General features: G+C 42.3%; 1 protein-coding gene and 2 long non-coding RNA genes across 3 annotated transcripts; 2 read left to right on the top strand and 1 right to left on the bottom strand.

The window, feature by feature from the left end:
- The first annotated feature begins 24,292 nt into the window (after positions 1 to 24,292).
- LOC136957064 (uncharacterized) lies at positions 24,293 to 24,989 on the top strand. The gene is made up of 3 exons (XR_010878267.1): positions 24,293 to 24,320; positions 24,594 to 24,784; positions 24,876 to 24,989. It is a non-coding gene; the product is annotated as an uncharacterized lncRNA (long non-coding RNA).
- An 18,121-nt stretch (positions 24,990 to 43,110) lies between these two features.
- LOC136956276 (inositol polyphosphate 5-phosphatase K) lies at positions 43,111 to 49,092 on the top strand. The gene is made up of 13 exons (XM_067250169.1): positions 43,111 to 43,244; positions 43,397 to 44,008; positions 44,445 to 44,552; positions 44,733 to 44,841; positions 44,989 to 45,105; positions 45,935 to 46,110; positions 46,195 to 46,306; positions 46,986 to 47,095; positions 47,225 to 47,435; positions 47,616 to 47,756; positions 48,026 to 48,091; positions 48,233 to 48,337; positions 48,499 to 49,092. Exons 1-13 carry the CDS (start codon positions 43,111 to 43,113, stop codon positions 48,946 to 48,948), a joined length of 2,451 nt encoding a protein of 816 aa, XP_067106270.1. The 3' UTR covers positions 48,949 to 49,092.
- A 5,293-nt stretch (positions 49,093 to 54,385) lies between these two features.
- Positions 54,386 to 54,995, bottom strand: LOC136956990 (uncharacterized). Its single transcript, XR_010878257.1, has 3 exons — positions 54,962 to 54,995; positions 54,766 to 54,868; positions 54,386 to 54,401 (listed from the first exon to the last, which is right to left on the bottom strand). It is a non-coding gene; the product is annotated as an uncharacterized lncRNA (long non-coding RNA).
- Positions 54,996 to 72,089: the final 17,094 nt, after the last annotated feature.

Below are 72,089 nucleotides of genomic sequence, written 5' to 3'. Positions count from 1 at the left end.
TCACGAACGACACATCACTACTAACTACAGCTTTACTGCAAGGCAGCTGCAGAAACGCCACAAGCAAAGATGCCAGGGTGATAACTATTTACTCATTTTACTTTGTGATGTGAAACACAACTGTGAAATGTAATGTACAATATTAGCTGATATTATTAAGGAAGTAGGCCCACATCTACTTTCGGAAACGGTAGTCTACTATTTCACTGAAGCATTAGCATCATGACATTAGCCTCTGTTGCCCGGGCAACACATACTACAGTGGTCTATGATGCATCTTTTTTCAATCGTTAAAATAAAAATTCCTCACAAATACATTTTCGTTGTAGGATTTATTATGACATTACATTACAAGTAAACAATTTGTGGGTGAAATTATCATTACCTGTGGTTTTAACCGCTTCTTGTTAAAGACAAATCTCACATTGCCAGAGAAGCAGCACAAGGCATCGCTCGAGTTTCTTCCATGAGTCATTATTATTTAACCAAATCCGTATTGCAATAATTATAAATCCGTGCACTTGAGTGTTGTGTTGTATTTCATTGAAATGAAACATAACATGATAGGACTAGGTAGGTCTATACAGTGCCCAGAAAACAAATGTTGATGATTCGTCAACATTGGCAACAGTAATAATAATTTGTAAAACTAAAGTCCCCCCAGTTCACAATAGGCCTACATATCACAAATGTTAAGAATAAGAACAAATCTGTGTAATCTAGTTTAATTGATATAAAAACCGTATCGTATAAAGTCTGTCCACCCGCATCGACAAGAAACGGCTTTTTCGGGGGTGTAGCTGGTTAAAGCGTACAACAATGTATTAATAAGGCGAGTCTAGATACCCGAGTTCGCGCCCCAGTGCAGGGAACCTCGGAAGATATTCTTTAACTTTTACTGTGAGAAAATGACTTAATTCTAACGACCTACAGATGTATCACAACATTTTAATGTGTCAGCACTAATATCGGATAAAAATGAACACATGCAGCCTTAATTAAAATATTAAATAACGTAGGGTAGTCTACCGTCGGAGACAACCACTACGCCCCATTCAGCCAGTTTAAACGGCTGCTAGATGACGCTGTTCATTTTCAATGCGCCGATAGTTCGGCTCTTTGGGCCGGCACAATCTGGAAGAAACCACCAAAGCTTCACAAGGCATCGTTCGCCCATCCCTAGTTGTTACTGACGATGATGGCTACCAGTGAGCTTTTTATGAAAGCGATTTTCCACTCAATAAATGTCAAGCTTATTTACGTTTTTGGGGGCATATTTTCAGTTAGCAGATGGTACTGTTTGAATCGCGATTCCATCTTCTACTGCCGGTGTTACGTCCCAACTGGTTCCCAATTTACCTGGTTCCCCAGCTGTGCGTGCACCTATCGGTCTGCCTCTATCACCAGATTCGTCACAAATTCACAAACATATTACTGGCGATTTTCAAGTCGGATCTCATATTTGCTGCGGCAAATATGAAAGTAGGCCTGTAGGCTACGTGCGCACTACATTGGGCCGGATCTAGGGGGGGGCTCAGATTTCTGCCGCGCCCCCCCGGGTTTCTGCCTGACTCAGTTGCATGCTGAGTATATCACAACCCAGATGTTGAAACACCTTTCCGATTGTGGTTATAGTACTGACCACATAATTAGTCAGTGCTATGACGGTGCCTCTGTTATGAGTGGTGTGAGAGGGGGAGTGCAAGCTTTGCTGCAAAAGAAGATTGGCAGGGATGTACCTTACGTTCACTGTTACAACCATCAGCTGCACCTGGCTGTGGTGCATGCAATGCAAGCCGAGTCACGTGCTAAAACGTTCTTTGACTTGTCAGGAGCACTGCATTCTTTTTTTCAGCGCCATTACATCGCAAATCATTACAATGCACCCTCTGTAAAGAGACTTCTAGAAATCAGGTGGACCAGTCATTATGATGTAACTAAGTGTGTGGTTGACAATTATGGAAGCAAATCGTTACCAAAATTCTAATGCAAATGCATTTCCAGAAATGCATTTGCATTTTAAGAATGTGGCTGCATTATTTGACTCATAAATGAAATTAGTAATCAATCATCCTATTTGCATTTTAATTTTCTTCTTCAAGAGTGCTCAATCTTTCACTCAATTAAAATGAAAAAGAAATGGACATTTGAGATTTAATTTTCAAAATATGCCCCAGCAAATAGATACCAAAATTCAATTTGAAATGTAAAATTCAAAAATTCAAATGCATTTCCAGAAATGCATTTTCATTTTCAAGAACGTGGCTGCAAAATCGTGACCACAATTCAAATTCAAATGCATTTCCAGAAATGCATTTTCATTTTAAGAACGTGGCTGCCAAATCGTGACCACAATTCAAATTCAAATGCATTTCCAGAAATGCATTTTCATTTTAAGAACGTGGCTGTAAAATCGTGACCACAATTCAAATTCAAATTTACATTTATTCATTTAGCAGACGCTTTTATCCAAAGCGACTTCCAAGAGAGAGCTTTACAAAGTGCATAGGTCACTGATCATAACAACGAGATAGCCACAAAACATTGCGAGTAGCCAAAACATAAAGCACACATTGTGAACAACCAAAGTAAGTGCCAAAGGGAAGAACCATAAGAGCATGTAGTTAAACAAGTTACAATTAAACAACATGAACTGCTAAGATGATAAGTGCAAGTGTACCTGTGGAAAAAAAAAGACAAGCAACAATAATAAAAAACAATATATCACAGCGAGTACAAACAATTTTAAATCAGTTACCACTAACCACAAGAGCAACAAGTCTCTGAGTAAGAGTCATTGTGATCCTTGAGGGAACTAACATCGGGTCAAGCGAACCATTCCTAAGTACCGTTGTACTCCCGGAACAAGTGCGTCTTGAGCCTTTTCTTGAAGGTGGAGAGACAGTCAGTGTCTCTGATGGAGGTGGGGAGTTGATTCCACCACTGGGGGGCTAGACAGGAGAAGAGCTTGTGTTGGGACCGGGCGGTCTTGAGCGGTGGGACCACCAGGCGGTTGTCTGAAGAAGACCGTAGGTGACGGGTGGGGGTGTAAAGCTGCAGGAGAGACTTGATGTAGATGGGTGCAGTCCCGTTCACTGCTCGGAAGGTCAATACCAGGGTCTTGAATCTGATACGGGCCATGAGAGAGAGGTAGCCAGTGGAGAGAGATGAGGAGCGGGGTAACATGGGAGCGTCTGGGTAGATTGTAGACCAGGCGGGCCGCTGCGTTCTGAATCCTCTGAAGAGGGCGGGTTGCACATGCTGGGAGACCAGCGAGCAGCGAGTTGCAAATGCATTTGCAGAAATGCAAAATGAACGAAAAAGCATTCCGAGCGGCGCAGCAGAGTGACGTCAGTAGCCGCTCTTCTTCAGCTCCCTGAAAAATAGTTTAGCTGATTTGAGCGAAAAATAGTTTTGGGAGTTTTATATAAAATAAACAGCCGTTTTTTCAATTGACCTATCTTTAAGTTTCTTAGCCTGGTTTTCCATCGTTATATTGTTACTAGCTAGCTTTCGATGTGTCAGTCCCACTGTTGTGTGTGACTATAAGCTACGACAGTGACACCCGAAGTGCGTTCCTTATATCCAGTTCAGGCCTATTCCATAACTTTGCTTAATTGCTGTCACGGCAGAAAATCCCGCTTGATGTTGGAAATGGAAGCATGGTTTTCAGTGCTTTAGTGGCGATCTCAGGATAGCCTTCATCCAAAACACCGATAGAGTTGTTGTCTTAAACAGGCTTCATTGAGTGGTAACTATCACTTGTCATGTGTCAAGAGGAAGAGACGCGCATGATACCGTTCAATAAAGCCCACAAACTTGCTAAAAAATGAGTAAACACACGTCTTTGCAGAGCGTTTTTGCTCAGGGGAAAAGGCCCGCGGAGAATAAAACGTCTTTCAGACTCTGATAATCAATTAAAAGGAAATAATGTTATTAATTCTTTTTTGTGCGGCCCGGTACGAACCCACGGACCGGTACCGGTCCGCGGACTGGTGGGCACCGCCCGGTTGGGGAACGCTGCTCTAAAGACCCGGCAATTCAATCAATTTCCCGGCACATTTGCAATGTAATGCAATGCAGATGTGCACACCGCCCCCTACCGAACAAGATGGGTAGCTCGGTCAGCGGGGAGCTGAAGAAGAGCGGCTACTGATGTCACTCTGCTGCGCCGCTCAGAATGCTTTTTCGTTCATTTTGCATTTCTGCAAATGCATTTGAATTTGAATTGTGGTCACGATTTTACAGCCACGTTCTTAAAATGAAAATGCATTTCTGGAAATGCATTTGAATTTGAATTGTGGTCACGATTTTGCAGCCACGTTCTTAAAATGAAAATGCATTTCTGGGAATGCATTTGAATTTGAATTGTGGTCACGATTTTGCAGCCACGTTCTTTAAATGAAAATGCATTTCTGGAAATGCATTTGAATTTGAATTGTGGTCACGATTTTGCAGCCACGTTCTTAAAATGAAAATGCATTTCTGGAAATGCATTTTAATTTTCAAATTTTACATTTCAAATTGAATTTTGGTATCTATTTGCTGGGGCATGTTTTGAAAATTAAATCTCAAATGTCTATTTCTTTTTCATTTTAATTAAGTGAAAGATTGAGCACTCTTGAAGAAGAAAATTAAAATGCAAATAGGATGATTGATTACTAATTTCATTTATGAGTCAAATAATGCAGCCACATTCTTAAAATGCAAATGCATTTCTGGAAATGCATTTGCATTTGAATTTTGGCAACGATTTGCTTCCATAGTCTTTACTCATAATATCGTCTCCGATTTCAATTCAAAGCTGTAAATCTAACACAGTTGGCAATCTCCCATGGTATCCGCCTCGGAAAACAATCTGCAGTTACTGACGATACATTTATTTCCCCCTCCCAGTAACCCCTTAACCAATGATATGTGCTTTGAGCTTAAGTTGTCGTGAGTATCTGGCAGTTTTCAGAAATAAAATAAGTGATTGGACGGCAAAGATATTAAGGCGGGAACCATGGGCATTTTAATGCCCATATTTAAATGGTCCGGAAGCAAAGGGTTTAAGTGAAAACGATAGAGATAAAGAAGATAGAAATAGAGATGAAGTGATAGAAATAGAGATAAAGAAATAAAAGATGGATATAAGATGTTTCTTTAATAAACCACGGAGTGTCTCTGAGGACGGGGACAGAGAGTGTGAAAGCGAAGGACAGACGTTTGAGGAGATTGACAGCTCCAGAGAAGTTGGCCTAAACGTTAGCCGCTCCAGAGAAACCGTTAGCCACCCCATCGATATAGCCAGCACTAGCAGGCAGAGGTCCTCACAGGCATCTGAACCAGCAGGAGATCTGGGCATTGATCAACCCAATCAAGTGGTGATAAAAAATTACCCCTCACGCCTATTTTCAGGTAAAAAGAGATCATTCCACAGCGCCTGGTACACCAATAGAAACTGGCTGGAGTATTCTGTTAATGCAGACGCTGTATACTGTTACCCCTGCCGAAAGTTCCGGGCGCCCGGGTCTTCCGTGGACTCTGCCTTTACTGTCAATGGATTTTCCGATTGGAAGCATGCAGTGGAGATGGGGAAAGGGCTGAACAAACATGCAGCATCCAAAGAACATATGCTTTGTGAAATTATGTGGAAAGACAAGGGAATGAGGATTGCTACAGGAAGAGAGGTGTCGACTTTGGTTAACGCTGAACAGTTGCAGCGCAACAGATACTACCTGTCATCAATAGTAGATGTAATTGAGTTTCTCGCCATCAGCCACTTGCCTTTCAGAGGTGATAATGACTCTTATGCGAGTATGTCTGATGATGGCTGTGGTTTGTTCTTGTCTATGTTTGAGTATACTCTACGGAAAGATCCTGTGTTGGCCACTATTGCCCAGTCCATTCCACACAATGCCAGATACACCAGCCATGAGATCCAGAATGAGTTGCTGGACATCATGTCCACCATGGTCACAGAGCACATCGTGACAGAGGTCGGGGAGTCGTTTTACACGATAAAAGTGGATGGTACTCGAGACCCAACAGGAACAGAAAACATCTCAATAGTTGTGCGCTTTATTAATGAGTTGTATGAGCCAACCGAACGTCTTCTGACAATTGCCACAGCTGACCAAGGGGATGTGGCTACACTGACTGACACGATCGTGGAGGAATTGTCTAAAGCTGGACTGAGTCCGAAGCGAATAATTAGCCAAGTGTATGACGGCGCTTCTCTGATGTCCGGTAAGCACGGGGGGTGCAGAAACAGTTGCAAGAGAAACTGCAGAGAGACATTCCTTATGTCCATTGTTTCAACCACCAATTGCATCTCGTGGTCTCGCATACCCTGGCAGCAGAAAAGGCTGTGTTGGATTTTTTCAGCACCTGCAATATCCTCTACAAATTCTGCAGGAGACCAACAGTAGCCCTCCTGTACAAGGGAGAGAGGTTGAAACGCCTCTTGGAGCAACGCTGGACGGGTCATTTTGGCACTGTCTCTGTTGTTTTAAGATCATTTGATGACCTGGTCACCCTCCTCAAAGAGATCGACAGCCAGAGGACCTATGGCGCAGACGTGCGCGTTGAAGCGGCAGGTCTGCTTCGGACCATGTCTGAGCCCAGCTTCAGGTTCATCGCCGAGATGGTTCACTCTATCCTGTCATACCTCGACCCCCCTAATACCATGCTACAGTCAGAGGACATGGATCTTTTGACAGGTATGCAACTTGTCAATTCTGCGTGTGTGTGTCTTGAGAACATGCGCTCTGAAGTGAAAGTCATGGCTCTCTTGGAGCGCTGCCGGAGTGCAGAGCCGCCCATGGAAAAGAGAAGGCGCACCATCAACCCAGCCTTTGACATCTACATTGTTGAGGAGAGAATCGCACAGGAGGACCCCAACAACGAGCTGGAACTGCGGAGGCTATATTTCAGCTGCATTGATTCAGTGTGTGGGGAAATCAAGGAGCGCTTCGGAGAGCGCAACTGCGCGGTTATGGGTGCATTGAATGCGCTGGACCCGGAGGACGCCGATTTCCTCAACGCATCTAAGGTCACCCCACTACTGAAGCTCAGCAACACGTTTGTGGTGGATACAGAGTACACGGTTGCTCACCAGTTCCTACGTGCACGAATGTATGACACATCCCCACCTGACGTGGGTAGATGGACTATGGTAAAAGTTCTGAAATACCTTCACCAGCCTCTTGAGGCAATGCCAAGCATCATAACTGCTCTGAAACATGCACTAACTTTTGGGGCAAGCACGGCCGTCTGTGAGAATTCCTTCTCCACTTTAAAGAATGTTTTCTCAGATCACAGACAGTCGATGCTCCACAAACGAAAGGCCAACCTGATATTGCTAGCTTTCGAGAAGGACTTGACAAAGAAGTTCAGGAGTGAATGGAGGGACACTGTCCTACGCAGATTTCACTCGGTGGCCAATCGTCGTCTCCCGCTCTACTAATGGTGAGTTATCTGGTTTTATCCAGCCTGCCGGCCCTATATAGACTAGGCTAAATTATTGGTTGTAGGCCTATGTGTTTGTTGTTTCTTGGAAAAACAAACATGTAATGCAAAGCAATGTTTTCTGAAATTCTGTTGTAGGCCAGCATGTGACCGACGGGCTGGCTGGTGTTTTGCTCATCGTTTTACCAGCGGCCCACCAGTGGCAGCCTACTTTTTACCGACAGACGTCCGCTACTGGCCCCGCTGGCTGCGGCTTGCTGAAGGCCCACCATCGGGCTATCGCTCAGATCTATGAATTCTCAACAAATAACGAAGGCTACTACACCATAATCTGAATTAACGCTTTACAAATTTATTTTGAAACAGATGACTTTGTACATGTTAGGACCTTCAATATGGATATACAAAACAATAAATTATATTCAAACTATATTCTGATACGGCACTATTATACTAATACTACTACTGCTGTGTTGCGCTCCGTTTCGGTCATCAGTCTTTGTTTGAAAATGAAGACAATTAAATAAATCAAATTATATGTAGCCTGGTGGGTAAAAAAAGAAAATTGTATATATTTTGTTATGAACCTGGAAGGTATTTTGATTTATTTCGGCCACTAGGTGGCGATATGACGAGGCAAGTGTTAACGCGGACGGTGCATCTTGGTCGTTCACTCTTTTTCTTTTATGCCCGAGCATGAAAGCAGCACCTCTGTGAATGCCGGAGTAAACCTTGTTAAGATATAGGTACATATTGTAATACTGTTTTAAAAACATGTTAGAATATTTGAATTACACCTGTTAAGTCTTTTGACTGGATGATGTTTTGTGTTTATTATTGATTTTTGGATGGATGTCTATGGTTTCGTAGCCTATGTGTTTCCGTGACTGTATATTTATATTGTTTTGTTTTGCATTGTTTTGTATTATTTTGTTTTAAATCCTTTTGTGGGGTGGCCTTTCTACGAAAGTAACAATTAATAAACGAACCGGGAAAAGTAATTGTGTCCTGTGTGGGTCTCAGTTCGGCAGGCTACATATAAAATTATTGTCGCTGTATTATTCGTTGGGTAGGCAACCTAGCTGGCCTATTTATTAGCTTGTGAGATTCTAAATAATACCGTTTGTCACCTTTTTGTGCCGGAGTTGGATTATAGGTGAAAAGTTGACCTACTATGCTACCATAGGCTGTAAAAAAAAATTCCAAAAAAATAACGTGCCCCCTCAAAAGCAACGTATGGCCCCCCCGCAAATCAGTGCCTGGCGCCGGGCCTGTACAGCTGAGACAGCAGACAGTGAGCTCTCCAACTACTTCTAGCACATTAATGTGCTAGAAGTAGTTACCATTTCACCAAAATACCATCATTCTACACCGAGTAGCCTAATATCAAGTTAGCGGTTTGCATTAATTATAGCAGAGATATCTCTGGAAAAGTTAGCTAGTATAATTATAACAAGCACACAGAACTGAGTGATGAACTGCTGGCGGCGGTGGATGGTCCAGGTGCGACCGGAGGATGATCGCCGGGGGGGGGCGATGCTCGGTACGGCTCTGCGCTGCAAGAGAAGCCGTGTGTTGGTGAACCCTGTCTGTCTCTGGTCCATCTTAAAACTGTCCGCCGTGAAATGGTCAGTGGCGCAGAGGCGGCTGTTGGAGTTTATCCGAAGCTTTCCATGAGCGTGGCTCTTCACAAAATCTATCCACCTATTTTTCCTTTCATTATCAACAGGGAACTTAAATGGCGTTGCAGCGCAGCTGGAGTTCTTGCATCCAGGGAAGATGCAGTTGCGGGTGGTGGGAGACATCCTGAAGCTAGCTAGCTATAGCTGATGTAAGCTACAATAACAGTATAGCAGGAGGAGCCATTCAGTGATCTGACATAGATGGGGCGAAATGACGTAGATAGGGAATTGTTTGGCTCCGCCCATTAAAACCTGATCTGAAAACGGAAGAGAAACTGTTCTTCGGTCTAACTCCACATTTCAGTGCGACAAAGTTTTAACGCTTTGCACATGCTTTCAGGAACTCATTTCACACATATATAATGTACTTAGAAGCAAAACATGGTTTGTGACAAAGGTGTTAAATTTAGATTTTAATGGTCCTTTGTTTGGTTTATATTTTGAAAGCAGGATGATGATTTCTTCATGTGTGAAATTCTTCTTTCTTGGCCTACGGTCAGACATGGCCAAATCCCTGAAACAGTACAAACTAATGTGTCAACAGCATTAAACTATGTTATTAAGCTAGATTAACTAGCAAAGCTGGTAACTTGACTAACGTAACATTTTGACGGTAACGTTACATCTACATTACATTTAGTCATTTAGCAGATGCTCTTATCCAGCGCGACTTACAGTAAGTACAGGGACATTCCCCCCGAGGCAAGTAAGGTGAAGTGCCTTGCCCAAGGACACAACGTCATTTTGCACAGCCAGGAATCGAACCAGCGACCTTCTGATTACTAGCCCGATTCCCTAACCGCTCAGCCACCTGACATTGTTGAAGAGCAAATATTTGGGTTATATAGCTAACTTTAAACAATTCTAATTGATAGTCTAACAGTTTTCCAGTGTAGGCCATCATTATGTTTTTGTTATAATGTTACAATTTCACCTGCCCAGTAGCCTTATAGAATACAGTAACTACAGCTTGTTACTAGCTGTTGGAGTAGACTACCGTTACCAACTTTTCTGAACCCTGGCCTGATATCTTAGAGTTGACGGTTTCATCCGATCACAACTCGTCTTCATTGTGTTGCACTAGCTGTTTACATGAAGATTAAGGTAGTACTTAATTATTATCTAACAGTTTTTCCTAGTTTACGTAGCTCGAGCTACCTTTTTTGGGTTGTTTGTTGATTATCGTTTTTACCGTTAGCCTCTTCTAGATGCGTAGCTAAGTGTTCAAACTGACAGATGGGCATGAGAGACATGTTTGAAACACGTTCTTGCCTACAAAAAACCGTCACAGTCACATTAAAAATAACAGTAAACACAATGAATGACAACACAAGTACTTTATTTCCGAGATGATCATTGCGTAAATGCAATAGTGCCTAACACAGATGTACGTTAAGTTACATTGTAAGTTTGCACTAAGATAGCTGAGTAGTTAGTCTTGATAACCCAGCGTTATCATTTGTCAGCTGTTTTCATGATATATTTGTTGACAACACGGTACTAAACACTGCATCAAGAATAGTACTTTTCACTGATTGGCCACAGAAATATAAAATGTCATTTTCTGCGACATAATTTGGTTAGTGTCGACTTTACACCAGTGTAGCTAAGATGAAACGTACATATCCGTAGTGAAACCAAACATCGTCTCAGCTTTAGTATCAAACTTACTAGTTTAAACGTATCGTTTAGTATGGACTTTGCACCCTAGACTAAGAAAGAATTTACGCACAGCTGGTGCAACAGGCTGCAGGACACCAGCTTTCAGTAACCCGTCAATAGTTTCCTTATTACTTAACTTTCCCTGTAGGGACATGGCTTATTGGTTCTTCCTAGGTCCTGTCTTGCCTTCTCATAAAGTAATCTGTGTAGGTATTGCTGATTTACAACCCCAATTCCAAAAAAGTTGGGACGTTGTGTAAAATAAAATAAAAAACAGAATACAATGATTTACAAATCTCATAAACCCATTATGTTATTCACAATAGAACATATAAAACATGTCAAATGTTTAAACTGATGAAATGTACAATTTTAAGGAAAGAAATAAGGAATTTGAATTTGATGGCAGCTACACGTCTCAAAACAGTTAGGACGGGGGCAATAAAAGGCTGGAAAAAGTATGTGTTACAAAAAAAAACAGCTGGAGGAACATTTTGCAAATAACTAGGTTAATTGCAAACAGGTCAGTAACATGATTGGGTGTAAAAAAAAACGTAGAGAGGCAGAGTCTCTCAGAAGTAACGATGAGCAGAGGTTCACCAATCTGCGAAAACCTGAATCTACATATGGAACAATTTCAGAATAATGTTCCTCATCATAAAATTGTGAAGACTTTGAATATATCATCATCTACAGTACATAATATAATACAATTATTCAGAGAATCTGGAGAAATCTCTATGTGTAAGGGACAAGGGGGAAAATAAATTCTGCATGCCTGTGATCTTCAGGCACACAATAAAAAACAGGCATGATTCTGTAATGGAAATCATTGCATGGGCTCAGAAACACCCTCCATAACTCATTGTCTGTGAACACAGTTTGCCATGCCATCCACAAATGCAGGTTAAAGCTCTATCATGCAAAGAAAAAGCCACATGTGAACATGATCCAGAAACACTGCCATTTTCTCTGGGCTAAAGCTCATTTAAAATGGACTGCCAAAGTGGGAAAACTGTTCTGTCGTCAGGCAAATTGAAATTTGAAATACTTTTTGGAAACCTTGGACGCTGCGTACTCCAGACTAAAGAGGAGAGGGACCAACCGGCTTGTTATCGGAGCTCTGTTCAAAAACCTGCTTTTCTGATGGTATGGGGGTGCATTAGTGCTTAGTGGTCAACTTGCACATCTGGAAAGGCAACATCAATGCTGAAAGGTATATACAGGTATTAGAGCAACATTGCATTTGCTTGCATCCAGGCATCATCTTTTTCAGGGAAGGCCTTGCATATTTTAGGAAGACAATGTTAAACCACATCCTGCATCTGTTACAATTGCATGACTTCGTAATAGAAGAGTCTGGCTGCTCAACTGGCCTGCCTGCAGTCCAGACCTTTCACCAGTTAAAATCATTTGGTGGATCATGAAACAAAAAATATGACAAAGAAGACCCAGGATCGTTGAGCAGCAAGAATCCTGTATCAGACACAAAAGGGACAACAGTCCTCTCCCACAACTATAGCAACTGGTTTCCTCAGTTCCCAGACAGATACAGACTGTTGTTAAAAGAAGAGGGGATGCTACATTTGTCTTACCATGGGCCCCCAAGTCTTGTTGTTCAAAGGGAGCGTTTACCCAGGGTTTCGGAGTACTCCTCCCATTCAATGCCCCACTAAAGATCTGTGGAGTCTGGGTCATAGTCCATGGTACAGTGAAAGTATTTTAGGTGCATCATTCCTGGAATATAATCCTTGTTATAATCCTGTCTCATGCGTCTGCAACCAATTTTGTGTATTCCAGGAAAGTCCACAGTGATCCAAGTGTTTCCACACTGGATTGTCCCATTCAATTTGCACTGTCAAAACTGAAGTCTGTATCATTTACGTTTACATTTATGCATTTAGCAGACGCTTTTATCCAAAGCGACTTCCAAGAGAGAGCTTTACAAAAAGTGCATAGGTCACTGATCATAACAACGAGATAGCCCCAAACATTGCGAGCAGCCAAAACATGAAGCATACTTTGTGCAAAACCAAATAAGTGCCAAAGGGAAGAACCATAAGAGCATGCAGTATCAAGTGTAGATGGAAAAAGCCTCCTTTTTCACAATTGACATGGACCCTTTATTCACTTTTACAGGTCTGGAGGGTCATGCAGAGGCCTGCTCAACAGAGTACAACAGAGGATGCTGAGAGCAACAACAGAGGATGCTGAGAGCAACACAGACCCCTTGCTGTACTACCCCTCTCTAGCTGGACAGCTTCTCTTCAGCCCTGACCCCAGGACAGATTCATCCAGGTGGCCTGCCCTGCCTGCAGGCCCTGCCTGCCTCTGCCTGCCAGTTTCAGAGACAGACAGTCACCCCACAGACACAGTAGCTCTGCAGACTGCTTTTTTGAGGACATTGATGAAAAAGGACAAACCAAAATTTTTTACTTTGATGAAAGTCTAAATGTTTTATTCTTTCCATGTCCCAGCATGCCAAGCTGCTGACTTTTAGTGTCTTAAGTGATGAAACCAGTTCAAGTGATAGACTTTTGACCTGAATCCAATGATTATTCATCTGAATAAAAACCACTCAAGAGAAGTACTGCTTCTTGGATGATTTGTGCTCCACATCAATACATCTCAGACATTTGCCTTTGTTTCCATAGGATTCATGAGCTTTTGGGTCTGTGGATGCACTTCCATTTGGATAGGAGTCACTAAATCCTCTTTTCACAGGGGCCTGGGGCCTCATGTATAAACGTTGCGTACGCACGAAAAGCTTGCGTACGCAAGTTTCACACACACAGTGTGATGTATAAAAATTGACTTGACGTGTGAATGTGCGGGCCGTCACGGAAACTTTTGAGCAGACGTGAGAATGTGCGGACCGTCCGAAAAGTCTTGTCTGGCTCTGTAACGTGACGAATTCTAACTGAAAAGTGCCGAAACTCACCAAACACAACAAAATTAAGATTCCACTACAGTTACTGTCATACGTATTCAAAAAAACATAAAAATAAAAGTTTGATCATTAATGTGGATGATCACATCAAAATGCCAAAATCCAAATGGGAAATGCTATATACTGTTCAATCCGCCTCCACTTAATAACTTCTGTTAAAATTGAGGGTGTCAAACGAACGACAAAATCACTCAGGAAATGCATGTCACGCTAACCCTATAGCTGCCATGCTGTTATGATGCGCCACCACTCGTTTATTAATTTCGAGATTTACATCGGACCATTTCTTCTTAATTTCTGCCTGGTCCAGTTCTCCGAACCCACAGCATTTACGGCCCTATAATAATAATAATATTTGTAATGCACTTTATATTTCTCAAAGTGCTACAGGTTAAAAATAGTGACAGTTTTCCACTCCGCCGACTTTCTTTTGTTGCTTATACCTGATGACAGGCCACCAAACAGGACACATTTTCTCGTCTCCACCTCTGTTGTTAGAACCTTGATCTCACAGTCTGTGAAATGTTTATTTTTCGCGTGTTTGGCCATTTTAAGGCCAGACACGGCAGGAAAAATGAGTTTTTCATATACTGGTCAATTTTGACATTTTTTGCTATTTTGCTTTCTTCACCATGTCTATTTTCAAACTAGTTGAAAGAAAACGTTCAGAATATATCTTAGTGTTTATTTTACTGCACTTTGTCTTGCTACGCCTGTGGATTTCAACAAAATTCAACAAAAGTTAGCATTCTAACGTAACATACAGTACCGCGACCGTTTGCTTCACCATGACATTTGTGGTATCGTTTTAAAGCTATCCTTCTCCTGCACAATGTTATCCGATCCAAACATGGTCATTTCCTTTGTATCAGCAACCAATCGTGAAAATACAAATGGGGGGTTAGACCAAAATAAGAAATCCCATTGGCTGGAGTCGATTTCTGATAACTTGATTTGTTTAATGCATCACGTGATGTGCGCTGATGCTTCCTGGTTTAGCTGTCAGTGGGACCTTTTAAATCTCAAAATGCAGAAAGAATCGCGAACAAAAACTACTAAGAAAAGAAGACAACAATTGTCACTTGTAAAGAATATATTGTGCTTATTGGGTGTGCTCAAGCCTTCGGCGAGAGCACAACCTTTGTTCTCTCACATATATATTATTGGGTGTGCTCAAGCCTTCGGCGAGAGCACAACCTTTGTTCTCTCACATATATATTATTATTATTATTATTATTCTTTTTGCCCCCCTAAAACTCAGTCAATATTTGGCCTACATACACAACGGCGGTGTCAAAAGGTTCGTCTTGGTAGCGATTGAGTTGCTTCTATTGGAATTTACGTTCCGTTGCATGGTTTAAGCTTAAGTTAAGTTTTTGTGGCGAAAAGTGAAGCTAACGGTGGCTAATTTGCTAGCCACAGTCACTGACGTTACTAACGTCACTGCGTCACTAACGTCACGAAAACACGCGTGACTACCTTTGCCAGAACATTCGTTTAGCATCTGTTAACTTGGGGGATAGCTAGGCTAACTATAGCTATAGTTAGCCTAGCTATAGCTTTACTATAGCTTTTACTGCAAGGCAGCTGCAGAAACGCCACAAGAAAAGAGGCCAGGGTGATAACTATTTACTCATTTTACTTTGTGATATGACACACAATTGTGATGTGTAATGTACAATATAAGCTGATATTATTAAGGAAGTACATCTACTTTTGGAAACAGTAGTCTACTATTTCACTGAAGTATTAGCATCATGACATTAGCCTGTGTTGCCCGGGCAACACATATTACAGTGGTCTATGATGTAGCGTTATCTGTTTTCAATCGTTAAAATAAACATTCCTCACATATACATTTTTGTTGTAGGATTTATTCTGACATTAGAAAACGATTTGTTGGTGAAATTACCATTACCTGTGGTTTCAAACCAGTGTAGCTCACTGCAACGCTGTAGTTTACGCGAGACACACTACCGTACAAAAACATCTACACTAAACAGCTGTTTAGGAAGTCAAACGGCGACAGAACATGTTCGGTACTCCCCTTACTTAAATCAAAAGTCTATCTAACTACTAACCTGAACTTCATTGCCACAGCCTAAACGTTGTCAATCTGTTCATGAAAATAATTAATTTCATCTTAAACCGTACAACGGAACGTTAAATCCAATTCAACCAACGCAATCGCTACCAAGACGAACACAGCAGTAGTCTAGTACTGTACCGTAGTAGTACAATTTACCGGGGCAGCTTCTCCACACAGGGCTATATCGCATTTTGCGTTGTTACTGACAATGATCGCTACCAGTGAGCTTTTTATGAATGAGCGATTTTCCACTAAATAAATGTCAAGCTTATTTACGTTTTGGGGGGCATATTTTCAGTTAGCAGATGGTACTGTTTGAATCGCGATTCCATCTTCTACTGCCGGGTAACGTCGTAGAATAATCTTCAAAGGGGTTCTTTATTAATGAATGAATGCAATGAGTAGGCTAAATGCCTGAAAATATCATGAGAAGGGAAAAACTTAAAATGACGTTTAAATCATAGAGATTAGGTCAATTTTTACACCGGTCTGCCAAATTTATTCGTTTTGTTTCAACGATGAGGCTGCCTCTTGCAGGGGAAATGAGAAGACATCTATTTCATTCTACACTTCACTCGTATTTTCAGTTGTAAATGAGCAGCAAAAAAAATGCTTTTAAATCTATGTCATCTTTATAAATAATAAGTATGCATTTTTATATAAAATATACAGAAATATCAGTTGTAAAAATGTCATTCAAAAACGGACCCCTGTGCAACCGACGCAAGCAAGCACACCCTACAATTTCCCCAGAAATTGTACCCTCTCTAGTTAAAGTTATGCATTGTGCTTATTAAAGTTATGAACTTAGAAGTGTGCTCAGGCTTAAACATTGGGGCTCACACTGAGTGTGGGAAGCAGGCTGTTCTTTGTGTCTCTATCTTTTCATTTTCAGAAACAACCTTGAATCTGGGTGGAGATGGCACCCGAGCAGGTGGGACGCAGAGGCAAGAACAACTCCCTGATGCACGAGAGAACAAGCTCAACCCTCTTTTCATCTTTCTGTTTTAATTGCACTGTATATTATATGCTGGGGAGGGAAAGATAGTCAGTTGGACTTCGTGAACCAGCCCAAACTCTGTTGCGGGTAGGGAAACGTAGACAACCCCAGAGCTCTGTACTTGTTGATTTCCAACTGCTGCATTAAAGCTGATATTATCGGACCTCTGCGACTCCAGACCACTCTTTCTAGAACACAGATTTGTGTCATAGAATACCATCATTACATATTGGAATAGACACATAGATATATGAATCCTTCACTTGCCAGACAAAAGGCTAAACAGTCTAATGAAGAAGACTATCAAGTTCCTTCACAAAGCGCATCCATGTGAAAATTATCGATAGGAAAATAGTTAGATAGCGGTGAACAACGCGCCTCACAGCAGTGGCTGATAGTTCATGTGGCGCGTTTGAATGAACTGGTTAGTGGATTAATTTGTCCTAATTGTGCAGGGACAGGGCTTAAAATTAATATTGATCTGCAAAATCAAGGCTTTTGTAGCAGTTTGCTTCTGGAGTGCAGTCTGTGCGAAAGAGATGGGTACCGCAAAAGTATATACACATCAACACATCTTCAAGACGGAACGAGAAACAACGTTGCCTTTGACGTGAATGTGCGAATGGTGCTCTTAGCGCACGAGTTAGGGTTGGGGTATGCTGCGCTCAATAAAATAAGTAAAGTGTTAGGGATACCTGCTCTTCATTTGAAAACCTATCAAAAGCACGACAAGAGAGTGACAGGTAGGCTATGGAAACAGGGCTGAGACTTAAAGTGGTAGGTGAAAAGGAATGCATCTCTCTCACTCTGGTGGAAAACAATGTGGCACTTTGGACAAAGTCAATTACTAATGAAAGGAGGCATTGTTGTATCCCCCACCAACCACACAGCTCCACTGTAGCCTTCATCAATTTGTTTTACGGATCAATAAAATATTTAATTCATGTCTTATTTAGTCAGTTTTACAGTAAACCCCACAGCCTTTTCCTTTTAATATCAGAGTGGACAATATTTAGATAATGTATCTTACCAATACACATAATTCGTTTTACTTTAGTGGCAAAAACATAACTTTAACAATAACACTTGGCCAAATGAACAGTAAGTAATACACTAAACATTTGATTTTAGTGGCAGAAATTGAGAGAGGGCTGCACAGGACCAGGGAGCAGATCAGACAGGCTTATGCAGATGTTGACCCAGAAGTGGCAGAGTTGCTGAGGGAGGATGAAGATGCTGTCATTAACATCAGCGTGTCTTTTGATGGAACCTGGCAAAAAAGAGGCTTCACCTCTCATTATGGCATTGGTGTTTGCATTGACCTCCTTTCGGGGCTGGTAATAGATTATGAGGTCCTATCCTCATACTGCCATGCTTGTGCTCTAAAAGAAAATGCCAAGCAAGAAAAAAAAATTACAGAGCAGGAGTTTGACAGTTGGAAGGACACTCACAATGACTGTGCTAAGAACTTCACAGGGTCAAGTAAAGCAATGGCGCAGGAGTCCGCAAAGAGGATGTGGGCGAGGTTGGTGAATCGCCACCAGGTGCGGTACACGGAGATACTGTCAAATGGGGATAGTGCAGCAGGGGCGGGGGGGAGAGCAAGATAGTCTCGCTTCATCTCCAGGGGAGTTGTTTTCCAGCAACGGCCTTGGCCAAGGCCTGTGCTGGTTACGGGGCCGAAAGTGGATAAGATTGGGGTAGTTGTTTTGACGAGTAGCCGCGACTCAATTTTCACGTCCACCCTTCAGGAAGGTCTCCATCTTCTCCATCTTCTCCATCTTCCTTTGCAGAGCCGCAAACGTATCCCTGTTGTAACCCATACTGCGTTGTAAGTTCACAGTCTGAGCTCCAACAGCTCTGCCCAACGACAACAATCATGTCGGGCAGCCTAACGGGGCTTTTGATGGCCGCGGCCGTTTCCTTGATTTTCCGATATACAAGGCCAGCGCCTATTCATTTACATTTTAGTCATTTAGCAGACGCTCTTATCCAGAGCGACTTACAGTAAGTACAGGGACATTCCCCCGAGGCAAGTAGGGTGAAGTGCCTTGCCCAAGGACACAACGTCAGTTGGCATGACCGGGAATCGAACTGGCAACCTTCGGATTACTAGCCCGACTCCCTCACCGCTCAGCCACCTGACTCCCACCTGACCTATTCCAAACAGCAGAAAGCCTGTAATCACGGTTCCGAATATGAAGATGTCTTCAAAGTCCTCCACGGACAGCGCCGCTAGGCACACGACACGCCAATTTGCCCACGCGTCCATCGTGTAGCCAGCTGCGAACGTCCCGTCAGGACAGTTAGGTTCCCCCGAACCCGAGCTTCTCTTCGAGAAGATGGTGTCAATTGCATTGAGAGACCAGCTAATTAATTCCATGCTTCTAGTTTCGGAGAGTGATGATGAGAGAGTATCTTGAGACAGACAAGACAAGACAGAGCCAAGCAGGGAAGGTCATGGAGGGGAGGAGAGAAAAATGCGACCGCCTTCGTCGAGAGGACCCAAGAAAAAAACAAAAAAAAGCAAATAAATGCAAAAGTTTGCAAAATTATTACAGGGGGGCAATTATAAATAACCAGGGTTCAGTAGACGGGATGAAGGCAGCAATATGGGCAAGTCTCCTCCACTGTATGTCCACTGATGACAACCCCTTGCACACCAGGTGCAATCCTTCCTGGTGTTGGTTTAGAAAAGCAGAGGAGAACAGGCAATCACCTGGTAGCCACAAGCAGCATGCTGGAAACTTTTTAACCCGTGAGGTGGGAAAGCAGCTTATACCAGTGTACCACCGGATGTCAAGTGACAGCCTGCTGCAGCGAATGCAGCATGGAGCCACTCAAAATGCAAATGAGTGCCTCAATTCTGTTATATGGGCGCGGTGTCCAAAAACGGTTTTTGTGGGTAAAAGCAGGGTTGAGGCAGCAGCCAGTATGGCCATCTCCACTTTTAATGAAGGTGCCTCTGCCATGCTAAGTGTAATGAAGAGGTTGTGGCTTCAGAGCACAGGTGTGACAGTTAACGCCATGAGGGAAACTGATTGGTTCCAAATATCCAAAGCTGAGGCTTACACCACCAGCATGAAGCACAGGCGCAAGTGTCTGAGCACCGCAAAAAAAGTGAAAAGGCATCAGCAAGAAAGGGATGAGGGTCCAACATATGAAGCAGGCATGGAAAACTAGGCTGCAGACATAAATGCTAACAAATAAATATAAATGCGACAACCACCAAACCAGGGTGGCAGTTCTGGTCGCAGTGTGTGTCTCTGCGGGTGCGTGTGTTTGACTACAGTTCTGTTCAGTTAAAGGCCAATGCTGGTCCAGTTTTTAGTTTTAATGTGTTTGGGATGTTGTCTGTTGTGGTTGCTAAGGTCTTGATGAAATATTTTGTCTGTAAATAGTGCTTTCAAATACATTTGTTTAAAATTTTACAACACATATCTTTTCTCATGCTCTAAGCGTGAAATCTCCACTTCTGTAGTACTTACATAAATCAAACTTTCTATTTATATTCCTATTTACTTTGTCTATGAGTTTACAGAAGGGTTTGTTTATAAATATTTCATAGCTTGATTTATCAGGCATTTTATTTTAAAAAAGTGGCGAAAATCGTGTTTTTATGAGTGTTGAGAGTATTTTCTGATTTCTGAAGTGATAAAAAGAGATATAAAAAATGTCCTCTGTAAAAAACTTTATATTAAAAGTATCAACAAAAGGACACTAAAAGTGTTTACCTAGCTTTAACCAATGTTCAGATTTCAGTTCTGGAAAAGTGTGCATATTTAAGTATATTGCGCCTCATTTGCATATCTACATAAAATATTCAGAAAACTTGTAATGCAAAAAAACATTGTCTTAATATAAGTAATCAACTTGGGAAGTTTAATGGGGATATCTATTAGTAAACAAATTTACCCTATTAACCTGTGGTGTCTGGCCTTAATTCAGACAAAGAAATGACCTCAGGAGCGCATTTATAAATCATCTGCATTTTCATTTATGGGAGGAGGCAAGGCGGGGTCAGTGGCTCGTTCACATGCGGTCAATCTCACGTTGATTGTGATTTATAAAGGAAAGGTGCGCAAGACCTGGCGTACGACCGGTTATAAGCATGTGAATATTTCTGTGCGTAGGTACTTTTCAAGTTTTGGCCGTACGCCATCTTCTGGTATGAAAGCTGCGCAATCTTTTATACATGAGGCCCCTGGTGTTTACATCTTCCTCCTGAACATCCTCCTCAGCCTCCTCTTCCAAAAGGAGAATAACAGGTGGTTCCCCTTTCACAAACATGAAGTAGTTTTGCTCTCTTGTTTTCCAACTCTCGATCTTCTACAATGTACATTTTCATTATATTTTGCCATTATGCGGAGGAACCCGCATCGCCGTTTGCAGCTATATTTATTGGGTGTTCTCAAGCCTTCAGCGAGCACAACCATTGTTCTTTCTCACATATATTATTATTTTTTATTTCTTTTCCCACCCCTAAGGATCTCTCAATATTTGGACTACAATGAATAGAAAAGGTTTGTCTTGGTAGCGATTGCGTTGCTTGTATTTTTATCAATGTTCCGTTGCACGGTTTAAGTTGAAATTAAGTTTTTGTGGCGACAAGTGAAGCTAACGGTGGCTAACTTGCTAGCCACAGTCACTGACGTTACTAACGAACACTGTAAGTGGCCACTAGAGGCCGTTAGAGGTACTGCGTCCAAGTGTCAGGTTATTCATGTGCCAGGTGTTGAGGCTGTGAGCCCAGGAACCTGTATATTCGACGGGTATACACTGATTGATGATTTCCATAGAAGAAGGACACGTGTGAGGTAACCGAGATGATGGCATCTTTTTCGGCAGTCTTGGGTCTAGGAAATTATCCTTATTTTTTGGGGATTGGACGTATAGTTTTGCGTCTAGGTCAACTTGTTTGAGGTGTGGATGCTAGGTAAATGTTCGTTTTTCTCTCTGCCTAGCTCGTTAGCCATCACAGCTGCGCCATCACCGTGGCAACCAAACAAACACGCACCAGGAAAGCAAAAGGAACACGTTTTCGAAACTGCAGGTAGAGTCGTATTTCTGACTGCACAGACATATAAAGAATATCTCTGGTTTAGGCAGAGTCTTGGGTCTCGGAAAATATCCTTATTTTTTGGATTGGACGTATAGTTTTGCGTCTAGGTTAACTTGTTTGAGGTGTGGATTCTAGCTACATTAGTTATTCTCTCTGCCCAGCTGTTAGCGATCACAGCTGCTCCATCGCCGTGGCAACCAAACAAACACGCACCAGGAAAGCAGAAGGAACACGTTTTTAAAATACATTTCTGTTATTCTCTCCTATAATCGAGCTAGCGCGATGGCTCTCCATAACTAAAAACGGTTCGACTTTTTCCCCACAATCGACCAAATTGGCCAAACAAGGTATGTACATTGAGCTTAAAGTGTACATAATCTAGCTAGATCGTTTTTATTTTAGCAAGTTTCACAGAAATCTGCAAAAATCGAGGCTCAAGACTCATAGCTGACCGTCACGAACAGCCAAAAACCGGGGCTGGGGCATGTGTTTGCTGCAGCTGGCGTTAATCCTACGAACAAACGCTTCGTAACTGGAAAGATTTTACTTTTAATTGACGATATTGAACACAGATGTTAAGTAAATTGTCTTTACTCTAAATATCTTCTCCGTTTTCAATTTGAAGCAGTAAATCTAACACAGTAGGAATTTTCCCATGACATCCGCTCGCTCTGCTTTAACTAACAAATATGTTCTCAGTCCACCATACATTAGACGAGCTAATTTTCGAGCACTTTCGATACAAGAAACAGGCCATGTTAGAGTTGAATTGTGTGGGCAATGTAGAACAGCAGACAGATTTAAAATATGATCTTTTGTTATGGCCATTCTAGTGACACTACGACTGTCATCATACGGCGAAACCAGGTCACATAGCTAGCTACGTTTTTCCAGACATAATATTCGTTACCTAGCTACAAACAAATGCTTCGTAACTGACGAGTATTTACTTTTTATTGGCGATATTGACAACAGAGGTTAAGGAACTTGTCTTTAATCAAAAGATGGTCTCCGTTTTCAATTTGAAGCAGTAGATATGGCTTACTGTAGAAAGTCTCCCTTTGCATCCTCTCTCTAGCTTAGCTTCGGCTACAGATGGACGACAATCACTATGCATGCATTATTCACGCCTACGGTGTTAATACAGTCTGTAAAAATACCACTTTGACACACTTGCAAGATGATCCGCTGGTTAGATGTAGCATGATCTTATTTACTACCCACAATAGTTCAACTTTTTTTTGCAGCAGCATTTTAATCAGTTAGCTCCAGGTCCTCTCTAAAATACATTTCAGACCAATTTGAAACCTGAGCAAATGACTTTCTCCTAAATTTTCAGCTCCTGCCCCTATCAAAAATACCTTTCGGGCTTCAGCTTATAACTTTCTACAAAATTTTCACTATTTTCAGCTTTTTTAGCATGGTCAGCTATCCCCATTCAGGTTTTCGGCATTCTCACTGCTGTTTCGCAGGAACAACCTTTTCTAGTTAGTTATGCGATTACTCAATAAGCGCGTCTACATGATTATTTTTATTAATCGTTGTATGCTCCACGGACAAAACGTGCACCATCATCCTTCAGCAACAAAGTGTCGCCGTGTCTTCCTGTATCGGCCCTACTGCTGTATGTTTCATTCAGTCAACACATTGAATCCTACTAAGAAAGCCGAGTAAACACACTCAATGCACACATCTGCTACTGCTATTACTATCCCAACTATAATTTCAGCTGTTAAGACTATAATATTCTTTTTATGACTAGCTAGCCTAGGCCTACTTCTTCTTCTGTTTAACAGTTCAGCTTTAAGCTTCTCCCGCATTGTATTTCAGCTCTTAGCGTTGTTAGATGATGCAGTTCAGTTTCCACACTGCCTCTTTTGTGTGACTCACACATTTTTGACATTCATTTCAGCTTGCGGGTATTTTCTCATTTCTGTATTTTCTGCAATTTAAGAAAAATAATTTAATCTTTCAGCATTCCAACGCATTTTCTGCAGGAAATGCCTTTCTAGTTGTCAATTTTGAAGCCATACTATAGCGTGTGTCATATAGTTTTTGTCTATTGGAAAATAGTCGGTTGGAATGTTCAGAATCACACATGTGCGCCGCTACGCTGTGGGGCCCTTTCGAACGATCACATATGTGCGGTGCTCATCCTTTAATATCAATGTTAATACTATGTACATAAACTACATTCCACTTTCATTTCTGTACAGATGATCCGACCACCATCACTAGCACTGTGTCCCTTGGAAATTATGGTAAAGTAATGAATGAACGTTTATAACAGTGACAATGATTGTATGAGCCATGGCAACCCTAAAGGCTATGTTTTGAAGCAAAAGCATGACTTAAAACAGGTGTCAACTGTGGTCTGGTGGAGGAGAACCCATAGGGGGCCCAGGAAAACAGCTGGCAGCCAGGCAAGTGCAAATATAAGACACTCAAACCATTGCCAACTCATTGTAAGGCATAACTAAGTTGTTCAGATCGTGGGGGGAAACACATTTGTCAAAACAACAAATGTTGTCATACTAATACTTTGTATACCCCATTCAGCTGTACCATTTTGGGCAAAGACCATTTTAAGGTAACTTTTGTTATGTACATCAATGTTACAGCTAATCTAGAAGAACCACAGTGTATGCCAATCATGCAAACTCTTGTAAACTTGTTTTACTTGTCCTTAATTACAGACACATTACAGGTTATGCTCCGGAAGATGGAGACATTGGAGGAGAACCAGCGAGAGGCTCTCCTATTCAGGCGACTATAGGGCAGACACACTGAAGAGGTGCCAGTGATGGACCTACAGGTGGCCCAAACACAGGCTGAACTCCAAGACCTTGAGGAGCGCCTTAAGGTGCTGGAGTTCCGAAAGAGAGTGGTAGGTGTTTGGAGGTGTCATGAACTATGGCTTATACGCAGCGTTCAACATTCAAATTGGTGCTGAATAAGTCAATGACTTCTAATTGCAGACGCTGTGATGAAGTGGAAGACGGGACTGGGAGAGAAGGCTGTGGAGCTCCTCATAGCGGAGACACTCAAACACGCCCCGGCAGCCCATTCAAAACAAGTCAGGTGAATGAATCATGTTTGCAGCTTCCATATCCAACCTTTCACATGGCTATGTGACAAAAAACTAGAATCCCATAATATTTTTTTGATGATGTATGTTATTTTAGATGTGATTTTTTATGACTTGTATAGCCCCTTTCACACGTGCAATTATGTTGATAGGACACTAACTTATTTTGTGCTTCATTGTCAGGGCCAACAGACAGGACCTGTAGCGGGGACTGGCAGAAGATTTTAATTCACTGTTTGGTACTTTGAAATAATTTGAAATAAAATGACTGAATGTTACATGGAAATGCTGCCTTGTTTATGATTAGCTTGAGTTAGGCTACACATCACACAAACAGTCCTCCTAAAGTTGGCTACCATGTAGCCTATTATACAAGAACAAGTAGCATTTTGGGCAAATGAGGTCTGCATATGAACCGCCCCAATATAAGCAGCAGAATTGAGAAATATAGGTTACTTAATTAACGTTGCAGTTACGGACTGGCAACGTCACAAAATTACGTTGCTAGGAGGTCGCGGTTACGGACTGGCAACGTCACAAAACAACGTTGCTAAGAGGTCGCGGTTACAGACTGACAACGTGATTTTGTGACGTTGCCGTTACTTCATGGCGTCTTTCACTTTCACTTCCCACTTCGTTGCCGCAACGTCGCCAAAGACGTTGCCGCAACGAATGTTTGGTCATCAAATGACGTTGCGGCAACGGAAGGGCAATGTAACTGTGTTAGCTGGGAGGAAAATCGGGAAATTCTGTTTCGTTATTTAGAAGCGAATACGCTTTTACAACCAATATTCAGCTGCTTTCAACGGGGCTTGCTAGCTCACAGAACGACCATAGAAAAAGATGCATATTGGCAATTTGGTTCCATAACAGATTCAGATAAGAGAAATGTCTCTGTTTTTGTTTAGCACTTAGCACTACCTTAGTAGCTAACAGTGCAGTTGTCGTACTGTGGTGTTGTTGATTCAATTTCGTTTCGTTTTTTTCATTTTCATTTATATAGCAGACTTTTAAAACAAAAACAGTATCATTTAGCCATTTGAAATCTATTGTAATGACCTGACTAGCGTCACTGTGTCCAATCCCGACCAGTTTTTAGCTAACATTCTGATAAAATGCCACTTCAAATATTGATAAAAATAATCGTATCAAGTTTTCAGCTGATTTACTGATTTCACGTTAAGCTTTAACTTCTTACCTTTTGAGCTAAATATTGTTTAAAATTTTAGAGTTAGCTTAGCCTTTACTAGAGCCGGTCAAAAGACGCTGGCGCCGGTAAATTAGCTGTGCGCTACCCTTGTCCAAACCCGACCGCACTTCTAAACACTGGCCGCTGCTGTTTTTCTGGGGATATTAACTTGATCCAGGGTCACCAAACTGACCATCAATGCTGTCAACATATCCGGGGATGTAGTTATGTCCTCCACAATAAGATATCACACTTCAACATCTCCAAACTATGCGATAAAATCTCAATTTGACTGTATACCACCACCTGCTGGATGTTTTGTTGAACTCTTCTCAAAGTTTGCTAGCCCCCATCCCTTCCTCCCCTCGACTACAGATCACGTCACACATGATAGTGTATTTTCATTGGCAAGACAAAGTAGTGTTAAGCTAGCATTGAAATACACTCATATGCTAACCCATAGTAGCAGTACGATGACAACACAGACACACTTGTCAGAGTAAAGCTTGTCGCCCAAGCGTCCCCCGAGTGTCGCCGATTGGTCTTTCGGCCAAAGTAACTTTCCTATATTATTTAGACATGTAAACGTCCATATATGTTCATGAAATTTTACACGTAGATTGTTTGGTATGCCTAAAATAATACTACTTACACTTTGCTGGCGATAGCAAAAGAAAATGCTGGCAAAAAGACCGGAAACTGAGTGTCCAAACCCCGTTCGGGTTTGGACAATAGTAGTTTACAGCGGTCGGGATTGGACACAGTGACGTTAGGTCAGAAAGGAACAATCGTCCAGGCATAAGATGCCCACATCTTATGCCTGGACACAGGCTACTAGTAAGCCAAACAGCTGTTTGGCCCCAGCCCACGCTAAATAAAAGAAAAGTAGCCCACAAAACAATAGTGACCGTCTCTTGTGACCCAGACGTAACAGAAAGAACATACGCTAAAAATGGTCTTAACTTCGAATGCTCCATCCCTCCTGCCCAACCCCCCTCCATGCCCCTTCGCCAACCACCAGGATGCCCGGCATCCGAACATTCCGGGCATTCCCGTGATTGGCAGACAGCAGGTTGATTGGCATGTCGGACCCTGCGAACACTACCGGTAAACAACACGTCTTTCTGTGTGAGTCGCTACACTATTTTTGTACTTTAACTGCTAAGATGCCTTATCAATCTATTAACGTTACAAAAGATGAACACTCTGCAGTCAGATAGCTACCCTGTTTGCTATTGTATAATGCCTGTTTGAAATACGTATTTCAGAGTAGGGCTAGCCATGATCTAGTAACTTAAAGGCTGGTAGTTGATTGAAGATAATAATGGGGATATGTCTAAGATTGAGATTGGACTCAAATGTGGGTAATTGGATGTATAGGCGTTATTTTTGCTTAGGGTTCAATTCAAACATTAAAAGAAAGGGTAAGATAGCAGACTTCTTCAAAAAGCTGAGCAAACAGGATCAGGTGGAAATAGACCCCAGTCCTTGCACCACCCCAAGACCTCAGAGCAGCTCCTTCCCCGAGGCTACAGGCACCAGGTCAGAGCATACTAGGCAGTCAGTCACATGCCAAGTTTAGCTTGTGCTTGTAGGCCACACATGTACAAAAGTTTTTTTTCCGATTAAGCCTCACTTTAAAATGTTGGTTGTTGATTCATGAGTGTTCTTGTTTTGATGGCTGTGGAATTTTTTGTGTGAGTATACACTAATAGTTGTGTTTTAATGTAAAAGATTCATCAAAGGATCTAACCTCTAACCTGGTTAGACACAGATTATATATTCATGAAAACAGAGTGACCATAGTCTCTCCAGTTTGTGAGTACAGTACAGCATGTGTAAGAAAGAAATGAGTTGCAATTCAGATGTAGAGACACAGTCTATTGTAAATGTAGAATTTGATTAAAGTAACCCTAGTGGACCATACTAGGCCACACTGAAGAACTCAGGTTTAAGTGAATTTGAATTTCTATTCCTCATCAGCAATCATATGAATAATTTACACTGCTTAGATGCCAGGCTAAGGTTACACACACATTTTCAGTCTTGGTCTGTGGACCCCCTGAAGTAGCCCTGGCCACCCCTTGGCAACCCCATATATAAAAGTCTGGTTCCGCCACTGAAGATAGCATGTCGCCGGATCCATAGTCAAAAACAACTTTTGCTGGTGCTACAAGGCTAAATGCATATTTTCAGAACTTGACTTGTTGCATAACATGGTATTGCAAAGTTTAGATTTGTCTCCACTCAAGTGGTTTGTGCGTAAAATTGGAGTGACTGATTGGCGGCTCCAAATCCACCCATAAAACACTTTAAACTGACGGCTTAAAAGACCGAAAAAGCTATGTATATCAAAGGGTCATAACACAATGTTTAAATCTTTAAACAAGTCTTTATTAACAATTCACTAAATAATTAAAATATATGTAGCCTATATCTAGGCAAACCTAGATATAGGTTTGCCTATATCTAGGTTTTATAGTTGTATATATATTATAGTTGTTTTTCAAGTCTATCATCATGAAATTTTATTGTTTATTGGCCTACTTCTGTAGGTAAAAAATAAGGTCTTATATGTATAGCCTACACGTAAATGCAATTCATACAAAATAACATGACAAAAGTTATTGAGTCATCCAAAGTTGCTGTAGCTACATTCTATGGTAGCCTTCGACGGCTCTGGTTTAGCTTAACAGGCTGCTAAAGATGGCCGTCCCTCTCAACCATTTAGGTGCTATCGCCGTCCACCCATGCTAATCAGGGACGGCACTCTTGAACATCATCGCCGTCCATGCTCTGTGATCCCTGCCATCGCCGTCCGTCCATGCTCTATGCTCCCCTTAGCGACGGATGTCCCAGCTAATCAGGGACGGCACTCTGAACAGCATCGCCGTCCATCGCCATCCCTGCTAATCAGGGACGGCACTCTGAACAGCATCGCCGTCCATGCTCTATGCTCCCCCTAGCGACGGACGTCCATGCTAATCAGGGACGGCACTCTGAACAGCATCGCCGTCCATCGCCGTCCATGCAAAGATCAAGCAGCCATCGCCATCCATGCGAAAACTCCCCCTAGCGAGGACGTCCATAAGGACGTCCATGACGCTCTGAGGGATTTAGCTGCCTCTCGAATAACAGCGGTAGACTTGTCCATACGTTCTCACCGCAGCACCAATTGAAGCCTGGAGTGGGCGGAGTTCCCATTGCAGTAACGTGATATCCTAAGCCTGAATACTCGAAGATGTTCTGACACTGGGTGATTTGCAAGAAACCTAAGTCTTTTTCACCAAGAGAATCCCTCTCTACGCCTAAGGCAGACTTCATAAATCGAGGACGAATTGATGTTAGCCGAAAAATGTGTTAAAATGGAAAATAATCCTGGTACCTCAATGCCTAACTTTTTGCTGCTGTGGGTGTTCTATGAATCAGAAAAAAATGGGTAACCATTTTTTAATGTTTCTTTTACTATGACGGTCCGTGAAAGTTTGATAGCCTACAGGATTCGTTCATAGCCCATCGTAGCTCTGCATACAATGTTCGATTATCGCCACCTTGTGGTGGAAAAATGCAATGTTTTCTTTTACTAAGGTAAATGCTTTGACACCCTTGTTTTAGTTTTGAAGCAAATCTTCTAGCGTTCTATTCAAATTACTGATGAAGTTTAGTTAGCTTTGCACATTGTGCGAGTTTTTCCTGGCCTTTTTTGTTTTTGTTTAATTATTCTTATTTTCCACTCTTCACTAAGGAGAATTCAGGGATATCCGTAATGTTTTGAAAGGTTTAATTTGATTTGTGTGGGGAATTGGCTTGTTGTGGTAACAATCGGAATGAGTTTAGGTGGACAAAAGAATGTCTTTGGTAGCTTGCTGCTGTTTGCATCAGCAGCTTTAGGGGTGTTTGTTTGGATTCTGAGAGGGTTACAGGGAGAGAATAAGGGTGCTATGGAGAAGGGAGGGAATAGTTTTACTGACCTTAATTTTACTGACCTTACTTTAAATATGTTACACATGATTTCTAGCCACTCTGTTTACGAGATAAATGGTTGCAAAGCACTAGGCTCTTATGTCCTTGATAGTAATTCTGATGAGCTGCAACCTTAGATTTGTAAGTTGGAATGTAAAGGGTTTAAACCATCCAGTGAAGAGAAACAGGGTCCTTTCTCATCTGAGACAGTTAAAGACCGGTGACCATTCTCGCATCCACAAAAGTTGGGTGGGGCAGCTTTTCCATTCATCTTTTCCGGCGAAGGCGAGAGGGGTAGCTATTCTGATTGATAAGGCTGTGACGTTTGTCCCAAGCCAAGTTATAGCAGACAAAAATGGCAGGTTCAGAATTGTCTATGGTAAACTACTTGACACCTTTGTTACATCCAACTAACAAACCCTGGTTTACAGCTAAACTCAGAAGGTTGAGGTCAGCAAAAGAGGCCACGTTTAGGAGTGGGGACAGAGACAGTTTCAAGGAGTTGAAGGACAGGTTTGTGCAAATATATGTAGGAAGTGTGGTTGTATGAATGGGGGAGCAGAAAGTGAATGGTGATGGCGACTGTTCAGTGGATCAAATTTGCTGATTCAGAAGCCTTACAGCCTGGGGGAAAAAGCTGTTTGTAAGTCTGGTAGGGGTAGAACTACCCCTTCCCACCCAGGAGGCCTCCCACCTCCCCCCCTCTACAGTGACGACTCTATATATTCAGGAGAGTGAAGTTAACAGACTTTTGAAGAGGCAGAATCCCCGCAAAGCAGCTGGGCCGAACTCTGTCTCTCCAGCCACCCTCAAGCACTGCGCTGACCAGCTGTCTCCGGTGTTTACCTACATCTTTAACACCTCCCTTGACACATGCCATGTGCCAGCCTGTCTCAAGTCCTCCACCATCATCCCTGTGCCCAAAAAGCCAAGGCCAACAGGACATAATGACTACAGACCTGTCGCCCTGACCACTGTGGTAATGAAGTCTTTCGAGCACCTGGTGCTGGCACACCTTAAATCCATCACAGACCCTCTACTGGACCCCCTGCAGTTTGCCTACAGAGCCAACAGGTCTGTGGACGATGCAGTTAACATGGCCCTCCACTTCACCCTACAGCACCTGGACTCCCCAGCATCCTATTCCAGGATCCTGTTTGTGGACTTCAGCTCTGCCTTCAATACCATCATCCCCGCCCTGCTTCAGGACAAGCTCTCCCAGCTGAACGTGCCTGATTCCACCTGCAGGTGGATCACAGACTTCCTGTCTGACAGGAAGCAATGCGTTAAGCTGGGAACACAAGTCTCTGACTCCTGGTCCATCAGCACCGGATCACCCCAGGGCTGCGTCCTTTCTCCTCTGCTCTTCTCCCTGTACACCAACAGCTGCACCTCTAGTCATCCGTCCGTCACTCGTGAAGTTTGCGGACGACACCACCCTCATTGGGCTCATCTCTGGTGAAGACAAGTCTGATTATAGGTGGGAAGCGGCCAACCTGGTGACCTGGTGCAGCAAGAACAACCTAGAGCTCAATGTTCTTAAGACAGCGGAGATGGTTGTGGACTTCAGGAAGAATACAGCCCCACTCACCCCATCACCCTGTGTGACTCCCCAGTCAACACTGTGGAGTCCTTCCACTTCCTGGGCACTATCCTCTCCCAGGACCTCAAGTGGGAACTGAACATCAGCTCCCTCACCAAGAAAGCACAACAGAGGATGTACTTCCTACGGCAGCTGAAGAAATTCAACCTGCCAAAGACAATGATGGTGCACTTCTATACAGCCATCATTGAGTCCATCCTCACCTCCTCCATCACCATCTGGTACGCTGCTGCCACTGCCAAGGACAAGAGCAGGCTGCAGCGTATCATCTGCACTGCTGAGAAGGTGATTGGCTGCAATCTGCCTGCCCTCGAGGACCTGCACACCTCGAGGACCCTGAGGCGAGCGAGGAAGATTGTGGCCGACTCTTCCCACCCTGGTCACTCCCTGTTTCAGTCACTCCCCTCCGGCAGAAGGCTGCGGTCCATCAGGACCAATACCACATGCCACAAAAACAGTTTCTTCCCTTCTGCTGTTGGCCTCTTCAACAAGGCCAAGGGATCACACTGACTTCATGACTCAATGCCCTTAAAACGCACTGCTTTTTGCACTGCACAATACAATCTTGTACCATTTGTATTTCTTGTAATATTTGTATTTTTATATTGTAAATTACTGCAACTTATATTTAATATTGTATTGTATAGTTTATTTTAGTCTAATTCCACATAGTATTGCTAGTTATATACCCTTAGTTTAGTCCTCATTTTAATTTTTGATTCCTATATGTTTAATGTTTGCACCTTCCTGCCAAAGCAAATTCCTTGTCTGTGCAAACTTTCATGGCGAATAAAACCCATTCTGATTCTGTTACTTTTGCAAACATCTATGCCCCAAATATAGACGATGTAAACATTTTCCAACATGTCCTGGGCATGCTTCCTGGTCTGAACTCCCACCCTCTTATAATTGGAGGAGACTTTGACTGTTGCTTGGATCCAGTTTTGGATCGCTCTTCTACCAGACCCAGCGTGGTGAGTAGGTCTGCTTCCTATATTCGCAACTTCCTTTCAGAGTACAGCATAGGTGATCCATGGCGTTTTTTACACCCCACCGAGAGAGAATACTACTTTTTTCACCTGTTCATCACTCATACTCAAGGATTTATTATTTCCTTATTGAGAATGTTATGATGTCAAAGGTTCGCTCTTGTGCATACCAGAGTATTGTTATTTCTGATCATGCCCCTCTGGCCTTAGATTTTGTTGAATTCATTTCTGAACAGATCAGCTCTTTTCTAAGCATCAATATATCCCCAGAAGTTTCAAATGCAACTGTCTGGGAGGCCCTTAAGGCCTTTCTCAGAGGACAGGTTATTTCCTTTACAGCCAACAGAGAAAAAAATCTTAAATGTCAGCAAAAACACCATATAAATCAAATTAAAGATATAGATAGGCAATATGCAACCAGCCCGACGCCAGACCTGTACAGGGAATGTTTAAAACTGAAAACTGAATTTGACGTACTTTCCACCCAAGAAACAGTTCACCTTTTGCAGAGGACTCGAAGTGATTTTTATGAACATGGGGAGAAGACAGGCAGACTTCTTGCCAGCCAATTAAGAGGGGCAAGAGCAAAACAGACTATTAGTGCTTTGCGACTTGATGATGGAGAAATTACCTCTGACCCACATGTGATTAATTTTAAATTTAGAGAGTTCTTTAGTAACTTGTATACATCTGACTCTACAGTGAATAGTAATGAAATGGAGGATTTCCTTGGCAGTTAAAAAATCCCAGCTATATTTTCAGACTATAAGGAACTTCTTGAACAACCCATTACACAGCAAGAGGTAATATCAGCTATATTCTCTATGCAGTCTCAATCTCCCGGTCCAGACGGTTTTCCTGTAGAGTTCTATAAGAAATGTTTTATTCAGCTCTCTAGTCATCTAACCCCTGTTCTCACAGAGTCCCTTGAGAAGGGGGTTCTACCACCAACAATGGCTCAGGCCTGCATTTCACTCTTAGCTAAGGGGGGGAAGGACCCAATGGACTGTGCATCGTACAGACCCATCTCCCTGTTAAACTGTGTGAATGTGAATTAATCTACAATCAGGAACGTGCATTCACGTATGCTTACCCCCCAGCAAAATACATACAGATACAACATTAGGGGACCCGTAGTAGACACCAGCGTTGACGAGCAATGCTCCAAGATGCCAGACCAGTTGCATATTGTGCGGAGGACCACCCACTTGAAGACACAGTTTGAGGGCACAGCCTAGTAGGAAGGGAGAAACAACCTCGGCAGAACACGCCAACGCACTCCAACACGGACCAGCCCAGACGTCGATGACCAGCTATAGTAGCTTCGATCAAGTAAATAAAAAAACCTTAAAAACTTCTACATTTAGCAATACCATTGATATTATTGTGCACAAGTATTTTTAGAATCGTTAATATGTAATTGAATTCCATAAATTCCCCAGAATAACTATTAAAACGTAGTTCAGGAAACGATCAAACGGGTTTGTCCTCCCTAGCTACATAGAGCAGCTTCTGCGGAAACGCCATGCTAACCACAGACAAAACATATCCCATGGTGTCCCGCAGAATCACGACCACATTCCCACACTCGACCAAGCATTTCTAAAAGATTCAGCCCACACAGCAGAATCCACCAAGTAGGCCAACGTCCTTACCTGACACATTATGCTCACGCCACCTAGGAACCAGATCGATCGTACACATCGTTTGACACGAGAACCCACAGGAAGACTGAGATTGTCTGTGTCGCATCAGCAATGCAAGTGCTGGGATCCCTGCTATATACCCTGCTAGGTTTCGGAGTCCCCCGTATGAACCAGCTCCGCTTGATTTTGGCCCGGTTTTCATCTCCTGGACAGCGCACCCTCTGCATCAGTCCTAACCAATAGTCAGTACTCCACTCCATTCTCTATACACCGTGGCACCCGACAGGGCTGCCCTATATTATCAATCTGCAGATTGGGAGAGAAAACCAGTCTTCTGACCATAAATGACAACACAACACCAAGCTTAGGTCTCAACCAGGTCTCTCTCCGCTCCGAAAGCCGGAGGACCATCTTTTATAGGGCACAAGAATGTAAACATAGATTGTGACAGTCAGGCAGGAATGACGTTACAACAGTCTCAGAGAAAAGGATTCACTGCTCCCAACACATAACAACTCTCACACTAGAGAGTTCATAGTTGGAGCTCTCCTTGTAGTCATGACAAGGACCGTTTAGCCAGTACTTTCTCCTGACCCCGAACATCTATTAACCTGACACATAGACACAATATACTGTTATTAATAGCACACAGGAAATCCCAATTTCATCACTAATCATTAGAACTAGTCATTGGATACTAGTTAGTACGTTTATCATGTAAGCTTGCTATTAATAGAGTGACATTCCCCCCCCCCCCATGAAGCAGCCAATGGCATTCTCAGCTTCAAGGTAGCAGGCATGTCACTCTTGCCTGTCTGTCTTGCCGGGAGTCAGTTGGCGGAGCGGTGAGGGAGTCGGGCTAGTAATCCGAAGGTTGCCAGTTCGATTCCCGGTCATGCCAACTGACGTTGTGTCCTTGGGCAAGGCACTTCACCCTACTTGCCTCGGGGGAATGTCCCTGTACTTACTGTAAGTCGCTCTGGATAAGAGCGTCTGCTAAATGACTAAATGTAAATGTAATGTAAATGTCTTCCAAACTTGAGAGCCCTGGATCTTATGAACAAGTTAGATTATGGGTTTGATATGAGACATTGGTTATAAAGTAAAAGTTTGCGCCAAAGGTCCATTTGAAGAATCTGAAGTCAAAGCGTGGCTGCGCTGGGTCATGTGACTGAGTCTGCGGGATCTCAGTGAAGTCGCAATTAGAATTGCGTTGTTGGTTCTTCTGTTGAAATGTCCAGATAGTGTCGCGATCACTACAAAAGTTGAATCTCAGGAGAAGCTTGGTGACGTCCTTGGAACGCCAATCCTGATGGCGTTCATGCCATGGTCGGTTTCGCTGGAGTCCGAGATTGACGGTCATCTTAGGGCTTTATACAGTTCAGAGTTCGAGGGAGGACCTGTCTGGGGTCAGATGTTGATTGGGGGGAGCTGGGTTCTCAACTCCTCCCTCCTTTCTCCACACCTACGAAAGGTGTGATCTGATCTCTGGCTGGTTCATAAGATTGTTCAAATATTGTTCTGGACATCTTGGTACAGTTACAAAATATAGTTGAATGATTGTTTTATTACGATAGCTTTGTGTAGATACCAAGAATGACGTGGTTATCTTTCAGGAAGAAGGAGTTATTACTAGAATCAAGATTTCAGTGAACACAACATTAAAACAAAGTAACAAACATGACACAATTATCCCTCTCATAATTCTCCACCTTGTACTCTTGTGGTAAAGGTGAAGTCTCAAGAACTTTCCTCAAAAGTTCTGAGGTATGTTCTTTGTTCATATCGCCGCCGAAACGGATAGCAAATGGTTGCTGGAGACGTGTTGTCTCAAGCAGGCCCTTTGAAGCTTGCAAGCTAGCAGGAGGGCTGATTAGGTAGATTGGGGAGGTCCTCCCCCAATTCTATAGTTCCTTTGCATTGGCGTTTGGTGGGTAATCAGCATACTGAGGGTGTCACAAGGGCTGATTAGGTTTGTCTGATGTGATTGAATCACTTTTCAGGTGTGCCAAATGGAGCCAACATCCCCAAATGTTATTTGGTCTTTGGTCAGATGTGTATATTGACTAGTTTAGAGCTAAAAACTCTTGCCAGAGCCTGGAATCAAACCAATGTTTTGAGTGACTTTGCTTGGGTCTCCATTAGGTCAACACATTTAGATTCGAGTTCAAGTATTGCCACTGCATTTCACAGTCAAAACTGAAGTCTGTATCAAGTGCAGATGGAAAAAGCTTCATTTTTCCCAACTGACATTAAGTCCACTCGTCTACTTTTTTGAAGGCAAAGTCACGAATCAAATCGTTGAAGTCAATTTGGCGAAGCAGGTCAAACTCGTTTGACATCACCTTCATGCGAAGCCATTGTTGTCTTGCATGCTTTGATACCGGCAACGACACGTGACGCTAAGAGAACGTGGACTTCACTACGGGTGGGTAAATGCATAAAAAATATGTATTATTATTATTATTTATTTTTTTAACTCCCGTGCCGGGGCCCCCTAGTGGCCGTGGCCCGGGGCAGCAGCCCCTCCTGCCCATTGTACAAACGCGGCCCTGATAGGCCGTAAGGTGAACCCTGTTATCGTTTCAACCCGCTCCACAGTCTGGCATCTACACAATCTTTAGCTCATAAAAAAGAACAAGTCCTGCTAAGCTACCAAAAAAAAAGTTTGTCGCTGAAATTCCAGTCGATTGTCGATGCGTCTATGTTTTATGCAGAACTAGTTTCTTCAGAGCGTAATAGGATTTTGGTGGCACGGTTTGACACGTGATCCTTCTACACCAATAAGGTAGCTGCTTTTTGTCAACATGGATGGATATGGTTGTCAAATAGAGGATGGGACCTTGCACGTTTAACAGTGTTTCCTCTATGTTTATTTTGCCGTGGCGGCCCGCCACGACTACATTTCTGCCGCCATGGTATCAGAAATAGGGCTGTACAAAATTTTAGGACGTCTATGTGATTGTTAGAGTGCATGTCGGAGAATGGACAAGCGCTTCCCACCGCAGTTGAGATTGTGCGTCTTTGAGAAGTCTTATAGCTAACTTGTCAGTTCATTTAAGCCTGTTATTGTATTAGTCTATATTCTTGCTAATTTAAATTAAGTTAACTGGTGATCTTCGTTGTTGGTATTATTCCCCTGCTAGCTAAATTGCACGTCTGTTGATTCGATAGCGATTGCTGCCTTTGTTTACGTTTGTATTTTCGGTGCATGACTATGCAGAAGTAGTTTTAATGAATAAATAGTGGGTTTATTGTTATTATTTGCTACAGAATGCTTAGCCTATCAAGCTCAAATGAAGCAGACAGTGTACATGCTTTCGAGTACCTTAAAGATCCTGTAAAGTGGAATTAAAAACGAGTTTCAAGTTCACCACACCACAGAATGATGTGTTATTAACTACCCATCCAAATTCGAATGAAAAAAAAACACAGACAAGTATGTTAAATTAGGCTTTGAAATCGTAAGAAAATCATCAGTCTTCTCTGTTCGAGACTGGGGGGGCGTGTCGCCTGAAGGAGCTGAAGCTCGGCCCCCTCGCTGGAAGGCACCGCCTCTCTCAAGCTACCTACGACCCAGACAATGGACGCTACGTCAAGCCGAACAAAACAGTATAGAATTAGAATGTATTTGTTCAATGAGTGAAACATACAGATGCATTTAAATGAAATATTCCCCTGAGCTGTAACACAGGAGTAAACATTTACAGCAGAGACAGCAGACAGTGAGCTCTCCAACTACTTCTAGCACATTAGCTACCATTTCACCAAAATACCATCATTCTACACCGAGTAGCCTAATATCAAGTTAGCGGTTTGCACTAATTATAGCAGAGATACCTCTGGAAAAGTTATCTAGTATAATTATAACAAACACACAGAACTGAGTGATGAACTGCTGGCGGTGGTGGATGGTCCAGGTGCGACCGGAGGATGAACGGACGGGGGGGGGCGATGCTCGGTACGGCTCCGCGCTGCAAGAGAAGCCGTGTGTTGGTGAACCCTGTCTGTCTCTGGTCCGTGTTAAAACTGGCCGCCGTGAAATGGTCAGTGGCGCAGAGGCGGCTGTTGGAGTTTATCCGAAGCTTTCCACGTGGCTCTTCACAAAATCTATCCACCTATTTTTCTTTTCATTATCAACATGGAAGTTCTTGCATCCAGGGAAGATGCAGTTGCGGGTGATGGGAGACATCCTGAAGCTAGCTAGCTAGCTGATGTAAGCTACAATAACAGTACAGCAGGAGGAGCCATTCAGTGATCTGACGTAGATGGGGCGAAATGACGTAGATAGGGCATTTTTTGACTCCGCCCATTAAAACCTGATCTGAAAACGGAAGAGAAACTGTTCTTCAGTCTAACTCCACATTTCAGTGCGACAAAGTTTTAGCGCTTTGCACATGCTTTCAGGAACTAATTTCACACGTATATAATGTACTTAGAAGCAAAACATGGAATTTACTTTACAGGATCTTTAATCGATAGGCTAGGCTACTGACCAACGTCAATTATTAATACGTAATTAATAATTGGCAGCATTTATGCCATTTAGAACATACTTCATGAGTGGAAGGTCTCTAAGTAGCCTAACCTTATTGCTTTAGGAGTACGAAAATATGTGCAATATTACATTAGTTATTAAACTAGGCTATTACATTAACCTAGGGGGGCGGGGGGGACAGACTTATGTCGTTGTTGTAACATTCATTCATTCGTTCTTCCACAAATGAAAACACTGATCAACCATAAAAACAATTGTAATGAAAAATATGAAATATGATATATAAAACTGTACAAAACAGAATAAGGAATAACAGATTAAGGACACTCAGTCCTCACTGTCAGTGTCAGGACAGTTATCTTCCAGTTCCTCAGTTTCTTTTGTGTTGGCACAATTACAACAACGACATAAGTCTGTGCAACACAGTCCTGCAGAAAAACATGAACATCTGCCTGTCTCACACGCACTTTTGCAGCCGCAGTGTATCACATGCAAAACACTGGGCCGAATTTCTGTTACGTGCAAGGTCCCATCCTCTATTTGCCAAACATATCCATCCATGTTGACAAAAAGCAGCTACCTTATTGGTGTAGAACGATCACGTGTCGAACCCTGCCACCAAAATCCTATTACGCTCTGAAGAAACTAGTTCTGCATAAAACATAGACGCAACGATAATCGACTGGAATTTCAGCGACTAACTTTTTTTTGGTAGCTTAGCACGACTCGTTCTTTTTTATGAGCTAAAGATTGTGTAGATGCCAGACTGTAGAGCGTGGAGCGGGAATAATTTTCTAAAAGACTTTTCGTGGTTCACCTTGCGGCCTAATAGGAGCAACGGGGCACAAGCTTTCAATTTACGACATATTGGGATTCATCATTCTAAGATCAAACCTGCGAAAAGTTCTGCTGTTTAGGAACACGTCATGAATCACACGTAGACTTTTCTTAGGAACTTTCTTAAGAACAAATGTGCTCGCCGAAGGCAAGCACAGCCAACTGAAGAAAGTATCTAAATCAGGGCTCTCAAGTTTTGAAGACAGGCAAGAGTGACATTCTCCCCCCCCCCCCCCGTCGTCGTCGTCGTCGGGGTCAAAATAAATAAATAAATTAATTGCTTTTTACCTGACATCTTTGAAAGGCAGCAATGATTAATGCATCCATGGCCAAGATATAATGATAAAATATGACATTATTTTAAAAGTGACCTATAACATCGACTATGCAAAACACTTAAATGTATTTAGTGCTAATAAAATTATTACGCCTATTTGGAAAGAGATGTTTATAATGTGACAATATGTCAGTCATCGTGTGATAACGAAAATAAGACTAGGCCAATTATATATAACAGACGAAGTATTGCAAGCTCCGTCAGAGGTATCGGGCCTATGTTCACCCCACACTGGGTTCGAACCTGCCACCTCTGACATCCTCAGCGCCACCACTACCAACTACGCCAACGAAAAGCTGGCAATCTGTTGATGCAGGTGGCCTATTACATACCTGAGGAGTGAGTTTCACCGATACACACTGGCTACATCTATGAACTACTTGTTCTGAGCAGGTGTTGTCAGTGAACAGGCTGTAAAACTGTTGGTTAAGACACTCATGAAAAACTGATGCTAATTATCTGGTAAACATTTTCTAACTGCAGTCAAGTTGTCATTGTTTGTGTCAAACAAGTTGTGAATATGTTGTAACAGTAAAACAGGATATCATGACTGTGCTCAAAGTCAGGGAGTCAGGTGGCTGAGCGGTTAGAGAATCGGGCTAGTAATCTCAAGGTTGCCAGTTCGATTCCGGCCGTGTCAATTGACGTTGTGTCCTTGGGCAAGGCACTTCACCCTACTTGCCTCGGGGGGAATGTCCCTGTACTTACTGTAAGTGGCTCTGGATAAGAGCGTCTGCTAAATGACTGAATGTAATGTAAAGTGATGCTCGAGCTCCAGTGGTTTGCTTTGTAGGTGAACAAAACTTTCAGAAGACGTTGTAGCAGAATCACGAAAAATTACAGGATATGCTTTTTTTCCATTGGTTGTTGCATTAAATCTTACCCAGATAGAATGGTGCTATTTTCCGATTGGCTATTGCATAGACCCTTTCTTTTTTTGATCGGCTGATAAGTGGCATGCTCGACTAAGAACTCCAGGGGAGACGCGCTTGATTCCTGCCGGTTCCATAGTGAGAGCGGCGCGGCCAGAGGAATTTTGTTTGGGTACTGCGGCATATTAAATATATTATAAATATTTTTTTTCTGCGTGAGAAATACAATGTGTGGCGGGAGGGCGTGACAAAAGACCGAAATGAGTGACTGTCACGCTCAATGCGTGACACTTGAGAGCCCTGCTAAATGATAGGCCTACCGATCATCTTATTTTGACAACACCACAGCGGTATTCACTGTAAAAGCTGCCATATACTTCAGCTAATTCTGAAAGCTAGTCCTCATCTGGGCAACGTTCTGACAACTTTTTTTCTGACCAATTTGTCTGAGGCTGACAGAGGTTTTTCTAACGCTGAGGTCGTTTGGTTTGAAACAGTTTCAGCTGAGGGAGATTTTTTTGAGACTGACAACTTTTGGTCCAAGGCCGTTTTTTCCGAGAACTAATGCTGTTCTGAAGATGACAGGTTTTTCTGAGACTGACTGACTTTTAGGCTACTCCGATGCCTTTTCATCCAAGACGTGATGCCTTTTCGTTTGAGTCTGACACCTGAGTCTGAGATCTGATATGTCCTAAAATGAACACCGTACTGCCTGACATTTTAATTCTCGATTCGCCGGTGAGTTTACGTTCTGGGATTAATACGTCATTGATACGACAGCTGCTCAGTTTGTTTGTGGTGACCTGACCGGTCAACCACTTGGTTGGAGGATGAGATGCTACTTTCACAATACGTCGCCAAGGTGTGTGTGATGTTTTCCTTTTTTTGCAACAGCCATCCCATCCTGAAAACAGCATGCTCGACTGCTGTCCCGTTAAACCAGGCTGCATGGCAGACACTCATTAGGCGAGAACGTCAATCTATCAGAGGACATTTTTGAAGGTTCGTCGCATAGTTTAGCCTGTGAGGAAACTTGGGAGCATAAAGTGCAACGCTTCGTTGAAGATCAATTGTTCTTTCCGTGACAGGTCGAGCGTGACGGATTCTCATTCGCTGTCCATGGTACAGACGTTTTAGGCTACATCTTTGCACAGTTGCCATCCTTGCATACCGGTACGGTAAACTGTTACATTGATTTAGGAAATGGAACCCTGAAAATGATGACGCTATATTGATCTGCCAAATTCCTCTATGTATTATGATGTTTTTCTCTTCGTTAATGTGAGATAGTATTCTCATGCACCGGCGAAACGTTTCACCTTGCCACGAATGAAAGGTAAGTTCTATATGACGTAGACTTTTGTAGTCTGCATTGTACAGCGCTGACCCTCGATTTATTATCACACCAATTTCTAAGCGGAAACCCGTTTAATTTTGGCTTAATTATAGATATTTCGGCACCTAATTAGTCATTAAAACCTGGGTGATAAGAGATTAATAGATTAACATTACATATTCACTTAGACCTGCTGAATTTCTGAGTTGTAACAGATGTTCAGATGTGCTTTTTTGTTGTTGTTTTTGCTGGTATGCACCCGCAAATGGCAACGTGTGGTCAGCCTCTTTCCCTTTTAACTGTAGCATACCCTGACCCCTCGGGATATGTAATGTAGGAATACAGCCACTATACATATAGGCCTTGTCTTAAGATCTGCATTAAGTGAGTGGGGACTGGTGCCCATCAGTTTCCAGTGGATCTAAATCATAAATAAATTAAAAGCATAAAGTATTTTATTTTTGAGTTGGGGGAGACAGACAATATGGTTGGTAAGTGAAGTCATATGCGTGTCATTCTGGGATTTTCTATGACAAATCTGTTGACATTGTAGTGTATGCATACATTGTCTCGCCTTCTTCTACTGTGGTGATGTTGAAGGGAATGTGTTGGTTGCATTAGTGGGAGAGACAGATTTTCCTTAATCCATTTGTTGCCACATCATAGAGATTTGCAAACTCAAACATGCCAATAAGTCAATGTTAGTGAAAAAGAAGACCTGAAGAATTATAGGGTCATCAAGGAAAGAGGCTCGGTATGGGGGTAGGGCTACAGTTGTTGCTAAGCAACAGAAAATAAGACCAGGGTGGGGGTAGTCTGAGGGTCCAAAATGGTTGATCCTCACTGCTTGCCTGAATGGATTGGTATAATGACATCAGCGATGATGTCAAGGACAGAGAAGGTTCACAGGTATTAGCTGGCACCTTTCCCCCCCAGCCCAGTCCCTCTCACTCTCACCTACCTCGACCTCCCCTCGACCACTGGACCTGGTGATGAATGTAAACTGTCTGTGACCAAAGGAAGGAGTGCTTTGAAGGACAAAACAAGTACAGGTTACATATCTCATTCTGTTTTGGTTCCTTGTAGGCACCCTGAGGTCTTCCCAAATTTTTCTCTCAGTATTTATTTTCCTCTCCCACAGGTTGATGGATCAGATGCAGCAGGAACAAAGTACCTCAGACACTACAATACAATCTGGACAGCCTGTGCAGAATACACATGGGCGACAAACGGCCCACATAGCCCCCGTTGTCAGCCCCACAGGAGCTTGGGGGAAAATCCCTGGTGTGAGTTCAATGCAGGCTGCAGGTTTATACTCCCAGGTGTCAGACCACGTGCAATCAGAGCTGGTGAATCCAGGGTCCACTTCTGCTCTGCAACTTAATATCAGTCGCCCGAGGCCTACTGCACTGGGGAACAAACTTGCAGGGAAGACCTCCAGAATCCCTGAAGCTTATGTCAAGGAGGAGGCTTCCATCCCAGCTTTTGTTACAGATCTACATAGCCCAATCTCCCAGTTGGCCTCTCAGCTGCCTCACAGCCCTCAGAGTCCTCTCAGCCGTCAGCCTTACTCTGTACAGCCTTACCTAAGCCCTCAGGCAAACCTGGCTCAGCCTCCTCCTAACCCTACCCCACCATCTAGTCTCAGTCCCAAATCGAGACTAAGTCCTCAGCCACAGAAGATAGTTGGAGGGGCATCAGTGGAGAACCAACCACAGGCTGACAAGACATGCAAGGAATCAGAGGGCTTCAAGTAAGACACATAACCAATAATGTAATTGACCTGGATACATGTTTTAATGTTTCTTTCCACATCACACATTGAGTAGCATGTTGAGTTGTCTCCATGGAGATAGTTCTCTCCTTACTCATCCCTGGCATATAAAAAAGGTAGAGCAGAAACCTGTGATAGCATCCATTTGCATCAGAGCATGGTTGACGTAAATCAGTCTGTCACATGAATCATACGTCATACAATACATTCAGCCTGTTTCATTCAATACATTCAACACATTTTATAGGCCAAAGTCCTAAGACAGCATTTTACTTATCAGGAAAAATGCATGTTTTTCTTGTCACTCCTGAGCCAAAATACCTGAACCATAGATGTACACAAAGATGCTGTAGTGGCACTATATTTAGATTTTGTATGTAAATCTTATGTTTATACTCCTCTTGCACTCTGATAGGATCCACATTGTGACATGGAACGTAGGTTCCGCCGTGCCCCCAGATGACATTACTTCCCTGTTTGGGCCAAGCGCTGCTGACTGTAGCGTAGACATGTTTATCATTGGGTGAGCATCTCCTCACAACCTGAGGTTCAGCTTTGGATGTGTCCTCTCAATCATCTCTCTACTTCCATTTAAATCTACCTTCTCCCAGCTGCTTCAATGTATCTTTCACAGTCATTCCTCCTTCTGAAAAATTAAGATAAAAATCAATTGAGTTTTTCTCCTCTCTTTACCCTCTCCCAGGCTACAGGAAGTGAACTCCATGATAAACAAGCGTTTGAAGGATGCCCTGTTCACAGATCAGTGGAGTGAGCTCTGTATGGACACACTTAGTTGCTATGGATATGTGCTGGTCAGTAAATGGTTAATCCAAGTCTGTCTCAATAGCATGATGCACTTGGTTTAGATCTCAATGTAGAATGTGGCTGATGGGTCTAGTGACTCTTTCTGTTTGTCTCTCTTTGCTTCTCATGCCCCTTCTCTGTCTCTATCTCTTCAGGTGGCCTCCCAGCGTATGCAGGGGGTGCTGTTGCTGGTCTTCTCTAAATTCTGCCATCTTCCATTCCTGCAAGGTGTGCAGACAGAGAGCACACGCACCGGTCTTGGGGGATACTGGGTAGGTGTCACCCCCGCAAGTCCTTACTATACAGTAGCCTATCAATATACTCAGAAACCAAACACTTCCTTTCAAATGCAGATTGTATTAGAATTGATTGATTTGACTAAGTTTGAAATGCCAGACAGGGAGATGATAGAAATAATAGAAGTAACATGAATGTGTGTGTGAAAAATATACGTGTGCTTTTGCTTGTCATATGTGCATGTGATGTGCGTGCACGCACAAGTTTGTGACCTTCCTCAGCGTGTTGATGTCAGCATCACTATGGGCTCCTGGTGCAGTCTCCTCTCTGAGGTCAGTGCAGCAGCATGGCTGTCTGGCTGTCTGGAGCTCGGATACAGAGCCTGCTAAACTCAGTCCTCCAATTTCCAACACAGTCAGCTAAGGGGTCATCTTGAAATGGGTGATGCTTCTGATACATGGCCAATTACATTACTACCAGCACTATACACAAGGAAAATACAACTATACAATAATTTTGCTCCAATCACATTAATTTGATGCATATTTGTATTTTGGTCCTAAAACACAATTTAAAGCTTGCCAGCAATCAAACCAAGTGTCTTTTATGGTCTGCCTTGGGTCCATAGAAGCTCACTGAATCAGTAGTAGCCTAGCTCACCAAACATTTTTGAGAGAATGCAAACAAATTAGACCTGTATGCACCTGTATGTGAATCACTGCAATCAAAAGACTAAATTCTCCATACCATGCTTGGTCCACAAACACGGTGGTGATAGTAAAAAGGTTGAATGGATTTACAGAACAATGCAGCTTGACTTAGACAGAATTAGTTTCCGTTCTGCCTTTTCCCCCCAATCCGCAGGGAAATAAGGGGGGTGTCAGTGCGAGGATGGCAATGTTCGGACACCCAGTGTGCTTCCTCAACTGTCACCTGCCAGCTCATATGCGGAACCTGGAGCAGCGTATGGAGGACTTTGAGAGTATCCTGCAGCAGCAGCAGTTTGAGGGCGGCACTGCCACCGGTGTGCTGGACCATGAGTGAGTGGGTAATAATGGGTAGAATGGGTTTTCATACGGTTGGCTTCCGAAAGGCTCAATAACATTTCTGTGTTCTGTTTCTAGTGTGGTGTTCTGGTTTGGGGACCTTAACTTCCGTATCGAAGACTATGACATTCACGTGGTAAAGAGTGCTATTGATAGCAATAAACTCCCCATGCTGTGGGAGAGAGACCAGGTGAGAAAACTGTGCAGTTTAATCATTTGTCAAGAACCAAGGACAATGGAAATGTTATGTAAGTCATCTAGCAGAAGTGACAGATGGTGACAATTGGGTGCCTATAGAGGGCGCTATCACACCACAAATGCAAACAGCACCCAACCAGAATGGGAGCGTTGTGTTTGTAAATCTGATTATAAACCGCACTGGAATATATGCCGCACTTGATACGGGAACAATGATACCAAGCAATGCACAAGTATAGGCAGTAGGCTACAGCATGCGGTTGTGTAACAAACTTTGAAAATGAAAGTAAGTGCGTAATGTATGTTTTCTATTGCCCGGGAATTAACTAATATTTACCTTTAGACGCGTGAGTTCTAAATATTTCCAACGATCCCCAAAGCGCAAGTTATTATTATTATGCAGACATCCCAAGTATCCCGGAAGTTCCGGGAGTCTCCCGCATTTCAAGCCACCTCCCAGAAATGAGTTTCTGCAGGTTGGGATGTCTGAAACTGTTTCTACTGTTGCTTTGTTATAAAAACGTTCCATAAGCCGCTTTGAAATATAAAGCGCACCACCACAAGAAAAATGTAAAATCGGGTTATAAACTGAGGTTTTATTTCCGACTAATACGGTATGTCATCTTTGTCCTCTTCCATGTCTCTTTTTTTTGTCTTTGTCACATTTACAGCTCAACATGGCAAAAAACTGTGAATCTATCTTGGAGGGATTTAACGAAGGTCCTCTAAATTTCCCACCAACGTATAAGTTCGATGTGGGGACACACACATATGACACCAGGTACTTGATTTCCACAAGACAAATGGGAGTTGTGTGAGAACCTTTCTTTTGAAACATGAAGTGTTTTTTATTTATCCAATCTCACTCCACGTCCACCTCCACTCCTTTCTGTCTCTCCCCTTCTGTTAGTGGAAAGAAGAGGAAGCCTGCTTGGACAGACCGTATCCTCTGGCGCCGGCGTCGCACTGGATCCCCTGTGCCTTCCCACAATGCTGCTCTTCAGCGTGGCCTGACCTTATGGCTGGGTGGGGCTACCAGGGTGACGCACCTTGCCTACCGCAGTCACATGGGCTACACCATCAGCGACCATAAGCCAGTCTCCGCCCTTTTCGCATTACATGTGAGTCCTGTTTCTTTTCCCCCCTTGCCACTGAACTCTGACCTTGCCCATTGACCTCTGACCTACTGTCTATAATGCCTGATATTACTTATCTACTTTCTTTGTGCTGTCTACTGCACACTACAACCACCATCCCCCACCTCCCTTTTCTTTGTGTCTCTCATGCTCTGTCACTCCCAGTTCCCTTTTAGGGTGGACATTCCCCTGGTGGCATTCGAGAAGGTTGACAGGGAGTGGACTAACGCTTCTGAAGCTACAGTCAGGTTCACTGTGGCATCAACTTACCAACGCAGCTCATGGGACTGGGTAGCCATATATAAGGTATGAAATTAGTTAATTTATTTCACCATTGAGCTCAATAAGGTATATTTGTATATTTAATTATATTCTAATCCCACTTAGTACTGCTAGTTTATGTACCCTTAGTATAGATAGTCCACATATTTAAATTTTAGGTATATGTTTATTGTATGCACCTTCCTGCCAAAGCAAATTCCTTGTCTGTGCAAACTTTCATGGCGAATAAATCCCATTCTGATTTAGTGTCCTGCTATCATTTATTGAGACTGCTCTCTGATTTGTCCTCACAGCTTGGATTTAAACACCATAAGGACTATGTAGCCTATGTGTGGGCTAAGGGAGAACATCTGAAACAGGTATATGCATTTAAAAGACATGTAGTATGTTAGATATTTAAATCAAATTTGATTATTAAATTCAGATATTATTTACAAAGTCGTTTTGTCCAAGCTGTACTTTGTCTCTCTACTTTATATTGCTCTACATTTTCCTTCAAGGTGATATTTGCAGAAGAAGACTTACCCAGGGATGCTGGGGAGTACATACTTGGTTACTACAGCAACAACATGAACAGTATAGTTGGAGTGACATCGGCCTTCAAGGTTTCTTTCTTCAATCTTGCCTATCTGTCTGTCTGTCTGTCTGTCTGTCTGTCTGATCTCACTCTGTTTCCTTGTCCATTTATTCGTCAACCTCTCTTCCTTTCTCTTGTTAAAACACGCAACAACTTAAACATCTGTCATACCTCAACAATCTCCTGTAGATCCAGATCCCAGTACGCAGCCCAACGGTGTGTTGCTCAGACAGCTCAGATGCCAGCTCAGAGGATGACAGCACGCTAGTCTTGCTCGCTCCAAACTCCCGCAGCCCCAGTCCTGGAACGGGCAAACACCGCCGCCACCGCCGTTGTCGCAGCCCTGCTGTGCCTACTCTCTCTACCACCCCTTTGTCATCCCTACAGGGCCTTAGCCTGTGTCCTCACCCCAGAGATTCCCACTCGCACAGCCACTCCCCTTGCGCTGCAGCTAAGAAAGAGCACCTGATGTCACCTGACCCACTGCCATCGCCCTCCATCAGCCCCCTTAGTCCGCGTAGCCCTGTCTCTCCAGGGGGTGGGGTCACAGCCCCAGAGGCCCTCATTGCTGCCATACTAGGGGAACACACCCCCAACAGGGGCATCCCAGCAGGGAAGGTTGGAGAGACCAGTTTCTAAGAACATATACCAAGACAAGGTGTGTGTTTGTTAAATTATTGCATTGCAATTGATACACAATCCTAACACAGACATTAAAGATCATATGATGAGAGAATCAAGGGCTGTCCCATAAAGTATTATGATGCCAATCTGACCTCACACTGTTGCTGTGCTAATAAAGTTATGGCTCACACTGCAGTTTGCAACATTCTATTTGATAGTCTGCCAGTCATCGGTCTTTCTGAAACATCTACCGTGACTGCTCATAGTGACTGCATCCCAGAAACACTGTAGTTTGGAGACAGGTTATGACAGATTACAAACATTCAACATCTATGTGTTGTACCCCCAGTGCTTTTACTGACTTATCTATATGTAGACATGTTGTTACATGTACAACCAAAGCTGGATGGTACCTTTGTTATTCATGTGAGAAAGGGTATTTGTTTTAATACATTCAGACTGGATCTGAATCACATTAGTAAAGGCATATTTCATTAAAAAAAGTATTCTGTCACATTATTTCTGTCTTCCTCTGTATTGTCAGTTACTATATAGGTGCGGTACTTGAAGTGGATAAATATGTACTACGTTTTATCAATTTCTCAATGTTTGAAATGATGTCAATACTTTTGTAAGTTCCCTTATATTGTGAAATATACTACGTCTTGAAGTGAAGAATAATTCTAAGTGTCGTGAAGGGCTAGATCCTAAGTCCAAACAGGTGCACTGGAACTCAGAGTTTGATGCAAAAGTTTATTCAGACACAAACGTATCTAAACAAGTGAGTGTGTTCCTGGGAGCAGACTGGAATTTTTCTCCGGACATTCCTCTTTTATATCAAAACCTTATCAGTTCTGTAATTTTGCTATTGGTACATTACTGTTTGTCACAGATGCATAATGCATTTTACACTCTATTGGTCTCTCTCTCTAAAGGCTTCAGATTACAGGATATTACATTGCATAGAAAACTCCTATTTTTTAGGCTTGCTCTGGCCTTGAAGACCAGCTGCACTGGGTTGCTGAGTGTAAAGTCGTAAATTTGTCCCATGATATCTGGGCCTTGTAGTTTTCTATGGAAGAAGCATACCATCTTCTCTCGCCCTCAGCCCCTAAATATCCAGATTTGCACTTTTGGGCTTAATATCTTCTACATATTAGTGGCAATACTCATCAGTCAACAGCTTTGCATGTGGTTTTCAGTAATATGGCATATAAAGGTAAAAAAATGATTAAGGGGTTCATTTTCAATCATATAATCCATAATCGTTACCCATGTTCATAATTACAACAGTGTGATGTTTTTTCCACAACATTCCCCCCTGTGAGACTTACAAAATCTCACCACAACTCATACTGTGAACACTGCTGTAACTATTCAACAGAAACAATATCGAAGTAACATAAGTGCTGATAGAATACCAGTAGTCAAAAACACATTAGGCACTATTCAGTGTGACAGTAGAATCATAAAAAATACAAAACAAATCATTGTTAATTTCGACCTTACTCGGGAACGTCATCATGTACGAAGCTCATCCTAGGTGGCCTGGGGGACTGTCCTTCTTTTCAATACTCGCTAAAGCTTTCAGCTTATTTGCAACACATAGCGAGGGAGTAAAATGATAAGGGTATGGGGAAATAGAAACTCCCCGTAGCCAATGACACACATAACGCTAGCCATCTGGGTTAACTATGTTCATAATGCGTCATGAGTATCTATTCCAGCCTCTACCTAAGTATATGTGACAAACTGAGTCATCGCTAGTCGTCATACTGTACCTCCCTGCTCATTCCCCATCCACCCTGAGGAGCTTTGCACTGATGTGGTCCGTTTCATAAACATAAAAACAAGAAGTAATAGATTAATGCATACTGTATGTTCTATATGGGACTATAGCGGTTAGAACCGAAACTGTACTGTACTGTAGCGAGTGGTACGTGACAGTGGAGCGAGTGGTACATGACAGTAGCTAGTGGTACATGCCAGTAGCTAGTGGTACATGCCAGTGCCTCCACTGGCACGTGACAGTGGCTAGTGGTATGTGCCAGTGCCTCCACTGGCACGTGACAGTAGCTAGTGGTACATGCCAGTGCCTCTACTGGCACCTAGTGGTACGTGCCAGTGGAGCTAGTGGTACGTGACAGTAGCTAGTGGTACATGCCAGTGCCTCCGCTGGTACATGACAGTAGCTAGTGGTACGTTACAGCGCCTCCACTGGTACATGACAGTTACTGTTCTGTTGATAGTGGTATGCAAGTGTGTCGTGGCAGTTGCATTGGGTGTCTTGCAGCTTTTGTTTACTGTCGTGTAACTGTCCCGCGGCCATTTTAGAATAGGAGAACAGGCTATAAACTTTTATTTAAAAAAATAAGTTAAACTGTTCGTGCTAACAGACTCCAAACCATACTTTTGATGTCTCACTACAAGCTCACCATACAAAGTAGTTGATTTAAACATTATATTGCATATAGTGTAATGGTGTGACTGTAATGTAAAGCAGACTTGTACACGTAATGAATTAGTAACAAATTATTTTACTCAGAGTAACTGAATTTAAGCGTGCACATGAGCCACCGTTGTAGACTCTTGTCTCTAATGCACATCGTTGTGTTGTTATCAGCGCCTCCTAGTGGCGTATATCATTAATTGTAATAACTGAAGTCAATATAGGTAGCCTACATTTGCATTTCGATACTCTGAGTAAATATAGTTGTTTATAATAATTCATTATTTTCATATGAAGAACCTTGTCAATTAATGACACCCTATGATTGCAAATGTACTTTCTGGGTATTATACATACTAGAAACTACAAACTCTCCTGGATACAAATCTGTTTAGGTCACTCAGATATCTTTATCACAGCTGAAGTTACATCATTTTAAAGTCGACCTGTGTCAAAAAGTGATATGGGAGAAAATCCTTTTGTTCGTAATGACGTTGTGAATGTAAATGTCAGTTTAAGTATAGGCTACATTAATAACTTCTCAGCAAGTTATTTCATTGATCAGTTGTTATAGGCTGCTGCAGCACTCAAAAGAGCAGCATTTGATTTGACATGGCTTGAAAATCTTGCTAGCTGACATGTCCAAAAACCGTTGAAATTAATAGTTTTTCATAAGTAATCATATACTTTTTGTACATTACAATGAAGTTTAGGGTGTTAACGATACAAAACATCAAAAATCTCAATTTTGACAGAAAACGATTTTCGATCTTTTATGGCTTAGAGCCAACAATGAGCGGCCGCGACATCCACGGGTTTCCGCAGGCCGCCACACATACTTAAACAATTCTATTCTAAAATGGCCGCGGGGCAGTTAGGCTACATGACAGTAAACAAAAGCTGAAAGTCACCCAATGAAACTGCCACGAGACACTTGCGTACCACTATCAACAGAACAGTAACTGTCATATACCAGTGGAGGCGCTGGCATGTACCACTAGCCACTGTCACGTACCACTCGCTCCACTGGCACTACCACTAGCTACAGTACAGTACAGTTTCGGTTCTAACTGCCTCTCCAATCTTCCGAAAAAACGAATAGCCAGAAAACGAATAGCAGTCTAAACCTATTGCTAATGCTTGTCTAGATTATCTATTCGAAAGAACTGGAGAAAGGCAGGTGCTAGATACAGGATACGTTAGCATTGCTAATAACTGTTACCCGACAAAATCATACTACAGCTTGCGGTTGTGATGAAGATAAGGTCGGAACGCACCTCTTTTCAGCAACAGCTTCATAGCAAATCCTGCTTTACATTGTCCCAGGTTTTCAAAACCGTCCTTGGTGAAATGGTTCGCGCAAATGTGTCCAGGGTCGAACTGCACAGAGATCTTCTACGCTACGGTATAGACAAACATCAGCCATGCCCGTCTAGTCAATGTTAACTATAGACTCTTGCTCATCTGCTTTTTATTAACAGTGATTTGCAAGGAATGCAAGAACAGCTAGATAGCGAAAACACCTAGACTGTAGGCATGTAAACTAGTTTAGCTTGCTAACGCAAGAGCATAGGTTGAATGTGTGATGATTTAGCCTAGTTTATTGGCAATGGGGCCAACGTTATTTCATGTTCCTGACTGTTTCATTCAAATAAATAATACCCGTGTTGTCATGTAAAACTACAATTCAAGATGTTTGTCCAGATCTATTTTACAGCAAGATAGCTAGAGCTGAATCACGATAGTTTGTTTGCTAAGCTGTAGTGCTAACGTTACCCCACCTAAGTCGATCCTGTTTGCTTCGACAACAGAAGTGGAAACAACTAACGTAATCATTTCAAATTATATCTAGTCAATCTGTTGAAAACAGTGTTGTGTAGACAAAATAGATTTATTTGTACGTTTTTATTTCAAGTCTCCACTTTCGATGTTTCAGTGAGTGTTGGCCATGTCGCGTCTTTGCTCCGCAGGCAGCTTCACTCGTTGTAGACCAACCAATCAGCGCGCAGCTCATCTATATATTCATGAGCATACCATAAAAGGAGAAAACCTAGCGTTTTTCCCGGGAAAATTTCACTGGGTGTATAAGGGGGCATAGAACAGCACCCGGGCCATTTTTAGCCCAACCAATGTTGCATACCCTATTCGGAGACCTTAAAGATCCTGTAAAGTAAATGCTTCTAAGTACATTATATACGTGTGAAATTAGTTCCTGAAAGCATGTGCAAAGCGCTAAAACTTTGTCGCACTGAAATGTGAAGTTAGACCGAAGAACAGTTTCTCTTCCGTTTTCAGATCAGGTTTTAATGGGCGTTGGTTGAATTGGATTTAACGTTCCGTTGTACGGTTTAGGCTGAAATTAATTATTTTCATGAACAAATTGACAAAGTTTAGGCTGTGGCAGGTTGTTCAGGTTAGTAGTTAGATAGACTTTTGATTAAGGGGTAAGGGGAGTGCCGAGTATGTTCTGTCGCCGTTTGACTTCCTAAGCAGCTGTTTTTGTAGTGTGTCTCGCGTAGGCTTCAGCGTTGCAGTGAGCAACACTGGTTTGAAACCACAGGTAATGATAATTTCACCAACAAATCGTTTACTTGTAATATACTGTCATAATAAATCCTACAACGAAAATGTTTGAGAGGAATGTTTATTTTAACGATTGAAAACAGATGCATCAGACCACTGTAGTATGTGTTGCCCGGGCAACAGAGGCTAATGTCATGATGCTAATACTTCAGTGAAATAGTAGACTACTGTTTCCGAAAGTAGATGTACTTCCTTAATAATATCAGCTTATATTGTACATTACACATCACAATTGTGTGTCATATCACAAAGTAAAATTAGGGTACATGGTAGCCAACTTTAGGAGGACTATGTTTGTGTGAAGTGTAGCCTAACTCCAGCTAATCATGAACAAGGCAGCATTTCCATGTAACATTGTCATTTTATTTCAAACAAAGTGCCAAACAGTGAATTAAAATCTTCTGCCAGTCCCTGCAACAGGTCCTGTCTGTTGGCCCTGACAATGAAGCACAAAATAAGTATCAACATAATTGCACATGTAAAAAGGGGCTATACAAGTCATAAAAAAATCACATCTAAAATAATATACATCAAAAAAATATGTGATTCTAGATTTTTGTCACATAGAATCAGAATCAGGTTTATTCGCCATATATTTTTGTATGTTATACAAACACGGAATTTACTGTGGCAGGGAGGTGCATAACACTAAACATATACAGATCTTCAATTAAGTAAAAGTACAAAAGTTAACTATTTCTAAGAACTAAACAATCTAAGAATACAACAATTTAAATATAAAATATAACCATAGCCATGTGAAAGGTTGGATATGGAAGCTGCAATCATGATTCATTCACCTTGCTTGTTTTGAATGGGCTGCCGGGGTGTGTTTGAGTGTCTCCTCTATGAGGAGCTCCACAGCTTTCTCTCCCAGTCCCGTCTTCCACTTCATCACAGCGTCTGGAATTAGAAGTCATGAACTTATTGTCAGCACCAATGTGAACGTTGAACGCTGCATGTAAGCCATAGTTCATGGCATCTCCAAACACTTACCAGTCTCTTTCGCAACTCCAGCACCTTAAGGCGTAATCAAGGTCCTCAAGGTCTTGGAGTTAAGCCTGTGTTTGGGCCACCTGTAGGTCCATCACTGGCACCTCTTCAGTGTGTCTGCCCTGTAGTCGCCTGAATAGGAGAGCCTCTCGCTGGTTCTCCTCCAATGTCTCCATCTTCCGGAGCATAACCTGTAATGTGTCTGTCATTAAAGACAAGTAAAACAAGTTTACAAGAGTTAGCATGATTGGCATACACTGTGGTTCTTCTAGATTAGCTGTAACATTGATGTACATAACAAAAGTTACCTTAAAATGGTCTTTGCCCAAAATGGTACAGCTGAATGGGGTATACAAAGTATTAGTATGACAACATTTGTTGTTTTGACAAATGTGTTTCCCCCCACGATCTGAACAACTTAGTTATGCCTAGTTATGTCTAGATTAGCTGTAACATTGATGTAAATAACAAATGTTACCTTGAATGGTTGTATACAAAGCATTAATATGACATTTGTTGTTTTGACAAATATGTATCCCCCCCAGAACAACTTAGGTATGCCTTACAATGAGTTGGCAATGCTATTGAGAAGCTTTGAGTATTTTTTTGAGTGTCTTATATTTGCACTTGCCTGGCTGCCAGCTGTTTTCCTGGGCCCCCAATGGGTTCACCTCCACCAGACCAGAGTTGACATCTAGGGGTATGGCATCTGGTGATGCAAAAGTTTTAAGTCATGCTTTTGCTTCAAAACATAGCCTTTAGGGTTGCCATGGCTCATACAATTATTGTCACTGTTATAAACGGTCATTCATTACTTTACCATCATTTCCCAGGGACACAGTGCTAGGCTGTGTGACGGTGGTAGGATAATCTGTACAGAAATGAAAGTGTAATGTAGTTTATGTACATCGTTTTTGCATATTGATATTAAAGGAGTAGCATTGCACATATGTGATCGTTCGAAAGCAGGGCCCCACAGCGTAGCGTCGCACATGTGTGACGCTACGCTGAACATTCCAACCGACTATTTTCCGATAGACAAAAACTATATGACAAACGCTATAGTATGGCTTAAAAATTTACAATTAGTAGGCTAACAAGTAACATTAGCAGGTAGTAGCATTGCTACGAGTATTATGCTAAGTTGCTAGGTAACGGAAGCTAATTAAAGCTACCTAGCTGCCGTTTTGGAAAAATAACTGGTGGAAGCGTCGGAAATATTTAGAACTCACGCATCTAAAGGTTAAAACGAATAAACTTATCCAAAAACAGATGTCATGTACAAATTGGAAACATTTGTGACATGATACTTTTATAGACGCCATTGCTGTGCATGCCATGACCGACTGTGATCAAAACGTGATCAGCAACGCTAGCTCCACAGTCTTTGAAAATTCAGGGATAAATAAACTATTTTGGGACGAGGTTTTTTCTAACAGTTCTGAACGTTTATTTTCACTGATTCTTTTGTGGGTGATTTGTGAGACGCTAAACTTTCATGTATGCATTTTCAGTATTTCAACATAATTTTCTGGAGGGTTTAACCTATTACCTCGAGGTAGCTAGTACCTAGATCTAGCTAGCGAAATCCTAACATAAACAATGTGAATCTGATAGCAGATAACCAGGCTAAATAGCCTCAATTTCAAACCTATACGTAATAGCATGCCCTATCCAATTTCTGAAAATAAGTTTATATATTTAAAACTATTTCTGTAAAGAAACTCACCTTTGAAGTAGCTAATTTCCAGTTGAAATCCAATGGGTAGTCCTACAAGACGGTTGAACCCCTGCAAAATCAATTCTGAAACCCCAGTTTCAGCGATGCGTTGAAATGGGCATGCGCAAAGTGGGGCAGACTGAGGGGCAGGTTCGCTAAGGAAGAATTGTAATATTCTGTGATGACTTGTCTTTGGAAATGAAACTCTTAAGAGTCGCTTACCTTTTGGTCACATTTAACAATTTTGTATTACAAAATTATTGGAGCACAAATTTGCATTGTGTGTCATACAGCTTTGGTGTGCTGTACAAAGAATGTTTGCTTAATCATGTTACACATCACACATTAATTGCTTTTGTACATGTTTATAGTAAAGAATGAAAGACTAAATTATATTCCAAATTCAGTCTTTTACTTATTAAAGCTATGTTCCTGCATATGAGAAAATTGATGACCAATGACATGCTGGGGCTGAGCTGCACATGAATTACATACATTGTCTACATTTATACGTGCTGGGTGCAACATTTAATATTGTGTGTGATTGAAATTCATGTAGATTATGGCTACATTACAAAAGTGTCAGAACTGAGAGCAGTCCAGTTTGATCTCCATCTCTGGATAAACCATATTGCACTCGAGATCCGTTGTCCTGCGACCAAAGAGCGACTTAACGGCAACTTAACCCATGGTACCAAAATTAATGTATCCAGCCGACCAAGGTACAACGTCGTGGCAACGTTGTCCACGGGACCAAAAATAACATAACCAGCCGACCAAGGTACAACGTCGCGGCAACATTGTCCATGGGACCAAAAAATAACATAACCAGCCGACCAAGGTACAACGTCGTGTCAACGTTGTCCACGGGTCTAAAAATAACGTAACCAGCCGACCAAGGTACGACGTCGCGGCAACGTTGCCCACGGGTCTAAAAATAACGTAACCAGCCGACTAAGGTACGATGTCGTGGCAACGTTGTCCATGGGACCAACTGGCAACATTCCCTTAATAACGTTGCAACGACGTTGCCACGACGTTGCCAGAAGGTAACGTCGCGGGTTACCAACTGAGCACTTACTGGCAACGTTGCCGCAACGTCATGTGTTAGCTGGGTAGGTTGTCTATGTAGGCCAAATATTGATTGAGTTTTAGGGGGGCAAAAAGAATAATAAATATAGCTGCAAGCAGCAATGGTGGATTCCTCCAAAACATTGCGAACCATTGAAAAATTTATATTCTTAAGAAATTGTCACTGTATAGAAAAATCCATGCTGCAGACTTACCAATGGGGTACCAAATCTGACCAAATCCAAATATAGCTGCAAGCAGCAATGAGGTGGCCAAGCAGTCAAATAACCCAGAAAACATTTTAGACATCCTCAGAAGAGAGCAACGAGTACACGCAGCAAGTTTGGTGTGAATCCATCAAAGATTTGCTGAGATACGACCCAACTTCTTGTTTGCTGGCTTAACGGCACATTTTGATTGCCTGTACCGGGCAAACGGTTTCGAAAGTCAAAATACCATGTGATAGCTTTTGTGAGGCTTGGTCTGAAGATAATCTTTGCTGAATTTGGTGAAGATTGGACAACATGTGTAGGAGGAGTAGAGAAAAAAACGTTTTTCAATTCATTCAAAATGGCGGCCGCATCAATTCGGCTATTATCACAAATTATGAGTCACACAGGGGATGTCCCAAGATATCATGAGACAAAGGAATCACTTTAAAAAGGCAAACAAATCAATAGTTATTGGCCAAAACACATTTTTGCTTCCTGCGGCCACGCCCAGTGATCACATGACACCAAATTGTGTGGATGTCCTCAGAAGAAGGTTCCGAGTCATCATACCAAGTTTGGTGTTGACTTCTCAAAGATTTGCTGAGATTTGATCCAACTTCCTGTTTGGTTGCTTTGTTGCCGATTTTGATTGGCTGTACCGGACAAACGGTTTTGAAAATCAAATAGAAAAGTAATACCTGAGTGAGGGTTGCTCTGACCATGATGTATGCCAATTCTGGGGAAGATTGAAAAGAAATTGTAGGAGGAGTAGGCTTTCAAAGGTTTTTGATAAAACCGGAAATGGCGGAAAATCTACATAACCGGTGTGGAAGAAATTGGGATTTCCTGTGTGCTTACATTAATCACTAATCAATATAACTAGTCATTGGATACTAGTTAGTATGTTCTCATGTAAGCTTGCTATTAATAAGAGTAGATTGTGTCTATGTGTCAGGGTTAATAGATGTTCGTGATCAGGAGAAAGTACTGGGTAAACGTCCTTTGTCATGACTACAAGGAGAGCTCCAACTATGAACTCTCTAGTGTGAGAGTTGTCATGTGTTGGGAGCAGTGAATCTTTTTCTCTGAGACTGTTGTAACATCATTCCTGCCTGACTGTCACAATCTATGTTTACATTCTTGTGCCCTATAAAAGATGGTCCTCCGGCTTTCGGAGCGGAGAGAGACCTGGTTGAGACCTAAGCTTGGTGTTGTGTTGTCATTTATGTTCAGAAGACTGGTTTTCTCTCCCAATCTGCAGATTGATAAATACGTATTAAAATCCAGAACTTAACTGAACTTAGTCACTCCGTTTATGAAGAGACGGACAAAACACTTTCTTCATCAATTGGCGTTGTCGAGCAGCAGGATTACAGAACCAGATCCAGGAGAGACCCACGGCAGCACCAGTATAAAGCAGAACCCGTGGTGCACAAAACTAAAAGGTAAGGGGATCCTTTTCCAAAACCCCATTCACGGACTGCTTTATGCTTGGTGCGCCTGCTGTCCCTCTGCGATGCTGGTAACGTAAACAATTTAAGAACCTTTTTATTGTGACGTTCAGTTAGGAGCCTGGTCTTAGCAGACCAGAGTCTGCTAGGCCTCAACAGGAGGAAGATAATATTAGAGTTTTGGTTTAGTAAATTTGGGTCATTAATTGACTTGCTATTTTTACTTTGTCTTGGTCAGAGTTGGCAAACTCTGATAGCGTACAAGAACTCTGGTCGCGTGAAGTATTGAAAAAGTATGTAAAACAATCTGTGTTCTTGATATGAGGCAAAGGATCTGTTAAGAGAATACGTCCCATACTCTTGATCTGGGGGAAAGGATCTGATAACAGAGAGTATGGTTTTACAGATGCAGACCAGGGGTGAACCAAACAAGGAAAGGTATGTGTTTCTTTTAAAATGCACGTTTACAGCTGAAAACTTTAGTTGAACAGAGATCTTATGTTGGTTTGAATTGTATTAAGTTGAATTGTAACTGTATTAAGTTTTGTGTTGGGCTTTTCTCTTTTGAACAGAGATCTTAGTGGGACTTTAATTTTGGTTTGAATTGTAACTGTATTAAGTTTTGTGTTGGGCTTTTCTCTTTTGAACAGAGATCTTATTGGGACTTTTATTTTGGTTTGAATTGTAACTGTATTAAGTTTTGGGCTTTTCTTAAGACCAAGCACAGTAGGTGGGCGGTCATAATGTATCAGGGTCACAGGCTTTATGCGAGAGACCAACTTTTAAGGGTAAAGTTGTTTTAAACAAGTTAGGGTTACTTTGACAATGTAAAGGGGCAGTTAGGCTTTTAACTGACAAGCTTGGCATTTAAATGATCAGCGAGGGACACAATCAAATACTGAGGGAAAGATAGACTGGCAGTTTATGGATTAACTCGTCTCTCTTAAGCACGAATTGTGATTATTTTGTTACTTATGAGGTAACGGAGTTGAGGAAATTATTGTATGCGCGTTCCCAAAAGGGTTGGGTCTTTGTAGGCGCGTCCCATGATCAAGCGCCGGAGGGCGAGGATAGTTTGGCTTGAAAAAGGCCAAAAATTTGTAGTTCACTACCACATGATATTGTAGTTCTTTTTATTCTTCAATATTGTGACCGTTTTACAGTGCTATGAGATTGTGCGACTGTTTAATAGTGCTATGTGATTTTGTGACTATATTCTAAAGTGCTGTGTGATTCTTGCTGCAGTAAATCATAAGAGTTGGCTACATAGCCTACCGTTATGAGATTTGTTACAGATACTTTATATACAGATACATTGTAATTCAGTATGGGTAATTTAGCTTCCACTACGAGAACGATAGAGACATTGTTACCTGCGAACAGTCCAGCCAGATATATGTTTGAGCTACATGGAATTCAAGCAGTGTCAAGCATTGAGAAATGGCATGCGTGGACTAATCATGAGGGAACGTTTGACGTAAAAATATCGGAGAGTCTAAAAAAGCGGTTTTGAAAGACAAGGAAACAAGTGGGAAGTGTAAACAATTTGTCAGCTGGCCAATGTTTATGATATGGTTAACTGAAGCTACGAGACGACGTGGCATTGTCTATCTTGAGAAAATACGGTCAGATCAAGCTAAAACTGATTCTGATAGAGAAGCTAGGAATGAGCCAAAGCGTCTTGAGAGACAGAGACAAGATGAACAGAAAAGTGAGCTAGAACGTTTTGAGCAAGACAAACAAGAGGCTGCTAGAATTGAACTAGAGCAGTTTGAGAGACAGAGCGTCCAGGAGTCATTGTTAAAACGTGATCAGATTGTTGCTATAGCTGTGGCTATGCAGAGGAGAGCCAGATAGGGAAAATGCAGTGTTAGTGGAAGCAGCGGGTCAGGTGCAACCAGCACAGAACCTACAAGAGAAGGTTGAGGTTCATACCACAGAAAATATGATTGGTGAGGTTAGTCAGGAAGGCCTAAGAACAGAAGAAGCACTACTGCTTATGAGGTTGAGGAAAGGGTTCAGGTCAATCAAGCAGAGAGAGCCCCAACCATGAAAGGCCTGTAACTATCAGTTAAACCCCTAGGTATCAATCAACCCTATGTGTGCATATCCACGTCCTGATGTATAACAGCCTATGTACCTTATTGCCCATGGTCAGTGACTGAGCTGAGGGAGCTAGGAAAGGGATTTCCTGACATGAGAGGACTCAGCAACATTTCTAAGAGATTTGCAAATAGTTGTCAATGCCATACATACTTTTATTGATTTGAATCAAGGTTTAGAGGTTGCACTCCAGCCCGGTGTGTTGAGAAATAGATTCCTGATGGTGTTTAATGGCAGTAATACCGAAGGGGTGTTGCTTGACTGGAGCAAAGTGTATGATTGCAAACAGAGAAAAGATGAGGATCCTACAGATTATCTGGAAAGACTTACTAGGATTTTTGAAAAAAATTCTGGTTTTACAGCAGCTGCATCCCCATGCCACTTTGTTATGTGTTCATATGTGGATTGCTTCCTGAACTCCAGGTAGAAGTTAAGAAATAGGTTCTACATTGGGAGAACAAAACTGTTGATATGATTATGGATTATGTCAAACATAATTGTACATTGATGCAGGAGAATGCAGAAAAGAAAGTTGAGAAATTAATGACATTGCAAATGAATGTCTTACAGAAAGAAAATAATATGTTTAAAGGAAAAAGGAGAGCCAGGGGCAGGCAGCAAGGGGAGTAAGAGATAGACAGGGATATGTGCATACTCTGTAAACAGATACGCCACAGGGCAGGTTATTGTCACAGTATACAGAAATAGTCAGTACCCTTCAGTCATATACTCCATACTACTGCACTCAACCCCTCCCGTTTTCTTCAGAACGAATAGCTTGCTGTGGCCTGCTCAAGGACACTCAGACAGTAAACAGCCACCATCAAAATAATAATAATCAAGAATAGGGGAGGCAGAGAGCTCCTCTTTTTCAAGTAAGACACAGAGCTACTAGGTTAGCTAGGTCAACAGTACACAGTACCCAAATCAATGAGATGATAGTGGTAGTTTCTAGGATTCCTGTGGACACAACTGTCAGTTAGCTCTTATGGGTGGATAGATGGATCTTTGAAAGATGAACATGTATTTCTTTCAACTATGTAAAAGTAAGTAACAAGTAAATCTGTTGGAAAGGAATTTGTTGTGCAAACTGAACCGAAATGAAATGCACTACTGACTTTTTCTTATCTATTCCTTAGGATAAAGAACACTTGGCCTAGCAATCCCATACACATCCCCCAGCAGTGGAATGCAGAGATTTTAGCGACCGCAGATGTGGCCTTGCTAGAAGCTGGGCCTGAGCTACTGTGGTCCACACACACTAATCATATTGGGCGCATTAAGAATGCTACCCAAGTTGTTATTATCATTGATTGTAGTACAACTCTTGAGAACCGTACCTCAGTATGCTAGTAATAGAGAAGTAGGGAAAGGTATTGTCCCAGTTATTGATGCTTTGTTGAAACAAGGAGACATAGGTAGATTTAAGGTCAATTTGATCCTTTAAGGCTAATAAAATACTTGGAAGTTTATTATGGGTTTATAAGCAGGTAATGCCTGTGTTATACATCCTGTTGTGCCTAACCCTGTTACGATACTTAGCAAGTAACCTTGTTACTTTCTTGCTCTGTGAATGACTATTGTTTGCTTTCTTCTCTGTTCCCATTGCAGAAGAGAGCCAGTATCTGCTTGCATTCACGTTTCGCCAGGTCCACTATACATTTCAGTTCTACCACAGGGGTACACCGAATCACCTACGTTGTTTAGTCAAGCATTACGAGAGGACCTCCAGGATGTCACTTTAGCACCCGGCTCTACTCTGGTGCAGTATATTGATTACCTTTTTGATATGTTCTAAGAATCTTGCCTCCTGCCAACAGGACACTATTGCTGTATTACATGCACTGGCTGAGAAGGGCCACGAGGCCTCAAAGGCAAAACTGCAGTTATGGTCTGAGGAGGTCAAGTATCTGGGCCATACACTCAAAGGTACAGAGCGACTATTTGACTCCTGATAGAGTGGAGACCATCCGATTGATACCGAAGCCGAGAACACCAAAACAACTCGAATCTTTTCTAGGTTCAGACGGGTATTGTCGTCAGTGGATCTTTGATTATGCTGTGTTGGCTAGACCTCTCCTCGATTTAATGAAGGGCCAGACTGATACTCATTTGTTGTGGAACATTGAAGCTGAAAAATCATTTGTATCTCTCAAGCAGGCTTTGGCCCAGGCGCCAGCTCTCGGTCTGCCAGACTACAGCAAGCCATTCACACTGTACTGCCACGAGGCCAAAGGGTTTGCCCAGGGTGTACTGACCCAGGAGCATGGTAATCTTAGGAGGCCTATCGCCTATGTGAGTTCTTCTTTAGATACTGTGCTCTTCTGTTACGCACCAAAACTCAACACCTGTCAGCCACCAGAGCCACAAAGTATGAATTGATTTTGTTGACTCAAAGTAACATTACGATCCATAGATGCTCCCCATTGAAATCCAGCTTCATTGTTGCCCACCCCTGATGATGGTGAACCACATGACTGTGAGATGGTTGTCGATAAAGTGCTAACACCCAGACCTGATTTGTTTGACAAACCTATGGATAATGCTGAACTTGTGTTGTACGTAGATTGATCTTCGTCCCGAGCATGGGATGGCTCCCTAAACTCCGGATATGCGGTCTGCACGGACAGTGAGACATTCGAATCTGGTAAACTATCTCCACAATGCACTGCACAGCAGGCAGAGTTGTTTGCGTTGACAAGGGCATGTTGTTTGTCAGAAGGCAAGGTTGTAAATATTTACACTGACTCGAGGTATGGATTTGGAATTACTCAAGATTTTGGTGCCATATGGCAAGAAAGAGGTTTCATTAACTCCTCAGGTGGAGCAATCAAGAATGGAAAGATGATTGATAATTTGTTATCTGCAATACTACTACCGAAAAAGCTAGCTATTGTTAAGTGTGAGGCTCATACTAACAATACAGATGATGTTTCAAGAGGAAATGCTAGAGCTGATTTAGCAGCAAAGGCTGCGGCCAAATCCTCTGATGTGTCCCAGGTCTCTATTTTTTTTCTGTGTCTCAGCAACCGGAAACACACACTCCCTCTCTTCATGATGTGGCGGACCTTCAAGCCGCTGCTGATAACACTGAGAGGGATGGTTGGTTATCCGTTGGCTGTGTGAAAGATCCAACTTCGGCAGTGTGGAGCCACCCCGACGGCCGCGTGGTGGCGCCACGTGCATTGTTCCCTTGGTTAGCTCGCATGGCGCACGGCTGTGCCCATACAAGCAATGGGGGGTATGGTCTCAATAGTAAATACTGATTGGTTTGCACCTGGTTTTTCCACAAAGGCTGAGCAACATTGTGCTCAGTGCCATACCTGCCAGCAGCATAATCCCGGAAAGGGACCAAAGAGAAGAGACGCAGCCCACCCGCCACCAAGTGGTCCTTTTTATTCATTTACAAATTGATTTTATGCAGATGAACAAGTGTTGTAATTTTTAATATGTACTTGTAATTGTTGACATGTTCTCGAAATGGGTAGAAGCCTACCCATGTCGGAAAGTTGATGCTACCACGATAGCCAAGATTCTCATTAGAGATGTGATCTGTAGATATGGGACCCCCACAAGACTGTCCAGTGATAGAGGTTCACATTTCACAGATCAAATTGTTCAGGAACTTTGTAAAGCGCTCCAGATCAACCAGCATTTCCACTGTCCCTACCACCCACAGTCTGCAGGGGCAGTGGAGAGGCAAAATGGAACTTTGAAAAACAAACTAGCCAAGATATGTGAAGAGACTGGCCTAAAATGGCCTGATGCACTCCCACTAGCTCTTATGGCCATGAGGTCCACTCCCCAGAGGAGGAATGGACTTTCCCCACATGAGATCGTTTTAGGGAGACCAATGAGATTGCCTGTCTCTCCCCCACTATCATTGAAACAGATGGATATCCACCAGATGGATGATACAATGTAAAACTTTTGTTTTGCCATAACTAGAGCAGCCAGGGTTGTGCATTCACAGGTGAAAGCTGCCCGCTGGGGAGCCATGTCATCCCTATCAACCGGGAGACTACGTGTACGTGAAAGTGCACAAACGGAGGACTGCCCTCTCACCGAGATGGACCGGTCCATACCTGGTTTCTCTTGGTGACTCACACAGCTGTGAAAGTGGAGGGTCGTCCGACATGGATCCATGCGACACACTGCAAAACGGCCCCTCCACCGAACAACACGGTGGAGGGTCCCAATGGAGAGCCAGGGGCCGGTGGAGGAGCAGGTGCACCTCCACATGGTGCCTGCTCCAACTTGTCATTTGTCTCATCCCCACTGGGTTACTCCTCCGGGAGTACACCAAGGGGGTGGAGACCCGTTCGCAGCGGCTGATCCGGGCGCAGGTTCCAGTCCAGCGGACCGATTTGAGCCAGAACCAGGACCCCGCCATCCAGCACTCCAATCCAGGGGCGCCGAGAAGGAGGTCCCAAAGAGCACCCACCCGGAGGTGTTGAAGACGTCGAAAGGTGAGTCACATGTGGAGAAAGCCAGAGAGGGGCTGCTGTTGCTACCATGCCTCTCTCCCCCATGTGTGATTCATGAAGCAGATGACAGCACCCAGACGGGAAACCAGAGAGAGGAGCCTGGAGAGGGGAAGACACTTTCAGTCTTCCTCCGGCCTCTACATGAAGCAGATGACAGCACCCAGAATGGGGACGAGAGGATACTGTGGTGGAGGCCCTCGGTTGTTTCAAGGAAACCGAGGCCGCTGCCGGAGCTACGATGAGAGATGAGATCCAGACATACTGACGCACACACCTGACAGACATTTACTGATACTGGACGCACAAGTCCACAGACATCGCATACATGAGCCCCACCAAGAGTCACTATTGCACGCTCCCAATTATACTGATGTGAACATTGAGATTCATTATAAAGCACACATGAAGAACAATCTGTACAACAACACCTTACCGTGGGCATAAAAAAAATGACTGGACGCAGCATTAGAGGGGACAGACCTTGCAGGGTTTGTGGTTAGAGTCCCAAGCATTCTGGAGGTTATTCAGGGATATCTGTCCCTCTGTCAATGGCTGATATGTGTAAGGTCAAGAAGTGGCCTTGTGTAGGGTTGGATGTAACAAATGTGACTGTTCTGTCGAACGAGTCAGTCATCTCTTGAATATGCCCCACCTGCATTGTTTTGTGTATGGCATAGTGGTACAGTGAGAGTGAAAAAATACATGCAAGGATACGGTTTCTATGTATGCTCACACTCTACTGGATGATTTGTAAGTTCAATTGTATCTGAGTTCAATGTTACTTGTCCTGTATACCATTTGGGCGGGTGACATAAATTCCTGATGTTGCTGACTATGCTATTCCTACACTTTTAGCATACTACAGAAGATGTAGTATATGGTTTATTAAATGTTTAAATAATTATGGGAAGGTATTTGGGAAAATACATGTAACCACACTGTGGTATGTATGCTAACAGCCTGTTGCATGATTTGCCTGTTGCAGATGGACCTGTAAGTAAAAGGGCATCACCATTTTGGGTTCATCGTGCAGCTAACAATGGCACCATGTGGGTATGTGGTAAGAGTCCTTATTATTTCCTGCCGGCCGACTGGTCAGGAACGTGTTACCTTGGGTTTATTGTAGGAGCCCTCAGACCTGTAGATGGGTTGCCCCTGCACCCCTTTCCCAAACAATGGTGGCACCGCCACAAGAGAAGTATTATTAATGCAGATGCTAAGAAGCTGGGATCACATTTACATTTATTCATTTAGCAGACGCTTTTATCCAAAGCGACTTCCAAGAGAGAGCTTTACAAAGTGCATAGGTCACTGATAGATCACATCACGTGGATTCAATAGTACACAGTCACTTTTCACGTTTTTCAGCTGCCATTCTCCCTGTGTATGGTGTTATCACTGCCTTTAGAGATATTAGGAGCTTAGCAGTAGGGTTGGAGTCCATTGGTAATGAGACAGCCGACGCCTTAACTGCAGTTGCTTCTGAGATGAAGGCCATGAGGCAGGTAGTGCTACAGAACCGTATGGCACTGGATTATCTGTTGTCAGCTCAGGGAGGTACCTGTGCTGTGATAGGTCATGACTGTTGTACTTTTATCCATGATGAATCTGCTAATATCACAAGTATGGCTGCTCACATTAAAAACATAATGTCAGCTTTGGGGGAACCTGAAGCTAGGAATTGTGCTGACTGACCTCCTCTGTTCGGGGTTTCTTTTTTCGACTATCATTCAAATAGGAATCACTGGATTGGGCATGTTAATCGTTGTTGTGCTGATTGTGTTTTGCGCTTAGAAGATGTGTACTGCCTGCTGTGTACAGTAGGCTCTCGTAAGGCTGCCAGTAAGATTATGGTAGCCCAAATCAAGCCACAGACAAAAAGCAAGCAAGACTGATGATAACTTTATTGCCCTGGGAATGATTGAAATGTCTGATATGTAATCTCAAGTACCAAGTGACTATTTTGCCAATGTAATAAAGATGGCCATTTGCCTCCTTCTATTTTCCAACTGATATACAATGCTGTATGCAATGTGAATAGATCTGTCCTTGACCACAGATCAGTTAACAATAATTAAAGATGGTTACTTTATTACTTTTTATACTGTTTGAAATACTCTGAATTTAATGAACAGTGTTTGACCTATACGCTGATGTGTTGAGCTCACGAGAGCATGACCAGTGGGTATGTCCAGCAGAGAAATATGCCTATGTTTCTAGAACTATTGATAAACTGTCATTATGCTATTCACTTCATGGACTTTGTACTTTTCACCTGATGGGGTACTACCTAATACTTCTTCAAATCCTATAATCATGTATGCTGTGCTGAGTAGTAGCAGATAAAGTATTGTTTGATTGTTATGGTTTTGAAATGTTATGAAACTTGTTTGTTGTGTTGACGTTAAACGTCAAAAGGGGGGACTGTGGAAGAAATTGGGATTTCCTGTGTGCTTACATTAATCACTAATCAATATAACTAGTCATTGGATACTAGTTAGTATGTTCTCATGTAAGCTTGCTATTAATAAGAGTAGATTGTGTCTATGTGTCAGGGTTAATAGATGTTCGTGATCAGGAGAAAGTACTGGGTAAACGTCCTTTGTCATGACTACAAGGAGAGCTCCAACTATGAACTCTCTAGTGTGAGAGTTGTCATGTGTTGGGAGCAGTGAATCTTTTTCTCTGAGACTGTTGTAACATCATTCCTGCCTGACTGTCACAATCTATGTTTACATTCTTGTGCCCTATAAAAGATGGTCCTCCGGCTTTCGGAGCGGAGAGAGACCTGGTTGAGACCTAAGCTTGGTGTTGTGTTGTCATTTATGTTCAGAAGACTGGTTTTCTCTCCCAATCTGCAGATTGATAAATACGTATTAAAATCCAGAACTTAACTGAACTTAGTCACTCCGTTTATGAAGAGACGGACAAAACACTTTCTTCATCACCGGAAATTGACGTCATAGAAAGAAAGTTGAACTCGTCTTGATCCAGGGAATCCAAGTGTACCTCATTTTTGAAAACCAGTCATACGGTTCAAAAGTTTCGTGTGTAAACATAAGTCAAACTTTGACCCATTGGTGGCGCTAGAGTGGTCTAATGGGATACATGAAACTTGGTTTAGGTATAGAAGGAACTGTCCTTAAAGAGTGTGCCAAATTTCACAAAAAGTTATCCAAGGTTTCTAGGGGCTGCCATTGACTCCAATGGTATGTAGCGCAGTCCACAGACAAAGCACGGGACCATCACACCTTCTCCTACCCCCGACAAGAAAAGGGTCTTCCCCCTTTGTCCTTCTCCCAGAGGAGAAGCTTCAAAGCTTCTGGCCCAGCATGGGGTCAGAAACAGAGGCCACACGGCCCACAGAATCAGACAAAGGATTTATAAGGAAGAACTTTCTTATGTGGATTTACAAACATATTCTCAAGGACTACATGGCTCATGGACACTATTTCAATGACAGTAGTTGATGTGTTGTTATTTGTTTTTCTCATTTACTTAGAAAGTTGTTTAATTGAGGCTTGATTAAAACTTCCCTTCAAGTATAGTTAAGTCAGCCAATCTTGATATCAAAATGATTGTACCATACTAACAAAACCATTTATGAATGTTGTATTGTTATATTTTGAAGTTTAAGCATTCCATGGACAGTTGATATAACGGAACTCAGCCACTTCACACCTAGGCAGATCACCCCCGCTTGTTCGTAGGATTAAACTGAGGTGAACGCGTCACTCTCTAACCTATTCCTCTTAATTAGCACATTCACTGAGCGCCCGGAACTTTGACAAGAGATTCCGCTTTCTATTCGTTTTTGTGTGTTTGCTGCAAGCAAAAACACTATTGTTATTCTGCATACTATTTTCCTCCCACTTTTTTCCGTCGCCTACTCCTTTCACACCGTTTAAGCTAGAAACACCGTTCAAACTTCATTTGATAAAGTCTGAACTGCTCTAGTGTGCTATTACTTTTCTCATTGATAACTTTTAAAGTTTTTAAGGTATTAAAGTTTAAAGTGCTAAAAAAAATGAATGGTTCAGAATGTTCAAGTCAAATTCAATTGTGACGTCATGCACTGACAGAACTGTTTCTCACCGCGTCAATTTTTGACACTGTTTAACACTGTTTAACAGGTATATTATTTTTCAAATAATATACCTGAACTGTTTATACAATTTTGAAGACAAGATTTAGGGCTTTCTAATTATGTAAATATTTATATTTACAGACCTACGGTCTTCTTCAGACAACCGCCTGGTGGTCCCACCGCTCAAGACCGCCCGGTCCCAACACAAGCTCTTCTCCTGTCTGGCCCCCCAGTGGTGGAATCAACTCCCCACCTCCATCAGAGATACTGACTGTCTCTCCACCTTCAAGAAAAGGCTCAAGACGCACTTGTTCCGGGAGTACAATGGTACTTAGGAATGGTTGCTTGACCCGATGTCAGTTTCCTCAAGGATCACAATGACTCTTGCTTAGAGACTTGTTGCTCTTGTGGTTAGTGGTAATTGTTTTAAATTTTTGTTCTCGCTGTGATATATTGTTTTTATTACTGTTGCTTGCTTTTTTCCACAGGTACACTTGCACTTATCGTTCATGTTGTTTAATTGTAACTTGTTTAACTACATGCTTTTATGGTTCTTCCCTTTGGCACTTACTTTGGTTGTTCACAATGTGTGCTTCATGTTTTGGCTACTCGCGATGTTTTTTGGCTATCTTGTTGTTATGATCAGTGACCTATGCACTTTGTAAAGCTCTCTCTTGGAAGTCGCTTTGGATAAAAGCGTCTGCTAAATGAATAAATGTAAATGTAGATATGATCATGTTAGGCAAATCATCCTTTATCAAGTCGATTTCACAGAGCCATTCTGACAAAAATCTTCTCCGTCTGCATTACTTTTTTAGAAAACCTCATTAACCTCATGCATACTTTTGTTGTGAATTCAGAACAGCAGACAGATTTAAGATAGACTATTTTGTTTAAAAGTTATGACCACTGAAGTGATGAGTGGGATAACGCAATTCCAAGCTAGCGCGATGGCTCTCCATAACTAAAAACGGTTCTACTTTTTTCCACAATCGACCAAATTGGCCAAACAAGGTATGTACATTGAATTTAAAGTGTACCTAGCTAGATTATTTTTCTTTAAGAAAGTTTCACAGAAATCTGCAAAAATTGAGGCTCAACACTGTAATATCCGACTGTCACGAACAGCCAATCCGGGGTCACGAAAGGTTTACTGCAGCTGGCGTTACTACGAACAAAAGCTTCGTAACTGAAAAGTTTTTACTTTTAGTTGACGATATTGAACACAGACGTTAAGAAACTTGTCTTTACTCTAAATATATTCTCAGTGTTTCTACCTTTTCTTATAATTATTATTAGGATTTCTCCGTAAGGAGGAAACCTATTGTTATTGTTAGTTTTATTATTGGGTGTGCTTTGCCTTCGGCAAGGGCACAACCTTTGTTCTCTCACATATATATTATTATTATTATTATTCTTTTTGCCCCCGTAAAACTCAGTCAATATTTGGCCTACATAGACAACCTAGGTGTCAAAAGTTTCGTCTTGGTAGCGATTGAGTTGCTTCTATTGGGATTTATGTTCCGTTGCATGGTTTAGGCTCAAGTAAAGTTTTTGTGGCGAAAAGTGAAGCTAACGGTGGCTAATTTGCTAGCCACAGTCACTGACGTTACTAACGTCACTACGTCACTAACGTCACGAAAACACACGTGACTACCTTTGGCAGAACATTCGTTTCGTATCTGTTAACTTGGGGGATAGCTAGGCTAACTATAGCTTTACTGCAAGGCAGCTAATTTGCTAGCCACAGTCACTGACGTTACTAACGTCACTACGTCACTAACGTCACGAAAACACGCGTGACTACCTTTGACAGAACATTAGTTTCGCATCTGTTAAGGGATAGCTAGGCTAACTATAGCTTTACTGCAAGGCAGCTGCAGAAACGCCACAAGCAAAGAGGCCAGGGTGATAACTATTTACTCATTTTACTTTGTGATATGACACACAATTGTGATGTGTAATGTACAATATAAGATGATATTATTAAGGAAGTACAT

This window comes from Osmerus mordax, chromosome 14 (genome assembly GCF_038355195.1).
Source record: "Osmerus mordax isolate fOsmMor3 chromosome 14, fOsmMor3.pri, whole genome shotgun sequence".
Classification (NCBI taxonomy): Eukaryota; Metazoa; Chordata; class Actinopteri; order Osmeriformes; family Osmeridae; genus Osmerus; species Osmerus mordax.
Note: the sequence above shows the minus strand (reverse complement) of the source record. Positions and strands in the feature narration are given on the sequence as shown.

Coding starts and splice junctions, on each gene's coding strand:
- LOC136956276 (XM_067250169.1), top strand. CDS start 43,111: ATGGATTGGTATAATGACATCAGCGATGATGTCAAGGACAGAGAAGGT. Junction 45,106..45,934: donor CCGGTCTTGGGGGATACTGG/GTAGGTGTCACC, acceptor CCCAATCCGCAG/GGAAATAAGGGGGGTGTCAG. Junction 46,111..46,194: donor ACCGGTGTGCTGGACCATGA/GTGAGTGGGTAA, acceptor TTCTGTTTCTAG/TGTGGTGTTCTGGTTTGGGG.